At 55.9% G+C, this 51,698-nt stretch overlaps 5 protein-coding genes across 7 annotated transcripts; 2 read left to right on the top strand and 3 right to left on the bottom strand.

The window, feature by feature from the left end:
- The first annotated feature begins 8,952 nt into the window (after positions 1-8,952).
- On the top strand, positions 8,953-26,149 carry ACOT11 (acyl-CoA thioesterase 11). 3 transcript variants are annotated; one of them, XM_074906132.1, is made up of 17 exons: positions 8,953-9,030; positions 13,439-13,514; positions 15,007-15,205; positions 16,099-16,168; positions 19,445-19,505; positions 19,749-19,850; positions 20,324-20,459; positions 20,735-20,891; positions 21,248-21,367; positions 21,456-21,600; positions 22,538-22,593; positions 22,721-22,787; positions 22,861-22,944; positions 23,056-23,189; positions 23,548-23,679; positions 23,756-23,882; positions 23,986-26,149. In XM_074906132.1, the coding sequence occupies exons 1-17, from the start codon at positions 9,008-9,010 to the stop codon at positions 24,139-24,141; spliced, it is 1,845 nt and encodes a 614-aa protein (XP_074762233.1). In that variant the 5' UTR covers positions 8,953-9,007; the 3' UTR covers positions 24,142-26,149. The 3 variants fall into 3 exon arrangements, with proteins under 3 accessions (XP_074762233.1, XP_074762232.1, XP_074762234.1); XM_074906131.1 differs by lacking the exon at positions 8,953-9,030 and adding an exon at positions 18,166-18,216 and having other exon boundaries at positions 13,336-13,514; XM_074906133.1 differs by lacking the exons at positions 8,953-9,030; positions 13,439-13,514 and adding exons at positions 14,749-14,869; positions 18,166-18,216.
- Positions 26,150-27,115: 966 nt separating this feature from the next.
- Positions 27,116-28,863, top strand: TMEM205 (transmembrane protein 205). The gene is made up of 3 exons (XM_074906129.1): positions 27,116-27,989; positions 28,090-28,253; positions 28,479-28,863. The coding sequence occupies exons 1-3, from the start codon at positions 27,860-27,862 to the stop codon at positions 28,776-28,778; spliced, it is 594 nt and encodes a 197-aa protein (XP_074762230.1). The 5' UTR covers positions 27,116-27,859; the 3' UTR covers positions 28,779-28,863.
- A 172-nt stretch (positions 28,864-29,035) lies between these two features.
- TTC4 (tetratricopeptide repeat domain 4) lies at positions 29,036-36,723 on the bottom strand. The gene is made up of 10 exons (XM_074906128.1): positions 36,609-36,723; positions 36,384-36,501; positions 36,086-36,247; positions 35,786-35,863; positions 34,870-34,994; positions 34,489-34,575; positions 33,363-33,577; positions 32,146-32,227; positions 30,982-31,064; positions 29,036-29,993 (listed from the first exon to the last, which is right to left on the bottom strand). Exons 1-10 carry the CDS (start codon positions 36,711-36,713, stop codon positions 29,894-29,896), a joined length of 1,155 nt encoding a protein of 384 aa, XP_074762229.1. The 5' UTR covers positions 36,714-36,723; the 3' UTR covers positions 29,036-29,893.
- Positions 36,724-38,348: 1,625 nt separating this feature from the next.
- On the bottom strand, positions 38,349-40,000 carry PARS2 (prolyl-tRNA synthetase 2, mitochondrial). The gene has a single exon (XM_074908086.1). It carries the CDS (start codon positions 39,814-39,816, stop codon positions 38,422-38,424), a length of 1,395 nt encoding a protein of 464 aa, XP_074764187.1. The 5' UTR covers positions 39,817-40,000; the 3' UTR covers positions 38,349-38,421.
- A 1,247-nt stretch (positions 40,001-41,247) lies between these two features.
- On the bottom strand, positions 41,248-44,277 carry TTC22 (tetratricopeptide repeat domain 22). The gene is given in 6 exon segments (XM_074907147.1): positions 41,248-41,469; positions 41,471-41,650; positions 42,211-42,363; positions 43,486-43,596; positions 44,124-44,199; positions 44,201-44,277. Coding segments are annotated over 6 exon segments (819 nt in total).
- Positions 44,278-51,698: the final 7,421 nt, after the last annotated feature.

Here is a 51,698-nt window from a genome sequence, read left to right as displayed (position 1 = left end):
TGTTTTGATCAGCGGAGGCGTGGGCTGCTAACCGCAGGGCCTCATTAGCCTAATGAATGAATTTCAAAGCTGGGCTTTCGGATGAGTTTTGGGGATACAGCAAACTCTTTGTGAGTGCCAGGCTAGGACATGGTCTTGGTGTCTCCAAAAAGCCTCATCTTCTGGTTTCTGAGTGAAATAATAATGAAACCAGGAGATTCTCATAAAGGAAATCAGCAAAGACAACTACTTTTATATGTGCGCTTAAGTATTTAGGTCAGTATTTTTAGAATAAATAGCCGTGGGTTGGTTCCTATCTTTTCACTTTCATTTTTCACACTTCAGCTTCATTTTCCCGAATCTGGTTATACTGAAGCAGCAATTGGGTTTCTCAAAGCGCTCACACCTACCAGCACGCTGACCTCACTGGCTCCCTTTTCTCCACCGGCTCCTCCAGTCTTTGCTTCTCCCCTGAGCTATGAGCACAATTAGGGGCTGAAGCTGGCCCCCTCTGCCTTAAAAGATTTCCCTGAGAACGGGCAAGAGAAGAGAGGGATGGGCTGCGGGGTGGTCGGCTCTGCAAGGGGGTGGGGAGCTTTGCTGGTCTGAACTGGGAAGGGGGTGCACGCGGTGCGTGGCCGTGGGCCGTGATGGATGCGTGTGGCTCCGTGCACGGCTCCAGTCCTGCACCCAACGCCACCCAGTCCCTTCCCGCACCAGGGAGAGCCCCGGCCGCGAGCTGGGCGTTGCACCCTGCAGCCTGCTATTAAAAGCAAACCATCTAGAAGAGTCCTTCGGAGTGAAAGCAGCTTTTAAAGGAAACATTGGCAGTCTCGTTTGGCTGCAACAGCGCCTGCTTTGCTAACGGCCTCCAAAATTAGAAGAGGCTCAGAAACTTAGGATGGATGTTACTGCAGCAGAGTGGGGAGGGGGGATGAGGGGGAGGCTTGAGCCCGCTCAGCCTCAGCTGTGCTTCCCCAGAAATTGGGATGCTGCTCCATAGCCCACCCGTACCACCTCTTTTATTTGGGAGGGAAGATAACGTCTCCGTGGGAATGGAGCATGGGGAGCAATGCCCGGCCGGCGTGGAAATCCCGGGCACGCACGTGCGACTGGAAAAACCAGCGATCTCCACTGTGCTAAACACGCTCCGCGGGAGCGACGGAGATGTGCCAAAGCTTCTTCATGACTTAGCTCCTAATAAACACGCTGCGGATGGGAAACAAGCCTTTGGCTTTCCCCAGCGTGGGCGAGCAGGGAGCTCACCCCGGCGATGCTCCGTCCCTATGAGCTGGGGGGGCTGGGGGGTGCGGGGCAGACCCCTCACGGTCCCTGGGGCTAGGGCCGGGATCCTGCCCACCCCGCATTGCTCCTGGGGGAGTTTATCCCGAAATAAAGCCCTCCTCCTCCTCGGCTCAACGGCTGCTTCACCTCCAAGAGTTATTCACAGATAAACTCCATAAATTTGGGGGACAGCCATTTTATCACTCCTGGCAGCTCTGTGCGTTGCCTGCCACAAGGTGAAGCCAAGGGAGCTGGGAAGGGATGGAAAACCAGCTCCTGGGAGAGCAGGAGCATCCGAGCACCTGGCCAGGACTGGCGCCGCTCTGGGGCAGCCGGGACCAGGGCCGGCCGTAACCTGCCCCGGCTCTCGCTGCCCGCCTGGGGTTTCTGAGGCTTTGTTAGATGCAGGGAGGCACGAGAGCAGAAAACCTCCTCCTCTCTGCCTTGCCTCCATGGATGATTTATTTCGACACGAGACTCCAGCCTGTTTTGCTGCATCACTCCAGGCGTTTTACTGCCTCTGGCCTGGGCTGGCGACATCCCTGCAGCCAGCCCCGGCTGCCCAGAGGCAGAAAGGAGCCCTCAGCCCCTGCCCCTGGGCCTTGTGAGAATACCAAAATGCTCCGAAGCTTGGGTGGTCAGTTGGCCTTTCCTGACCTCCTAGAGCAGCTACCCTTCTCCCAGCCCCTTCCCCAAACTGCTGGTCCACCACTGCCCGCTGGCTCCCACCCAGGGCCGTTTAGGGAGCCCGTCCGTCCCTGGGGAGGATGCCCGTGCTTGGCAACGCACTAGGAATATTTTGCTGGAACATCACCTGTGAAAATAAACACATTTAAAAAAAATCCATCCTTCATTTTGCCCTGCTTTTGCAAAGGTACACAGGTCTATTTTAAGAACTAATGTTAAGCTATAACATCCCTGCGTGCTCCTGAAGCCGGCGTGCAGGCAGTGTGTTGCTGCGGACGGGCACCGCTGCCGTCCCGGCCGGGCACGGACCCACACCAGCTGCGTCCCCCCCCGGCACGCTGCAGCCCCAGCAGGACCACCCTGCCACCAGGCGCTGCTACCGCTGCTGCCAGTTTGCATTTTGAATTTTAATTTTGACCAAACTATAGATTCTTTTTTTATTATTATTATTTCCAGGTTGCTGCCGGCCTGGCATTCCCTTTTCTCATGGCAAAACCAAACTCTGGGGCGCGATGACCGCTGGTGGTGCTGGAGATGCTGATGGGGAGGATGGGAGAGGGGGGTCCCAGCAGACCCCCCCAAAAAAACAACTCCTCCATTTCACAGCCTTCCTGGGGCGCAAAGCAGCCGTTGAGAAGGGCCGGATTTGCCGTCTAAAATTCCCCTATTCTCTAATAAGGCTTTTTTTCCCCCCAGACTGGCTAGCAAGAAGAAACCCCTCCTTGCCTGGGCGAGATTTCCACACCTCGGCGGCGGTGGCTCTGCATGGCTCGCATTCAAATGAAGTCGGCGCGGGCAGGCAGGCGGCGGCGGCGGGCGCTGCCACCCAGCTCCTCTCCCACCCTGGCCCCCTCGCCCGCCGGCCCACGGGGATTTTTTCAGCAGGAGTCACTCGCCCGCCTCGGGGTTGGGGTTTCTGGGTCCCCGCGGTGTTGGGGTTTCCTGTTTACCCGCGCAGCTGCGCCGGCGGTTGGAGGGAGGTCGACGCGCGTTGGCCGCGACGCCGAAACATCACCGGGGCCGTACGCGGCTGCTCGGCGGAGTTCGGGGCCTTCCCCGACGCCAGCCCCTTGGCTGCGGGCTGGCAAAAAAAAACCCAAAAACGAACCACCAGCCAGCGAAAGGGTTTTGGCGAAAGGAAGGCGGTGGCAGCGGTCTGCTGGTAACGCTCTATGCGCATAATTAATTAAATTGCATAATTAACAACACTGCATTATTTATAAAGGGCTGGGGGATGTCCCCAGCAATAAGCGAGGGGCGAGTGCCCCCCGGGCCCGCCCGCGCAGCGCGGGGAGGCGCAGGAGGATGCGGGGCGAAGCGCGGCGCCGCTCCCCGAGCCCCCGGGCACGGTCACGCACCCCCTCGGGGCACCCCCCCTCCCGCGCTGGGCTGCCGCCGGGGCAGCGCGGCCCCCAGCCCCATCCCGGGCCCCCCCGCCGCCAGCCCGGGTCCCGCCCCCCCCCGCCGAGCATCGCGGCGCCGCGCGGGGCGGGGCGGGGCGCGGAAGGGGCCTCTTGAAACCGCCGCGCGCTGATTGGCGGAGCGCTCGCTCCGCCCCGCCCCCTCCTCCTCCTCTCCTACACCCCCCCCCCCCTCCTCCTCCGGAGGGGCCCGGAGGTGCCGGAGGGCTCCGTGTCCCCCCCGGCCTCGGCCCCGGCCCCGGTCCCGCCGGCGGGCGGGCCGCAGCCGCCGGAAGGCCGCGCACTGTGCGCCCGGGCGGGGCGGGGCGGGGCGGGCACCGCGGGGAGGGGGGGCAGCGGGGGGGGGAGCGGGGGCGGCAGCGCGGCCGCTCGGAGCAACGGCGCCCCCTGGCGGCGCGGACGGCGCCGGAACTGCACGGAGCCCCCGGGTGTCCTGTACCTGTGTGTTCCCCCCCGGGTGTCCTGTACCTGTGTGTGTGGCCCCCCCGGGTGTCCTGTACCTGTGTGTGTGCCCCCCCCGGGTGTCCTGTACCTGTGTGTGCCCCCCCCCGGGTGTCCTGTACCTGTGTGTGCCCCCCCCCGGGTGTCCTGTACCTGTGTGTGTGCCCCCCCCGGGTGTCCTGTACCTGTGTGTTGTGCCCCCCCCGGGTGTCCTGTACCTGTGTGTTGTGCCCCCCCCGGGTGTCCTGTACCTGTGTGTTGTGCCCCCTCCGGGTGTCCTGTACCTGTGTGTGTGCCCCCCCCGGGTGTCCTGTACCTGTGTGTGTGCCCCCCCCCGGGTGTCCTGTACCTGTGTGTGTGCCCCCTCCGGGTGTCCTGTACCTGTGTGTGTGCCCCCCCCGGGTGTCCTGTACCTGTGTGTGTGCCCCCCCCGGGTGTCCTGTACCTGTGTGTGTGCCCCCCCCGGGTGTCCTGTACCTGTGTGTGTGCCCCCCCCCGGGTGTCCTGTACCTGTGTGTGCCCCCCCGGGTGTCCTGTACCTGTGTGTGTGCCCCCCCCCGGGTGTCCTGTACCTGTGTGTGTGCCCCCCCCGGGTGTCCTGTACCTGTGTGTGTGCCCCCCCCCGGGTGTCCTGTACCTGTGTGTGTGCCCCCCCCCGGGTGTCCTGTACCTGTGTGTGTGCCCCCCCCGGGTGTCCTGTACCTGTGTGTGTGCCCCCCCCGGGTGTCCTGTACCTGTGTGTGCCCCCCCCCGGGTGTCCTGTACCTGTGTGTGTGCCCCCCCCGGGTGTCCTGTACCTGTGTGTGTGCCCCCCCCCGGGTGTCCTGTACCTGTGTGTGTGCCCCCCCCCGGGTGTCCTGTACCTGTGTGTGTGCCCCCCCCCGGGTGTCCTGTACCTGTGTGTGCCCCCCCCCGGGTGTCCTGTACCTGTGTGTGTGCCCCCCCCCGGGTGTCCTGTACCTGTGTGTGTGCCCCCCCCCGGGTGTCCTGTACCTGTGTGTGTGCCCCCCCCCGGGTGTCCTGTACCTGTGTGTGTGCCCCCCCCCGGGTGTCCTGTACCTGTGTGTGTGCCCCCTCCCGGGTGTCCTGTACCTGTGTGTGTGCCCCCCCCGGGTGTCCTGTACCTGTGTGTGTGCCCCCCCCCGGGTGTCCTGTACCTGTGTGTGTGCCCCCCCCCGGGTGTCCTGTACCTGTGTGTGTGCCCCCCCCCGGGTGTCCTGTACCTGTGTGTGTGCCCCCCCCCGGGTGTCCTGTACCTGTGTGTGTGCCCCCCCCCGGGTGTCCTGTACCTGTGTGTGCCCCCCCGGGTGTCCTGTACCTGTGTGTGTGCCCCCCCCCGGGTGTCCTGTACCTGTGTGTGTGCCCCCTCCCGGGTGTCCTGTACCTGTGTGTGCCCCCCCGGGTGTCTACAGTATCTGTGTCCCCACAGGGTGTCCTGTGCCCGTGGGCCCCCCCCCGGGTGTCCCGGCCCTGTGTCCCCCCCACGGGTGTCCTGTGCCCATGTCCCCACAGGTGACCTGTGCCTGTGCCCCCCCCGGGGTGTCCCTGTCCCCACGGACCCCCCCGCGCAGTCCCTGCCCCCACGGCCCACAGCTGCAGGCCTCGTCCTTGGCACCTCCCAAACCTTGTCCAGAGGATCCTTTCCCCACGCGCCCCACAAGTGTGGGGGAGCCCCTGGTGCCCCCCATCCCCGTCCCGATTGCTGACCCGCGTTCACACAAACCACCATTGCTCCAGGTTTTGAACGTTTAAATTAAAACCAAAATAACTCCCCCCCCCCCCCCCCCCCCCCCCCCCCCCCGGCAAGCCTGGCTCAGCCTAACGGCACACGGCCGCCCTCCTCCTCTCCATCGCAGGGCGGGTGAGCCGGCCTTAGGAAATTCAGTAAATACCAATGGAAGAGTTGAAAAATAGGTTACCTTGTAATTGAATTTTTTTGCCTACAGCTAAAGAAAAATTAGCCTTCCTGCTATCTTGTGCAGCCTGTGTGTTTGAGAACTTACCGGGATGTGTAATAGCTGAAAGGGTGATGTGACAGCTCCTTGGCCCAGCCTTTCCAACCGCCTTCCTTCCGAGCTTGGGGCTTTTTTTCCCCCCCCCCCCCCCCCTCCTTTCCCCTGCCTTTAAACTCCAAGCAAAGCCAGGGAAATCTAGAGCTCTGGCAGCTTGGAGGAGCCAAGAACAGGACTCCTGGCGGAGCGATGTGGCCCCGATTCTGTGCCAGGAGCCGGGGCAGAGCCCCTCTCTGAGGGACACCCTGGCTCGGGGGGGCCATCGCGTCACCCTGTCCCATCGTCCCGTCCCATCGCCCCATCCCATTGCCTTGTCCCATATCACCCCGTCCCATTGCCCCATCCCATATCACCCCGTCCCATCGCCCCGTCCCACGGCCCAGTCCCGCGGGCGGGTGCTGCTGCAGCTGCCCTGGGGTAGCAGAGGCCGTCGGGGCAGGAGGGTGGTTCAGGGCATCCAGGTTTTGGGGGGGCATTTCTTGGGGAGAAGAGACCCGCAGCCCAACCTTGGGTACCGCACCATCACCCTGCGGAGGGGGAGATGTGCTTGGCGCCCCTCGGATCCAGGGACGCTGCGAGCACTGGCCTCCCACCCTGCTGCCCGCTCGGGTGTCGCCAGCACGACCCCTCCACGCTCACCAGCATCCCCTCAATACCTGAGAACAATCTACATTTCAGCAAAGATCTGACCAACGCCACCTGCTACCCAGCCCCTGAGCAATTTATTCTTCCAACTACTCCAAGAAGCAATGAAACCAATCGGTCACTTTTTTTTTTTTTTTTTCCCTCAGCGGTAATTAATGGTTTAATTAACACTCACGACATCCAATTCCCATTGCTTTGCACGAGCAGCCTCCGCTGCCGGGGCCTCGCTGGAAACTCTCCGGGAACTGGGGGTGGAAAGGGTTAGCTGGGGAGCTGGTGGGAGCTGCCGGCTGGAGGCCACCCATCTGGCCGCGATTTCTTCCGAAGCTGGAAACTTCTCCTCCTCCCGAGCAGCAGCGGCGTTTCCAACGCGTTTTGCTTTTGCATGGGCTTGTTTACGGTGCGGCGGCTTTTACGGCCGAGGGAAGAAACCGGGCGCCATGAGCACTCGCTACGCACGGCCCTCGGTACTTACTCTTACCGATTTTCCAGTATTTTAACACCAGTCCCCGAGAAATTTTTAGTTGTCCCAAGGAGAATAGCTGCTTGTAACCGGTTGCTAATTACAAGTATGAATGTCAATTAATTCATTTAGCTAATTATCCACTCTCCGAGCATCACGCACCAAAGAACTGTAAAAGACAGGCATATGGTGATGGATCAGGAGGAGGAAGCTGGCGCCGGCGAGCGCTCGCTGGGCGGCCGGGGCCGGGGTGTGCCGGCGCGTCGGGGCGAAGGGATGCAGGCAGAGTGGGAGCTGGGGGAATACGGCCGGCCGCCGCAAGCTGTAATTACAGCATTATGCTAATCGGGCCTGGAAAACATCAACCCTCTCCTTGCAACTTTTGTTTGGAGGCTTGAGTGTGGGTCAAGCATCTAAAGTGTTTAACTGTGCTGTTCCCTCCGACTCAAAGGAGGGGGAAGAATCATTTTCCCTGTATGGAGCTAACTTCTTGATCCTAATCGGGTTGCAGAAACAAACAGTCCTAAGGAGAGAGGGAGAGATCCCTGATGAGCCTCCGTGCTAAAGGTGGGGAGATCTACTGGAGGATGCTTGTTGCCGTCTGGCCACCCCGTGAGCCTCACAAGGCACCTGGGCTGTGGGGAGAAAACTGATTTGGTGAAAAATAATCTTATTTGCTGCCCCCCAAAAGGAAAATGTTTTAAGGGAAACATTTTTTTCTGAAAGGATCAGAATTAATCGCAGCTGGGTGTGTAAAGTTACCCATAAGACATGGAAGAGATTGGGGTGCGGAGCAGAATGGACGCCCCCTCCCCGCTCTCAGAAAGCCGATGAAAAATCACAGATTTTAGATGAGCAGCAAGTGCCTCAAAGGCTGCTAACCCTCAGTGGGCAAACATCTCCCCAGGCCGGGCCACCAGCTCCATCGCTGCCCAGCCCAGGCTCCACAGAGGTACTGAGGTGTCCCGCCTCACCCGCACCCAGGTCCAGGGTTTGGATGAGCATTTCCCGTGTCCAGCCTAAAATTTGTGTCACTGAGGTACTGATACTGATGAGATATTGATGCTTGGTGCCTGCCACAAGTGTTTGCTCTGTTGCAGTGCTTCATTATTCTTACTTATCAAAAAAAAGTGAGGCCTTATTTCCTGTTGAATTTGTTTAATTATTTCACCACTGGATTTCTAATGGCAACACGTGTACTGTACCTGCGAAGATCTTTGATCAAACTCTTGTATGTTGATTACCAAGATTCACTTTAAAAGTGTGACAATCGAATACAAATAGAAAAACATCTCCCCCAAACCCAATAGGCTGTATCATTAATGTGGTGACACAGCCATTTGCATTTTATTTCCTTGTTCTTAAAAAAAAAAAAAAAAAAAAGGGCTTTATTATAAGCCCTGTTAGAGATACTTCAAAGGCAGCAGGGTCAGGCGGCAGCTGCACAAATTGGAGTGGCTCTGGAGAAGTTTGTGGAAGCTTTCCTGGTCAGTAAGCCTGGTGTGCGTGCCTGCAGGTCTGCAGAAAACCCAAATATTTTCAGGCAGGTTTAACTAGCGGGGGGAAGAACCCAGTACCGACATGGTGCTGTCGGTACTGAGTGGGCTGGGGGAGCAGTCGGGGACACCCGTGCCCCTTGCTGGGGTGATGGGGGGAGAAGAGGGGGTGATGTGTAGGGCTGGGGAGGGAACTCAGGACTCCATCTCAGGGGCTGCTCACTGGGGAGAGGTGGAAGGAAACCGGCAGCACCCTGCTCCGCAGAGCTGCTGGCAGCGTGCCGGTGCCTCCCGCTGCGCTCCCCGGCTCTGCCCGGCACATTCTCTCCCGCAACGGAGCATCCAGAGCAAACCTCCCGAGCGCCGGCCATTTTCCAGGCAAGAGCACATTTGCCAAGCGCTACCTTAAGAAAAGTTATGCGTGACTATATTTAAGGAAGCGGGAGGGGGTGTGTGCTGGCCTCGTCCCAGGGCCCTGCGCCAGCCCTGGCCTCGTCGCCCGCGCCCGGTGCCGGCCGCACGCGCAGGTGTCCGGACGCTTCTCCTCCGAGCCAGCCGTCGCCCCGCCGCCGCCTGCAAATGCTCAGCTTCTTCTGGCTGAGGTGAGGGCCTGGGGGGGCTGGGGATGATGGGGACAAGGAGGGGGAGCCCTGGGGCTGGGTGAGCAGGAGTCAGCGTCCAACGCTGTTACGGAGACTTCCACGCCCGGCAGTGGAGCGATGGCTTGTCCTGGCTTGTGTCAGTGCTGGGGCTCTGCTGGGGGGGAGGATGTGGAGTGAAAGCCCCTCGTGCCCTCCCCGCTCGCTCGGGTGATGCCCTCTTGCCCTTGGGGTTTGCAGCGGGCAGTGCCACAGCTCCATTGTGGTCGGCACCGGTGGCTCACCGAGGGGGACGTGGCACCCTCCAGCTGCAATGGGGAGAGCGGGTGGGAGCCAACATCAACCCTCTCCCAGGTCTTTCTGGGTGTACCAGGAGGGATGCTGGGGGGGATTTGGCTTGAATCAGCCTGTTTTCACTTAAAATTGGGGACAGATATTCAGCAAGTGTGGGCACAGGGCAGCTGGGAATGCTGGCGTTGTGGGGAGGGCGGAGGGATGCGCCGGCCGGGGCTGGCTGGGACAGCGCGGGTGGCCGGATGGGGTGGGTGGCACAATGCCATGGTCATCTCCACCTTGGTGGTCTCAACTGAGGTGATCTCGACTGTGGTGATCGCCACAGTTGAGATCACTGGGGTGGAGGCCACTGCACCATCATGGTGTCCACTGTGGTGGTCTCCACACCGGTGGTCTCAACTGTGGTGGCCACCACAGTCAAGACCACCATGGTTGAGATCACCAGGGTGGAGACCACTGCACCATCGTGGTCTCAACTGTGGTGGTCTCAACTGTGGTGGTCTTGACCATGGTGATCTCCACTATGGTGGTCTACAACTTGGTGGTCTCGACTGTGGAGGTCTTGATGCTACGGCAGCCTCCTCCCCGGGAAAGCTGTGGGTGGGAGGCCAGAGGTGCCTGGGCTGGGCGATGCAGTTGGGTGTCCTCACGCTCCTGAATTTTGGCCTTGGTGGTGTTTGCAGCCGTAACAGGGTGGCGCGTGCCTTTGCTCTCCCCGCGGACTGGAGGCAGCAGTGCCAGGGGACCTTTGTCCCCTGGGATGCTCCCTGGGAGGACTTTGCCCCCGTGCCGGCAAACTGGCACCAGCCTTCCTGGGAGCCTCCCAGGAGCCACAGAGAGAGGCTGGGCAGGGGCATGGATGGGGCTGGGGGCTGCGGGCACGGCCAGGGCTGGGATGCTTCATCCAGCGCTGAGCCGAGCAGTGGAGAGGGACTCGAGGGGGCTGGAGGGGTCCCCGCTACGCTCACCCTGAGCGAAGGTTTCCCATGGGTGCTGGATGTAAAACCATCAGCCCCCTGCTGCTTTTGGCCTTCGGTTAGCACTTTCCTGGCCCCATGCCTTGCTTTGCTCCATGAAACCCTAGAGAAAGCATGACGTGTGGTCACAAAAATACTACTCACAGGGTGTCCTGGTGTTTCTTCTGGGCCAGCCGCCCTCCTGGGGTCCTGCCGGGACCTGCCGCCGGGAGCTGCTGCATTCCTCACCCTGCCGTGACCTGTGACCTGGCAGTTCAGTCCCTCTCCTCCCGGTGGGGCCACCACCCTGAAGTCCCTGCAAAGGAGCCGGCACCCTGCACCCGAGCAAGCGCTGCAGGTCTCATCCTGGGGACCCCGCTCCATCCCGGCGGGCACAGGGTGATGGAGCTGAGAGGTGCTGGGCATCTCCAGCACCGCTCGCTGGTGGGGGTCCCGCGGGAGGGGACATCACCTTGCACAAAACCTGCCCTGGGAGCACCGGGGCTTTGCTGCTGCTGGCAGTGGGACAGGCGGGCCGGCTCTCGGGGGAAGGAGAGCCCTCACTGCCCTGTCGAGATGGCAGAATTTCCCAAAGTAGGTCAGGTTAATTTTTTAACGCGTGCAGATTTGCTTGTTACCATGGATATTGCTCAATTATACACCAATAATCCCCCATGAGAACTTCATTGTCACCGCTTTCCTCTCCCCCATCTCCCTCCCTTTTTTCTTTAAATATTCCCAGTGAGTATGTGTGGGGGGGCTGGGACAGAGGTAGGGAACCAGAGCCAGGAGAGGGAAAATGAGGATTAGGCATTTGGGAGGCGGTGGCAGAGCTCTGAAGGGCAAGCAGGGGTGGCTTGAGGCAAGGAGCTGCCCCGCTCTGCCCAGAGTCCCCCCAGCCCAGCACCCAGGACCCCCGTCCTGCCTTCACCCTTGTCCCTCCTCCCCATGCACTGCTTGGGGGTGGCTAAAGCAAACACCCCACTTCCTGCGGGATCAGGGATTTGGGGGGACAACCGCTCTCCTGCATTCCTGCCCAGAATAGTCCCGGGGGCTGCAGGACCCAAGGGGGTTTTGTGCCAGGTTCCCCCAGGCTGGTGGTCCCCTGGTGATTTCCCAAGAAGCCATCACCCGATTTGGCAGCAGAGACCGTTCCCTGGATCTTGTGGGTGCTTCAGTGCTGCGGGACACCCCCCTGCCAGGGTGGAGGAGAGCAGTGGGGTGCTGTGCGGTCCCTATTCTCCAGTATTTGTGGAGCTGTTGGGGTGTCTCCCCCTCTGTGCCGCCCCCTCCAGTTTGCTCTGTGGGCTCCTTATGCCTTCAGCAGCGCAGGAAGCGAGCGTGGCAGGAGGCAAGAAAAATATTCTGCCGGAAGGGTTTTTTTCGAATGCAAACTTTTTTTTTTTTTTTTTTTTGTGTGTGTGTGGGTAGAAGTGGGTCACTCAAGGGGTGACAGAGTAAGAGCATCATCGCCTGGGTACTGCATCCTGTTGCCATGGTGACCCGAGGGCTGCATCAGTCAACAGCTTTAAAAATGTGACAGTTGAGTGAGGCTGGAGATTTTAATGAGGACAGACACTTGCTCGCTTAGTTTCAATAACCCAATGCTCTATAAATACCCACGAGCTGAATGGTTCCGGGTCTCTGGAGCATGTTTACAACACATGGCTGGGGCGCTCCCCTTCCCTGGGCAGAGTCCTGGGCTCCAGGGTGGGAGCGTGGGCTGGGGCCGCCTCAGGAATAATCGGGGGGGATGGATGTGAGGCAGATGGCTCTCTTTATTTCCCCCCTCCTGCTAACTCAACCCAGGGGACAATGTGACATGATGGCAGAGCCAGCAGCAGGTTTGGGTTTCCACGGTATGGCCTGAGCCACGTGTCCTCTGGCGTTGGCTGCTGCGGCCGTGGGGTGAGACGGGGCCACCCCGAGCCATCGCCGCTGCCTTGTGCCTTCAATAAAGCAAACCTGGGGAGCAAACCCAGCTCGATAAACAGGAGAGTAACTCTTGCACCAGGCTCTTGCCAGGGTGGATGAACCATAAGCAAGCTCCCAAGTCCCCATAGCAAGCCCGGAGAAGTTGTGGGGCTGGGGGAAGCAAATCCCAGTGCTGCTGAAGCGGGGGTGGGTGGGAGGCTTTGGAAGGCTGTGGTGCCACTTGCATCCATCGGTGCTCTGGGCACCCTCATTTCATACTGACCACAACGGGTGCGTGCCGTGTGATGTCCCAATGCCAGGCTGATGAGGCAAATCTGCCGCTTCCACTTTTTTGACCCCATGCCAAAATCGGTCAGTCCCACACCTTGGGGAAGGAGCTGCCGCCTCTGGCAGCCTGGTTGGACCCACACAGGAGCGGGAATTTTGCTGAGACAGCTGAGGGCACATCAAGGTCCCGTCGGTGTTGTGTTTAAAAGCAAACTGTAAATATAAAGCCTCTTCCAACTGTTTTTGCTGCAGCTCCCACGCTGCCTTTCCTTGCAATGCCAGCACCGTGTCCAGCCGGGACACGGTCACAGTGTGTGTGGTCAGGGGGCCCGTGGGCACCCAAGGGCGCACGATGCCCTTGGGGGATGCCAGGGCTTCTCAGGCAGAGGGGCCAGTGCAGGGCACAGCGGCGTTGCCAGCAACAGGCGCTTTCTATTTGCTGCCCCCGGTACCACCCGTGTGCAGCGTGAGTCCTGTCTGCTGCCAAAAATACCCTCCTGGCTGTCTTGTGACCACGGCGCTGTCGTCGTACCGGCCGGGGGAGCTTCAAGACACAGCCCTCTGTCACATGTAGCAACATGGAAAGTATTGACACAGCGTCACTGACTGAGGGATGGGCCACAGCACCGCACCCTGGGCTCAGTCCAGCATAGCTGGGACTCTTCCCATCACAGCCGGTGAGTGCTGACCCCCGAGGAACGGCAAGGGCGAGCCCCGGGTCTGCCCTTCTCCGTTTGGGATCCAGCAGCCCCCCCGATAGGTGCTGGTGAGGGGCTGGTGGCGTGGGGAGGGACGTCAGCGTGGGGCACGGGGACAGGGTGTGACAAGCCACCACGCAGGCGGCTCCGTGGCACCCGCCACACACGCTGCCTTGTCCCCGCTGGGGAACAGCCACAGGCATCCTCCACCCCCAGCTCTGCTGGTGCTGGTGTAACCGGAGCCACTCTTCTCCTTTCCAGGTGTCTTTTAAAAATGGTCAAGGAGAATATTGTAGTCCCTGAAGAGATCTTGAGCTTCTGTTGCAATGGCCTCCAGGTACCCCCCGTGCCGTGCAACTAACCCCGGGGCTCCCCGTCGTGCTGGCGTGACTACTAACCAAGGCCACCCCGTGCCGGGAGCCGCTCCCAGCCCCGCACCAGCTCCCCAAGTGTTCCCCATCAGCATCCCCGGTGTCTTGCTGGCCCGTGGGGTGCCAGCTTTTTCTCTAAAATTTAGAAACAACAAGCACTGGGAAAAGGACCAGCGGGAGCTCTGGCCCGGCTGGCTGCTCGCTCTGCAGCAGGCGGCTTTGGAGCATTTTGCATTACTGGCTTGTACCCCAGAGCCTGCTGGCTTCCCGAAATAGCTCTGTGGTACTCGTGTAGGCACCTCGGCACGCTGGGAAACAGTCCGGGAGGTTCACACAGGGGTTTGGAGCCCGCTGGAGGGGGTCTGGCAGCTGGGGCTGTGGGATGGGGGGGCCTTTGCCGTAGGCTTGACTTGCCACGTTCGCCGCCGTCACTGCTAAGCCGAGGTTTGTGCCGTTCCTGGGATGTCATGTACCAGTAGCTATGGAAACAGAGGTTAGACCCGCTAGAGAAAAAATGCTATTCTGAGAGGCGGTAAGCTCAGGGTAGTCGGAAAAGCTTCATTTTCAGCATAAACCCATCTTTAAAAGAAACTGGGCAAAGCAAAGGGCAAAGAAGCTGCTGCAACGGGGCTCTTGCAACAAGTGCTGTAAAGGGGAGCCGCAGCGGGAGCAGAAAGCGGAAGGAAGGGCTATAACGAAGCCCAGACGGCTCCTCGTGTCTCCTCAATTACTCACCGGGCTAACTGAGTTCACCCCTTGTGTAACACGGCTTGCTTGACATCTAATCAGCTATTTTTCTTGCCGTCACTGTCGCAATGCCAGCCGCTGTCTCCCAAGCCGCCTCCCGCCGGGGCGACAGGCAGGAGCAGCTCAGTGCCCAGCAAGCTGCAAAGCCGAGGAGGAACGTGTTTGACTGCGCAAACAACCCCAATCCGAGGATGCTTCCCCCCTCCCCTGCTTGTACCAGACAGGAAAAACTGCTTTCGGTGTTTCCTTTGGCAAAGGGGACGTTGGTGGAAGGTGTGGAGCACCGCCGTGTGCCCAGCCCTGGGCGCAAGCCCTGAGAGCACAAATCCACCCTTTGCCGTGGCACCCTAAAAATGAAGTTGTTGGGGGGAGCAAACTTCCTTCTCAGAGAATTGATTGACTTTGGGAGGGGCTTTTCAAGGTTTTTGGGAGGAAGTGGCTGGTTTGGGGCTTCTCTGTTGCTCCAGTTGCCATAAACAGCCTGGAAACCTGTTAGTGATCAGCCACGGAGCTCTTTTTAGAGGGATTTTTTTGCCTTTTGGCTGCAGGCACCATGTCTTTGGCGACAGACTGGGTGGGTTTTGGTGATGCCCGGGGCTGTGCAGGGCTGGGGGTCCAGCTACCTCTGTGTGGGGAGGGGGCTGCATGGGTCACTGTCTTTGCAGCGGATTTTCCTCCCATTTGGGTAAATGGAGCTCTTGTTCTCCGCAGGGCTCAACCTCTCTGCTGCGTTCCCAGGAGCCAGGGGAGCAGGAGGAGGCTCCGGGGGCCATGGCGAGCCCCTCGCCCGCCCGCAACCCCACTGAGGTGCAGATGAGCCAGCTGGTTCTGCCCTGCCACACCAACCACCGCGGTGAGCTCAGCACCGGGCAGCTGCTCAAGTGGATCGACACGGCCGCCTGCCTCTCCGGTGAGCCACCCTCTCCCACCGGAGCCATCGTCCCACTGGGTGGGAGGGAAAGGACCTGGCGGAGTCCCTGGCAGGCAGCTCGTCGGCAGCATGCCCGGCGGTCCAGCGCCGTCCCTCAGAGCTGATGCCAGCTGGGGACCCTCGTCATGCCATTTTGCTGAGTAATTAGAGAGCAAACAGGAGCAGGACGAGAGGGGGAGGAGATGTGTGCTGCAGCATGCTGGCTTGCTCGGGGACAGATCAAAATCAACGCCTGCCTTCCCAAACGTTGTCCTTTCCCTTGCTTGGTGTGCAGGGCATGATGCGACCGGGCTGGTGATGTCCCCAACATCCCAGCAGCAGCTGGAGAGCTCTGCCAGACGGGGCTGAGCTCCTCCGCTCAGGGAGAAGCAATGGAGCTCGCCAGATCAGCCACCCTACCAAGCCCACAGAGGTTATGGCAAGAAAACGGGTGCAATTTTGCAGTTTGATGAGGTTGCCAGGGCAATTATGCAGTTTGAGGTTCCCAGAGTCCCAAGGGAAAGCCAGAAGAGCAAGATGGCTTTAAAATATTTGCTGCGCATGGAGAGATGATATCGACTGCCTGCACATCCCCACAGAGGCTGAAAGCATCCAGGGAAGGCAAACAGCAGGGCAGCGTGCCTCCTAGCTACAACACACCCTCCAAACCCTTAAAACATCTTCAAACCCACACTGCTACGGGGGGAGAAACCACAAACCCTGCTCTTGTGCCCTGCAAACGCGGCGGGCAGCTGTGAGCAGGGAAAGGGACACCAGCCAGGGTTTCACTGGTGTCACTGGCCCCGAGGCTGTGGGGCAGAGGAGCGCGTGTGCCCCTGGCATGCTCGGCGTGTTGCCACAGGTTGCTGATGCAGTTTGTTTTTCCTTTCCAGCCGAGAGACATGCCGGCTGCCCGTGCGTCACGGCTTCCATGGACGATATCTATTTTGAGCATACCATTAGGTAAATACGCCGCTCTCCAGCCGGGCATGCGCGGGGGAGGCAGATGTTTGGGTTTTTTTTCCCTGTCTGCTGGGTGCAACGTGGACAGGGGAGCCTGGAGCTGGGACAGGGAGCAGCGTGTTTGGGAGGGGAGGAGATGCGGTGGCAGTGTCAGGCTCACAGGGCAGCCAGGGATTGAGGCTCCAGCTCCGCCGTGGGGCAGCGGGCCAGCTGTCTGCTCTGATTTATCTGCTGTCTGGTCGCCTGGGGAGCTCCTGCTGGGTTGGCTTCCCGGTATTTCCCCCAATCCCAGCTCCTCCCTGGCTTTGTTCAAGAAACACTCTGACTTAGTGCTCTGGAAAACTTAAATCTTGCAAATCATGCCTCTGTAGCAGCCGCGTGGGTGGCTGGAGTGCGGAGGAGCTCACCCACCCCCCGGGTGCCGGAGGGGAGTGGGACCTCCTTGGGCATCGCTTTGTGAGATGCAGCAGGCTGAGCTTTCCCGGCCAAAATCCCCTCCCAAGTGTGTCCCGGCATCCCCCCCGGGCACTGCCCCAGCAGAGGTGCCCACCCCGATGCACACAGCCCCTGAACCACCACTTTGCAGGGGACAACATAAGCACTCCTACCAGGTGTAGGTCTTACAAGCCCAAGGTGGTCTCCTCCCTTACCCTCCCCCCCCCCGGCAAGCCCACCCACCTTTACTCTCGGAATCCCCATACCCCTCCGTGCAGGGGGATGCGCATCTGCTCACCCCCCGGGTGCCACCTCAGGGGGCTCGGCGGGTGTTTTGGCGCAGGGTTTTGGTGCACCTACAAAGGTGCCCACGGGGCCCAATGGCAGAGGTGCCAGCATGCTGGCAGGGGGGGTTTTGGCACCCCCATCCCCTGGGTGAAGGCTGGCCCGGCTGAGCGAGCCATGCAGTGTAGGATCCATGCTGCCTAGCAGCTCACAGGATCACAGAATCACCAAGGTTGGAAAAGACCTTGAAGATCACCTCGTCCAACCATTAACCTCACATTGCCCGCTGGGGCAGGGACCAGTGCGAGCACCCAGGGCTGGTGTTGGGATCCCAGGCTTGTCAGCTGCTTTGTTTGGTGTTGGGAAGTCCCACTCGCTCTTGGGTTTCACTGTCCTCCTCAGGAAATGTTAAACTCCCACTTTCTTCATCTCACATCAAATGTCGTGGTGCTGGTGGGTCAGCAAACCACTGGCAGAGGCTGGGCTGCCCGCCGGGGGCACCATCGGGGTCGATGCACCCTGCGGGCTCAGTGGGTGCCGTGACTGGTGCTTCACAGCTCCGGGGGACCTTTGCCCGGGAAGGTTTTACCCGTGGGTTTTGGGAGTGGGAGGACAGACCCGATCCCCGCTCCAGAGTGTTAAATCAAGCTCTGCGAGGCATTCGCCCCCCCTCGGGGCTGAGCTGGGCACTGCTCCAAGAGGTCAGGGAATTTGTGCTGCTCCTGGCTCAGATCCTGCTTGTTGCGGTCCAGCTTAATGCTCCGAGCGAGGGGCCTGGCAGGGATTTCCCACAGAGCTGTTTGAAGGCAGAGGAGCTTTGGTGTTTGCTCTCCTCCTTGCCTGGCTCTTTGTGCTTTCTGCCACCCTCCCACTGCGAGGGAGAGACCCCCTTGGGCAGGGAAGGGCTGTGGGTGCTTGGGGGGAGACAGAGGAGACCCCAAAACATCCCTGATGTAAAAACTCACCAGCTGGGCATTGGATGCTCCCCATCCCTCAGCCCTGCCATGTGGAAGTGCAGCCTCCTGGGAGGATTTCACGTGGGTTCATGTGGCTTTTATGGCACCAGCTTGTGCCAGTTGATAAGGAGAGAGAGGATAAAGCATTTTTGGGGCTGTAATATAGACAGCCAGGGCTGCCAGTGCCCCAGCCCAGACCCCGGCCTTTGCATGCCTCTCGCTGCCAACGCAGCCGGAGCATCCGTGCTCCAGCCTTACCATGCCCCCGCATCCTTCATCTCTAACTCTCTCCCCGCATCTTGCTTTTTCTTTTTGCCCCAGCCAGCCGTATATAAACCCTCCTGGGCAGCGGGACGGGAAGAGCGGTGTCTGGTACGGATGTTTGCAGCCCTAGAGCAGCCGGCCTAACGCAGCGCTGCCGTGAGTTGGGAGCATTAACCCCACTGACGCAGCACGGCCTGGGAGGTGCACGGAGGCTGCTCACGTAACCCCGCTAACATTTCGGCACGCTGCGGTGGGCATACGGTTGCCTCTGGCCCAGGGTCCGTGCTGAGGGACAGCCAGAGGCACCGTCCCAGACTGGTGCCACCCCTGCTCCAGCCAGAGCCAACGTGCAAAGCGTGTTGAGTAGCTGAGACGATTACAGTCATTTGAAGACAGAAGTCATGCGTGGGGGCAAGGGGGAAGTTGTGGTGCTGAAGCACACGCTGACTCTTCTTCAGTTCTGGTTTTGAGCCCTCTGTGGCACAAATCTGTGGTGGTGGTTATAGGGTTGGTTTTTCCACTGAGTTTTCTAGCATTGGTCTCTTTTAGGGAATGAGGAATATTCTTGATTTAATTTGGTAAAAACCCTGTTTGCTGTTGATGTTGCCAATAAGCTGCCTGTGCTCATTTGGTTGGTACCAGTCTGGACTAGGTCAGGCTGCAAAGCTGAAGCTGTTTGTGTGTTTACTCTGAAGCCTACTGAAGGCACAGAGGAGAGCTCCTGGACTCTGCAAGCAGCAGCTTGCTGCCAGCAGATTTTTCACGTGAGAGACAGTGCAAAATGTCCCTCGGCCAGATCCTGCCTCCTGCCATCTCCCAGTACCCCACGATGTCTGTTGCGGGGAGGCCCTGGAGAGGAGGAGGGACAGGAGCAGCTGAGGTGCCTGCAGCTTCGGAGCTGCTGCTGCTGCCAGCCGAGGGCCTGTGGGGAGGCCCCATGGGTGCCCCCGTTGTGCAGGACAGCCGATGCGAGACCGGAGGAGCCGTTTGCTCTGGCAGAAGCGTGCATGCGTGCATGGCGGGGGGTGCCAAGCACACCTCGGGCACCTCTGCACCCCTCAGGTGTCCCAGCAGCTCCCCAGACCTGGGGACCCATTTGCACGCAGCTGCTCGGGGGTGACATCTCGCTGCTGGGCTGGACACCCGTGGGCTCCCACTGCTGGCGGTGGCTGTCCCCATGTCCTGCCAGCCATCCCAGCATGTCCCCACTGTCCCAGGCAGCCGCTACTGCAGCAGCTTGGTGTGGAGACTCTCGGTGCCAGCGTGTGCGCTGCATAACCCTGGGCCCCCACCCCCTGATAACCCCCATGTGCTTTCTCCTCTTTCTGCTTTTCAGCGTCGGGCAAGTTGTCAACATCAAAGCCAAAGTGAACCGAGCCTTTAACTCCAGCATGGAGGTTGGTGTGGACCCTCTGGCTTCACCCCCCACCCGTCCTTATCTCCCTTGCCAGGCGCCCGTTCCCACCAGCCACATGTGCCCCTTCACTGCGGCCAAACACGAAATCCCCAAACCCTCCCGCGGTTCCCAGCTTTGATCCCACATGTAGATCCCCTCCCACTGGGTCTGGCTGGGGGTGCTTGGTGGGATGTGGGTCCCCGGGGAGCAGAGCCGGCTCTCAGGGTGCTGTGCCCTCTCCCAGGTGGGCATCCAGGTGAGCTACGAAGACCTGTGCAGCGGGAAGCACTGCAGCATCTGCAAGGCTTATGCCACCTTCGTGGCGCAGGGCCCCTCCGGCAGCAAGGTGAGCAGTGGCGGGTGGCCGTGGGGTCTCGGTCGGCCTTTGCGCAGAGACAGCGAGGAAATGGCCTCTCTGGGGAGAGCCGGGCTGGGCTGGGCCTGGCTTTCCACCACGGCATGTGCCTCTGCTGTGTGGCTATCTGCACATGACTGGGTTGGTGATCCCTTGTCCCGTGTGGGGGGGTGCACGGTGGGGTGCTGGGGCTCTCGCCCCCCTCTGAGCGTGGAGGGCACCTGCCTGCTGCTGCTGTCCCCTCCTCTGTGCTGTATGACACCCCCCAGGGGATCCCTACCCGGCTACAGGAGCCGTTTGCCCTCTGGCCCCTCCGCGAGCAGCCATAATATCACCCAGGAGGAGCGTGTCTGCCTCCGACACACATCCAGTGGGACATCCAGTGGGGCAGGAGCACGTGCCGGTGCCCGACAGAGCCCTGCCTTCTGCAGCGGGACTGCACCCTGCCCGTGTCCCCTTTGCAGGTGAAGCTGAAGCCGCTGGCCCCGCAGACGGAGGAGGAGAAGATAGAGCACAGCATCGCCGCCGAGCGCCGCCGCATGCGGCTGGTCCACAAGGACACCCTCAAGGACCTCCTCACCCGCAGCCCCCACGAAACCGGTACTGTGTCCTACAGCCCCCAAATAGCCCCCACACCCACCGCTGACAACCTTCTTCCTTGGTGGGATGCTGGGAGGGGAGTTAAGAGAGGTTTGGGGATGCCCTGGACACAGAGTGGGGGGATCAGCCCCACCATCCCCAAGCGAGGAGATGTGGGAGGGTTGATGCGGTGGGGGGGCAGATGTGGGGAGAGGAGCTGAGGGCTGGTGGGACGCCAGCAGTGGGGGTCCCACCAGACGGCCGGCACACTGAACCCCATCCTCCCCCCACGGCAGAGCTGGAGACGCGGGACGGCAGCGCGGCTGTGCCGGCGGAGAAGACGCGGGTGGAGAGCGTGGAGCTGGTGCTGCCCCCCCACGCCAACCATCAGGGCAACACCTTCGGAGGGCAGATCATGGCCTGGATGGAGAACGTGGCCACCATCGCAGCCAGGTGACCTGACAGGGATTGGGGGGGGATGACAGCGTGTCTGGAGGGGACACACAGCCAGAGCAGCGTCCGGCTGGGTCAGGCCGCAGCCAGGTTATGAGGACCCTCCGAAGGGATGGTCCCCAGCACGTCACCCCTCTGTGTGGGGAGTCCCACAGGGACATGGTGCTGGAGGACCCCAGGGAAGGGTTCACACTCACCACAGTCCGCTTGTTGTCCCTTCTCATGGCTGGTTTTTGTGGTTGAAATATAGGGGTGACATTTTTTGGGGTCTTCTCAGCTCTGGCTGTGTTGGGAGGGTGTGTGGGGCTGCTGGGGCATGGGGCCATGGCTGGGGGGGTAACACCTGCCCCCCTCAGCCGGCTGTGCCATGCCCACCCCACGCTGCGGGCCATCGAGATGTTCCACTTTCGGGGACCATCGCAAGTCGGGGACCGCCTGGTGCTCAAAGCCATCGTTAACAACGCCTTCAAAAACAGGTGGGTGCTGGTGGCGGGGGGTCCCCATCCCACCCTCCCGGCGGCACTCCACACCCTCACCAACCTTTATCCCCCGCCCCCCCCGCAGCATGGAGGTGGGGGTCTGCGCCGAGGCGTACGGCCAGGAGATGTCGGTGAGCCGAAGGCACATCAACAGCGCCTTCATGACCTTCGTGGTGCTGGACCAGGAGGGGCAGCCCCGCACCCTGCCGATGGTGGCACCCGAGCCGGGGGTAAGGACGGGCAGGGCTGGCTTCTCCCCACCGCGGTGGCATGGGACTCCCAGGAATCCCGCTTAGCCCTGAAAGGCTCTCAGATTCGTGGCAAAACAAATGAAGTTTTATGATGATGGAAATGGAGTTGCTCACTAGCAAGTGAATTAAATTGATTGCTCAGTATAACTAATAATAAAATAAACCACTTGTCCGTGCAGAGATGGAGACATATTAGCCATGCAAGGCTTAACAGAATATTGCCTGCAAGTTCGAGCTCATCTTTTCTAGAATTTAGAGGAAAGAATGCAAACTCCTTAGGTTGTTTTTACCTTTCAAAGCACTCTGATCCATAATTTGCTCGGATCCAAATATTTAAGAAAATCTGACACATGAGCACAGCAGCAAAGCAAACACCCGCTTGTCTTGGGGTACATCGTAGCGTGAGCGAGCGACAGCATTGCCTTCCCCTCGGCTGAACCATTCCTGACTATCTGATTTTTTTGATGCCTTAAAACTAGGACTCTTCTCCCACCCTGCAGGAGAGCATCTCATAGCTGGAGTCAGGCTCCCTGAAACCGCTTCTCCGCCTGCTTTAAAGCACTGTGCTATTGCTTTCTTTGAAATAAGTTGCTTTTTTGGGATTTTTATTTCCCGGGAGAGGACATTTGCATGTGCTAGGGGATGCAATTTGTGTTCCAGTGGCTGTTTGCAGCTCTGCAGCCGCAGTGAGGGTTTTTTTCCTAATGTGCCAGTGCCTGTTGCTTGATCACAGCACATGGCAGCGATGCTGAAATAGTTCACGGTTAATCACTAACCACCACACCCAGCCAGGGCCGCAGCCAGTGAGCGCAGGGGCTTTTCACTGCTGAAAGTTCTGCTCACTCCCCAAAAGTTATGTTTGGGTTTCTTTTCCCTCCTTTTCCTATTAACTTAATGTGCTTTTCCTGTTTACCAGGATGGAGAGAGGAGGTACAGAGAAGCTAGCGCTAGGAAAAAAATTCGGCTGGACCGGTGAGCAGAAAAAACAAGTGGGATGTGGGGATGGAGGAGGGAGGAGATGGGGGCTTGGCACTGGGGTACAGGGGCAGTCTGTGAGTGGTTTGTGTCCACCCATAAGGAAATTGTTCCTTCCCTACAGAAAATACGTTGTCTCCTGCAAACAGACCGAGGTGCCGCTCTCCGTGCCCTGGGACCAAAGCAACAAGGTAAGGTGCTGCCCCATGGGAGCCGCTGCCTCCTGCCCCCCTTCCTGCCCCTGACGTGCTGCCCCTGCCCCAGGTTTATCTGAGCTACAACAACGTCTCTGCGCTGAAGACGCTCGTAGCCAAAGCGAACTGGACCCTCGCCAGGGAAAAGGAAAAGGTACTAAACCCTGCCCCAGCCCCCTGAGCTGCTTCTTGCCCCCGAAGCATGGGCAACCTGGGGGCTTGGCGGTGGTGAACGCGTCCCAGCCCGCGCCCTGTGCTCCCCAAGGTGCGGATGTACACGCTGGAGGAGGACAAGTTCCTCTCCTTCCGCATCGAGATGTCGGTGCGCATCGCCGCCAGCCGAGCCTTCTCCCTGCTCTCCGACCTGCGGCGCCGGCACGAGTGGGACAGGCACTACGCGTGAGTGCTGCGGGGCTTCCCGGGGCACCCGGCCCTTTCCAAAACCCACATCCTTCAACGTAAGGCTCCGTGCTTTGGGCTTTTCCTGGGAGCAAGTGTTTCCCCTTGGAGCCACGATCGCTCCTAGAGACCTTTCATCACACATCCCTGTCCCCGGGAGCACCGGCTCTGTCTGTGCTGATGGCTGCACTTTGCTGCAGAAAACATCTATTTTGGGTCCCTCAAAATACTTTGGGTACAGCGGCGGGCTGCAAATTCCACCCCCCCCCCTCCCTGCCCCCAGCATGGTCCCTTGCCCATCCTCCCTGCGGCCAGTCTCTGTCTCTCCTGGTATGACGGGTCCCCTCTCGCCTCGCAGGAGCGCGGAGCTCGTCCAGCAGGTAGATGACGACGACATGATCTACCACGTGGTGAGCCAGACACTCAGCCACGAGAACAAGCCGCAGGACTTTGTCATCCTGGCGTCGCGACGAAAACCCTGCAGCAAGGGGTAACCCACCCCGTCCCCGACCCCCTGCTCCCTGCCGGCCGGGCTGCGCCGGCTCACCGGGCTCTCTTCTCCCCAGGGACCCCTACGTGGTGGCCTTTCGGTCGGTGACGCTGCCCACCCACCCCGCCAGCGCCAGCTTTACGCGGGGGGAAACGCTCTGCTCCGGTTTCTGCATTTGGCCGGAGTCGGAGGAGACGAGCAAGGTGGGATGCTGCGGCTGTGCTGCGGGGCTGTGCCGCCCTCACCCCATCGAGGAGGCTCCCGCATCCCCATGCGCCCCTACTAACCATCTCCTGTGCCTTGCAGGTGGCTTACTACAACCAGGCTACTCCAGGGTACCTCAACTACGTCACCACCAACGTGGCGGGACTGTCCTCCAACTTCTGCGCCACCTTCGAAGCCTGTGAGAAGTTCCTGCTGAAGAACAAGGAGGACCTGATCGTGCGGCTGCAGGACCTCTAGAGCTGCGGCACCCCTGCAGACAGACGGACAGACAGATGAGGGGGCACCTTGGTGGTGGTGGAAGGCGACATGGGGTGGTGGCACCCAGACCCTGCCTCCCCGGGGGGGCTTTGGCCTGAGCGAGGTCCCAAGGGCTGGGGTGGAGGGGCATCCCTGTACCACCTCGCCCCCTGCACTGATGTGTCATGTCTTTTCTTCTTCCTTTTATTTAGAAATTTTATAAGCTGATGTACAGGACTTGGTTTTCTAGTTCACTTAACACTACTTGAATCTTTATATGATCCAAAGTCTTCCTAACACAGGGTTGTTTTTTTTTTTTCTTTTTTTTACTATTCTTTATGGGGGAAACTGGTTCCCTTTGAGGCAGCAAAGGGAGAGAGGGGTCAGTGATGTGGGGAGGGTTCCGTATCCCTCACTGGTGCAGGGATGGCTGGTGGAGCATCCCACCCCCCCACGGCTGCCCGGTGCTGCTCCTCTTCCCGGGCAGGGCGGGCGAACAGCCCCTGCTCCCACCGGGCTGAAATCCTACCCCATGGGGCTGTGGAAGGAGTGGCAATAAAAGTGCATTAAAATGAAAAAAGTGCTCCGGGGCTCACTGTGCAGCTGCCTGGCTGGTGAGAGTGCAGTGGGGATACAGTGGAGATGTGCAGCGAGGAGGGGGGACGGGGCGGCTCAGGGTCACCTGCCCCAAGGGCTCAGGCAGACGCGGGGGTCCTCTGAGGCAGGACTGTGGGCTGCAGGAAGGGGGGTGTCAGGCAGTGCTCCATGCGAGTGGCTTCTGGGGACTGCCCGGAGGCATTGCCACCATGGCAGGGGCAGCACGGGCTGGTGCAGACCTGGGGGTGCACCAACACCTTGAGATGTAAACCCCAAACTGCCGCAGGGGCACTGAAACAGAAAAAAAAAAAAAAAAAAAAAAAAGACAAAGACAAACCTCATTTTCCTAAGTAAGGCTGCCGAGGACATGGGGAGTAGGTGCAGGCAGATGCTGAAACTTAAAGCCTTTGACACCCATCCCTAAGTGATCTGAGTGCCTCTGGGGGGGGCTCCCCCCCTCCAGCTGCTTTGATGGCAGCAGGGAGCTGTTTCACAGATGTCCGCAGCAGCGGTCCACGGGGTTAGGACCATGGAGGATGGGGTTGGGTTAGGACCATCGCAAAGACCTTGCTGCCAAACTGCTTCTCCCTGAGATGCTCCGGAAAAGCCACCGAAATGCCTCACGGGTGCCCAGGGCAGTGCTGCTGTCGCTCACACCCCGGGGGATGTCTCCCTCAGCCACAGGCCAGCTGAGAGCCACCTCCCGGGCTTTCCTGGGTTAGAGCCCAGAGGTTTTCTGATGGCACTGAGGTTTCTAGAAGGCTTCCTGCCTGCTGGGAAGGCAACAAGCCCCGTGAGCCCTTGGGCAGGCAGCAGGTTTAATGTGCCTTGGCTAGCAGAGCCCCCGAGCACTTAACCCCGAGCAAAGGTTATTGCAGAGCTTAACCATGAGCTGGTGATGCCGTGCTCGGGGTAAAATGAGGCCCTGGGCTACCAGAAAGCAGCACAGGGTCTTTTCCAGGCACCCCAGGGTGTCTCCTCCTGCTTTGTAACATCTGGTCCCTAGAAAGGTGCTTTGCTACCCAAACTCCCCACCTGGTTTCTAAAGAGGAGCTGCCTCTCCCACGGGTGCTGGCCAGTGGCTCCCACCCCCGGAGCCTGCTGTGGCCGTAAGCTCCTAATCTCTGCCCTATCTCCGATCATAAACATCTCCGTGCAAGGCCTGGCACGGCGCTGCCCCGACCTCCCCTTGCTGCACTATCACTAGAAGATAAAGGCGTCTCAAGCTGAACATGGTACAGAACATTCAATTTTTATAGAGCCTTCTTATCTCCTCAAACTCAGAGCAATCCTCCCTTTTTATCACCAGGATGCGAGCCATCCTTTCTACTTATCGTTAGAAATTGCTGCTGCTTGATTAAGTGCAGGGAATGATGTATTTGCCTGAACATTAAACTTTAACTGACCTCCCCATCTCTTTAAGTATTGTGATTTTTCCTGCTGCGAGGCCACGGTCAGCCCCTTGCCCCGGCCTGGCTGGGTCCCCGGGGGTGCAGGGTGAGGGAGCAGGAGCAACGTGGGCACAGGGGGAAACGGATGGCAGCACAAGAGTGCTGCAGCGGTGTGTGTTTACGTGCAGGTGGGAAAAAAATTGCAGTCCTGCAGCATCTTCTGCTGGGGGGAACGATGGGGGAGTGGTGGGCAGCTTGGAGCAGCCCTGGAGCACCCATCTCCAACCGCCTCATCCCACAGGCAGCTCCTGGGGGAGCAGGGACCTGCTGGTGGGGGGCACTGGAGCCTGGTGGGAGCAGCCTGCCCTTACCAGCCTTTCCCAGAGCCCTCCCCACCAGTGCACTGCTCTGGGGCCAATTTAGCAGTCAACCACTATTTTTCTTCGCCCCCCCCCCCCCTCCCCCCCCCCAAAAAAACCCAAAACCCTGCCAGGATGTTACACCCTTCTTTGCACAGAAGCACCCAGCTGCCTTGCTGCTCTCAGCTGCTAGTTCCTTTATGGAGGTAAACGATTTGGAGAGGCAAATCTGGGACCCTGAGAGTAGGAAGGCTCTTGGAGAGGCAAATCTGGGACCCTGGGAGCAGGAAGGCTCCGTGCCGGCTGCTCGCAGTGCCCACTGTTGCCTTCCACAGCATGATAGAGGGAACAAAACCCCACCAAAGGACCACGGCTGCCTTCCCCAGGCCCCTGCCATCGTGCAGTGCACAGGGCTGCCGGAGGACGGAGTGGGGAAGCATCCCAGAAATGCCAAGAAGCTTTCAGCAAAGCAAAGGCCACAAAGACAGCTGGGGATTTACAGGCCAGCACTCCAGGTGGGATCCAGGCACCTTCTCCAGTACGTCATGAAAAGGTTTCAAGGACCTGATTTCATAGATACCTAAATAAATACATTGGAATTGATATATAAAACCACAGTGTATATTTATCTATTTTGCAGAGGGAGAGGGATGTAATTAGATGGCAGCCTCTCTCAAGGCTGTCCCTGCTGTAATTCACGCCCCGAGGCGGCTGGCTGAGGGGAGGAGGAGGAATAAAGCAGGCAGCAGAATTGATGGGCTGCTCCCAGAAGCTTTGTTTTAATTAATTTCCAAAGCACTCCTTGTAGCAGAGCAGGCAGCTCCTTCAAAGCCTCCTTCCACCCACTGCTGCCCATGCTCGTGTCAACCCGGGGTCTGGGCCAGGGGGGTGAGCCTGGGAGCCCACCCTGCTTCTGTGAGCCCCCAGGCTTTTTGGTTAAAGTGTGCAGAAGTTGTTGCTGGCTTTAGACTGGGGACTTTTCCCTGGCCAAGAAGCCTCTTGGATGACCGCAGCGTGGGCAGGCACTTCTATTAGGGTTTTTCCTCTTCCCCTTTTTATTGACTTGCTACTTGTTCCTGCTGCCAGAGGTCAGCTGGGGCTTTGGCTGGACTTTGCTGAAAGTCCACCCAAAACGGCCGGTTACCAGGTGCTGACGCAGTGCCCCTGCCCCTAAGATATAACGGTTTGAAAATTGGGTTTGCAGCCCAGTCGTGTACACGGTGGTGGGGCTGGGAAGGGGCTGGGGCTGTGTCAGCTCCAAAGCTCTTCCCAAACAAGCAGGTTTGTGAAGTTAAACTGCTTTTGCTGGATTTAGCAAGGTGAGGGCAGCAACAGCAGTTCAGCGGTGAATTTGAGGGAGACGTGGCTGACATGGAGGGCCCTGTCCCCAGCCAGGACACCGTGCCGACCGTCACAGAGCCCTCCAACGCCATCAAAGTGCTGCACCTGGTTTTCCTCTCCACCTCCTGGGGAATGCAGATCTGGGTGACCTTCGTGGCCGGTAGGTCTCGGTCCGTGCATGCTGCCGTGGCTCTGTGCCTGCGGGGAGGCCCAGGGGAAGGGGCTTTGCCCCAGCACCTACCCGCTCTCTCCCTTTGCAGGGTTTGTGATGGGCAGCCACCTCCCTCGCCACACCTTCGGCTTCATCCAGCGCCAGCTCTTCCCCTACTACTTCCACATTGTCTCCGTTTGTGCTTTCTTCAACCTGACTCTGTTTGCCATGTACCACCCCAGCGAGCTGCTCAGTGATGAACAAACGACCCAGGTAGTCTCCTACTTTAAAACGCGAGCTGGCTGCAGTCCCAGTCCCTTCCTCCACGGGGTCCCACTCCGCTCTGCTCTGCTGAGGCTGGTTTGCAAACGATGACATAGCTCTGGTTTAAAGAAACCGGTTAGCGTCTAGATGAGCTTTGCGTGCAAGCGGGGCCGGGGGAGCAATTTAATCCACAGCAGGTGTGAGATGTTCACGGCAGGCTTTGCTCCCCTGCAGATCATCGCCTTCTTCATTTGCGTCGCCGCCTCCGTGCTGAACACGCAGTGGTTCGGGCAGGTCACCTCTGACATCGTGGCGGACATGCACCTCGTGGAGCGCAGCCACGGCCTGGGCCAGGAGGTCGGGCTGTTCACCAGGCAGTCCCACAGGCAGCTGTGTGCCTCCAACACCAGCTACCGGCAGCTGACCCGGCAGTTTACCCTCTACCATGCTCTGTCCTCCCTCTGCAACCTCTGCTGCATTGCGTGCAATGGCCTGAGCTTGTACTACGTGGCTGCTCGTCTCCCTGCCCTGTGAGAGCGGGACGCCGGTGAGGAGAAGGCTGGCTGGCCAGAACCTGCACTCTGGGAAATGGGAGCCAGCCTGCTGCCTTGCTGCAAAGTTAACCCGGAGCTCTGGAGATTAAATTTCAGCATCCTCAGATGGAGATACTTTTACTGTATTCGTGCATGGCACAGAAATTTAGCAATAGCGAAATGGAAATGATTTCTCTAAAGCTCTCTTAGCCAGCCTCCATGATCTAAGGAGTGTTTATGGCTGAACAGCTTCTCAATGCCCCGTGCGCTAGATGTGACTAGAACTGCAGTATATTTCTGCAGTCACAGAGAGATTGCAGTAGAGAAAGAAATGAGAGATTCAGAATTACTTCTAATTAAATGCTGAAAGCTAATACTGAAGTGCAGAAGAGCCTGTATGGCAGCTGTATCATTTAGTGCAATGGAAAGGGTTGTTATGTTTGGGTTTAGAATTGCTGTTTGTCATTCTCTTGTAGTATTTCACGAGGTGAGAAAAATTATTGTCTCATTTATTGGGCAGAAGTCAGTCTACTTAAAATAGACATGTTTATTTCCAGGTTCTATAGGACAATCAAGGTAGCAAAAGGGTCACTAAAAGGCAGGGCTCTGAACAAAGAGCTCTGCTTTACCCTGGCCAGCAGCAGAGCCAAGCGGTGAAAAAAGAGCAGCTGCTTAATGGCAGGCAGGAATCCGACTGCCTCCATCCCACAGCAACAGGCGGGTATCTCCCCAGAGCAGGGCTGTTAAACCCCAGCAACTACAGCCCTCCTCCAAGGAAACCAGTGAGTTTTCACAGGTAAGTAAGTACATTCCCAGCTGCTGTTGCTTCAACTGCAGCCAGCATTTGGCACGGGTTCAGGTTTATTTCAAAACCACATGCAGCCTATCATAGAGGAGACCTCCTGCGAGCCAGCTGGGTTTCTTTTTAAACAAATAATTCCCTCTGGTAAGCCCTTCATACTCCTATGCTTCTTTCCTGGAAGTTTCCCCGTGTGCCAAGATTATTTCTCCCCTGAAGTGTGCAAGGTATTTTTGTTCAAGCAGAGGTTTGCAGTCTGTAGCTGAGATAACAAACAGCAGCCTCTTGCACAGGATTCCTCGTTTCATTCTTGCTCGTTATAGTCGATGCACTTTCTTGCCAGAGAAGTACTTCTTAGAGAAGGGAGAATGCTTTACAAATGCCAAAACGGCTGGAGTCCCAGCCTTTACAAAATACCTGCAAAGATTAAAGGGAGTCCTTTGGCTTCCTGGTAGCTGGCCAAGTGTCATGCAAAGTGAGTGACTTTGGCCCAGCTCAGTAAAGACTGACCTCCCAAAGGCCGAGGATAAGCTTTTTTGCTGATTAGCAGAACCTCTCAGGCTACACACACCCGAGGAGGAGTGTTTTATGCATCAACTCTTCTCCCAACAGCTCCTTCTAATTAAAGCAGCTGTTATTCTCCCTCTGGAAGGAGGTTTCTTTTGCAACTGCCCTTACAGCCTGAAATCCGAGGGCTTATGCAGGCTGCTGAGTTTTATGGAGTGACAGTTCAGACACAGCCCGCAGCAGCAGACCCAGAGCTCTGCTCCCACTGTGGCAGAGCGAGCCCCTAGCGCCGGGCAGCAAGCAGGCTGTCTCCAGCTACCTACAACACGGTGCAAGTTAACAGCACAAGCTTTACAATAACTTTTTGGCTTCCCAAACAGCAAATTCTTCTTTCAAAATAACTGCACAACACTTTAAAGTCAGTTTCAGAGTGAAACTGTGCTGCATGCTGTGCCGGGGGCTGCTCACGCAGCATTATTAACAGTGAGAGCATTGTTAACCTTCAACATACTCTCTTTATATGCTGCTGCTTCTTTTTTTTTTTTTTTTTTTTTTTTTTTTTAAAGTAGCACTGTGTAGATGGGATCTGAAACAGCCCTTTTGTGCTGCTGCTTGTGTGTAGCTCAACCCCCTTTGCATCTCCATCCAGTCCTGGAATGAGCTGTTCATTTTTTTTGGGGAAAAAAACATATGTAAATTGCTCAAGCCAGGCACAAAATCCATGCAGTCCTACTGCTTTATACCTTCAAGAGTTAGGACTATTAAATCAGAGAAGAGTTGGGACTATTAAAGTCCAAGAGTTAGGACTATTCAATCAAAGAACAAACTGCACTTAAGGCCCAAAGCTCATACTTTTTGCCTTCATGCTCCCTCTGGACACAAACAGGTACAGCCTCACCTTTCGTGCTGCAGCACTTGTAGCAATGTGCATTCTGGGTTCAGCTTGTACATTTCTGCTCTTTCTTCATCTTCAAAATAGAGCTGAAAAAAAATTTGGAGGGTTGTTAAATACCTAAGGTACATGAAAGGCAAACTACTAAGCTGTTGACATACCATATATCAGCTAGTGATTTATCAGACTTCTGCACCTCGAACCGACTGTGTTGGATAATAATTTCAGCAATGTAGAAACTGTTTTGTGTAAATTCCAAGTCTTCCCTGTATAAACCAGTTTAGCTTCTTAATGGCAGTGGCAGCAGGAAGGCAAAATACACTGGCTGTTCCTGTGCTTTACAGAGAAGCAATCCAAACCTACAGGCTGCTTTCTAACAGGAGAAATGCAGCAATGGCATGAGCTGAACTGAGCAGGTTTAAAGATACCTGAACAAAACAGAGTAGATTTAAAAGATTTTAATCCAGCAACCATGCCTTAGACTGTACATACACACAGAGCTATAATTCCAGTTCTTAATCTGGTGAACTGAACAGCCACTGTCCTTTTGGAGCTGTCTGCTCACTGCACTAAGGGCCACACTGTTACCTGGCACACGGGACACCGAAGTGGGAAATAAAAAATAAACATATGTATCCTTCTACGTACAATTTATGAAAAATTCTCAAAACCTGCTGCAACCACAACCAACTCACATCCCACCTTTGCTAGTCTTCATAGGTATACAGTGTCTTGATGGGATTAAGTGTTGAAGTACCTCCAGTTAGTTCTGAAAATAACCTAATTTTATTAATATTATCTCATTTGTTTTGAGCAACTTTGTAACGCAGTTAGAAAACCAAGCAGCCTACCAGCTTGATGGTCTAAATCTTAATCATCATTACAAAGATGGGAATCTAAGCAATAGCTATAAATACCTTCTATCAAATACAACATAAGTCCTTCCACAAAAGAACTTTCATTTTCATTAATGAATTCTGTGCCTGTGTCAGCACATCCGGAAAATGTTTGAGTTTATAAGTGAATGTAGCTCTCCAGATCCTTATTTCACATCTGTGTATGGAAAATAGGTAACAATGCCATTGCTTTCATACACTCAAACCCGTGTATTTTCTCGCTCCAGAAAAAAACCCCACAATCCTGAAATAAAAGGAAAGTCAAACTTCTTACCTCAAGATTGCTGGGAAGGTATTTTCTTTCTAAATCCCAAGGAGGTAACTCAGCAAACATCACCATTAAATGATCAATAAACCTAAAAGCCAAAATACACTTGGTTAGCTTAGACAAAGTGTTCAGCTTCAATAATTTGTCCCGTTTCATTTTAATGATGGTAAAAATACATTAGCAAATCAGACAACAGACTTGAAAGTAAGTTTAGATCACTAGTAGTTTCTCCACCTTCAAATTCATTGCTTTCCCAATGAGACCAAGGCCCTGTTTGTAACTCACGATACTGGTTTCAAACTTGAGCAGTGCAACAGAAAACTATTTTTAACTTTTCATTTTCACACTGAAAAAGATGCCAAAATAAACGCTCTGCAAGCAGTCTAAAACTGATTTGCCTTCTACATGGTTCCACCAGCACCACGCTTCATCAGATCAGAGTGCTCAGAACATGCTTGTGTTTCTGGAGTGCTGGTGGCCAGCTTGTTCTAGGAATCCATTCTCACTTCCTTTGGTTATGAAAAGACATAGTGAACACCACCGTATAAGAACCACAACTTTACTCATCTGCTTGCACTGTAATTTTAAGTCCTAAACTACTTAGCAGATCTGAGGAATACAATACCCCCCCAAAGTTACAAATTCCAAGTTCGTTTAACACTGCAAGATCAGAAACTGAAGTTAACATGAAGAAAAGAGGAATTCCCACCTTGCCAGGCACTTGCTTATAGTCTGAAAGGTCTGCAGCGCTTCGGTCAGGCCTGCTGTAAGCCCTGTGGAAAGCTGTGGGGTCACTTCCAAGAGGTCCCTTTTGGACGTTTTTTATAATTTTTAAGTATAATCCTCCTTCCGAGACCCCATGTTTGGAGCACCTTAATGAACTTCTGAAATATGTGCATGTGGATGGGTCACTTAGTGGCCACTGGTCTAAGCTTGCCCTACAAGCCCCTTTAATCACAGTGGCTAAACACGATGTGTTTCTCTGCACTATAAACGTATCGTTGAGATTTTGGCCCTCATATTTTAAAGTGGCATTTGTAAATCATAGAATAATTTGGGTTGGAAAGATCCTCAGGAGGTCATCTAGTGCGACCAGATGCAGGGTCAGATAGGAGATTAGAAATCTGGAGCTACTTCATTAGCACAGCAGCGTTTCACTTGCTGTCTGTTCTCATCTGCTCAAACATCTCTTTATGCAAGGATGCTGCTGACACTGCGTTTACCTGGAGTTCTCATGAAAAGCTGAAATGAAATCCGTTTGCTCGTGCTCAGGGTACAGGAAGAGGACAGGCCAGTTTAAGTTGCCATCAGCATCTAAGTGCACCTTTGCTCCCGTGGCGTTGTCAGAGTGGAACCCATCTAAGGATATCTCAGCCAGGCCATCTGCTAGTTCCTCTTCTTCATTTGATGGCTCAAGAACCAGCTTGATATTTCTTTCCTGGAGAGAAGGAAGGAAAAAAAAAAGAAATAAATTACCCAATAAAAACCCAAACGGGTATGGTGGGGAGGATACGAGCAACAAATTAGCAGTCAGTAAAAGAACAAATTGTGTCATTCTTATTAATGAGTCAGCTCTTAAACATGCCATCAAAAGCTTTCCTATTGTATCAGACTTGAGTTACTGTCCTCCCAGTAGAATCCAGATCCCCAGCCAGACACCCAGCCTCCTCACAAAACAGAAGAGGAGAGGTGGGAATCCAGGAGTCCGCACGCTGAGAGAAGAGCCTGAGAAAATGCAGGGAAAAGGATGCGTCTGAAATCTCATTCCTTGGGACCTAGCAGGCCCCAAAGCACGCACTTCAGCGTGCAACTTCACGCACCCGCCCCGAGAACATCCACTCTGATTTCAGAGAGCTGAAAAAAATTCATTCTTTTCTTTGGAAAGACAACTGCAGAACAGATCCAACTTCATGTAATAGCCCAAAATATTTTAACATAGCCCAAGTATTTGCCGAGGTAGGAGAGGATCCAGGCTTAATTCCCTCCTTCACCCTACTGGACAGTTATCTTCTATCCTTCCACTGAAGTAATGCCCAACAGCAGCAGAGAAAACAAGGTTTGCTGGGCCAGTGTGATGTGACAGCCCAGCAGCCAGAGCACTTGCTTGGATGCTCAGTCCATCTCCTAACACCGGGTTTGTATTTTGCAGTAGTTGTTACTTGAAATACAGAAACCTGGGAGCTGGGGCTAGAGCCATGCCGATGAGAATCATGGGTTTAACTCAATTTTTTGTCTCTAGCCCTCAAAAGCCTGTGTATGAGAACAACCTCTTAAGAGACAAACGAGAGCTCTTTAAAAAAACAAGCCAAACAACAAAACACACAAAACCAACCCCACTCACTGACCCACCTTTATTGCTGCAAGCAAAATTTCTTTTTGACACTGCTCTTTCTTCTCCATCACCTTTGCTTTCCTTGCATCCCGCTCCTCAGCTCGCTACATGTAAGAAAAGGTCGCACCATGGTCACACACAGCAAATCAATGCCCATCACTGCTCTACCCTGCCAGCGAGGGGAGAAGTCAGTTCAGATCCCCAGAAAGGTCCCCTCCAGCTCTCTCCCCTACACATCTCAACACCACATGCTACATGGAACCACCACTCGTTCTGTTTGGGGATATTATACTACACAGAAACTTGTACAGAGAACACTTCAACCAAGGATCCCAAAGTGCTTCTTTACACAACGCAGGCAACCAGCATTGTAGATGCTAGACTGCCTTAATATTTACCTTCAATTTGTCAGCTTTAGCTCTCATCTCCACAAGCTTTTTCTCTTTTGCATCTATTCGCAAGCCCTCCTCACACCATGCTATTGCTTCAGAAAAATTCTTTAGCTCCATGTGACAGACAGCTCCTGGAAGGATTAAGATTTTAAATTTCTAGTACTGAACTCAGTATACAACTATTACACAAAGTGGCAGTTATAAAGGCAGCACTAGCCCCAGTGCTTTCAAGAGGCAAACACAGCACAAGCTACTGTCTTGTGTGGTCGTGTTCAACTGTAGACTTCCAGCAGGTCAGCTGAGAAGAAAATCGAAAATATTTCAGCAGTTCTTGTATCATTTGCTCATCTAGCCACAGAATTGAGCAGGATGATGCTAGAAGTGTCTGTTACAAGCAAAATTTTATTATTATAATTAACATTTCAGTATTTGTCTCATAAGGAAAAATAAAGTGGTGATTTCCACAGAGTGAGAAATGCTGGGGAAAAAAATACAAACCCCAAAAACTAGTGCTGTGGACAAGTTATGCAGTGCTCTACAGAAACAGGTCCAATGCCTCTCTGACAGATACAGAAGCTGAAGAGCAAAACCATTGTGTTTTTACTGAAAATCCAAAGCAGAATGCAGAGCCCTGTTTTGGGGAGAAATAGCAATAACAAAACAAGAAAAAAAATCTCTTACAGTAACTGCTTTACTTTTCAGAAATAAAGGCTGTCTGGAAACAAAGGATGAACGCACACTCACAGTAACTGAAGATTTATAAACACTGTTATTTAACACACAGAAACATGCAGTGAAACAAAGCAATATCCAACAACAGGGCTTGTAACAATAACAGCATAATCAGTAAAAGTAATGTGCAAAGCTGTTTTGAAACCATGCTCCCTGTGCTTCACACGGTAACACCTGTTTTACCTCTTACCTCTTATGATTGCTTTGAGGTGGGTGGGCTTTAGCTTTCTCGCTTGGATGGCATCATTGAGAGCAGAACGGTAGTTACCTATGAAGCAAGCAACACTGCTCAGAACTTTTCATTTATATTTAAAATCCAACCAGATCTGCAGGTGACAACATAGCTTATGCAGAGATTCTGTAACTCCTGTTTCTACAAGCACTGTGAGGCGAGTGGAGGAAGAAAGAGCAAACTAAGAGCAAGAATGAAAAGGACAGGAACCCATCAGACAGGGGAGAGCCCCCTCCCCAGCCCCGATCGGGGGGTTACCCAGGTAAAACTGTGCGGCCCCTCGGTTTGTGTGCAGCACGGCGTTCAGCTCTGGGTCCTCGCATTTCTTTTTCAGCCCCTCGGTGTAGGCGATGACAGCTCTCTTGTAGTCCCGCTCCCTGAAGTACTCGTTCCCTTCGTTCTTGTACATCCTGGCCAGTTCTGCAGGGGATGGAGGGGGAGACACAGCCATCAAAATGGGAGCGGGGTGCAGCTCCCCAGCAGCACCCCAAGCCCTCTCCCTCGGCCGGGGATGGAGGGTCAGACCGACAGACCTCCCCCAGCCCCGGCTGCCCACCTGCGGGGCCCTGCTCCTCGTCGAAGAGGAGGGACTGCAGACAGGCCAGCTCGGGCTGCCGCGCCGCGTCGATCTCGGCCGGGCACCGCTTCATGAACATGGGGATGGCCTCCAGCTCCTGCGGGCGGACACACACCGGCCCTCAGTTCAGTTCAGTTCAGTTCAGTCCGGTCCGGTCCGGCCCGGCCCGACCCGGCCCAGCGCCCTCCGGCCCCGCCGCCTCACCTCCTCCCAGGTGTCGGGGTGGAGAGCAGCCCGGTATCGCGGCGCGCTGCCGCCCGCCCCGGCCTCCGCCACGCCGCCGCTCCGGACTGCGCCGGCCTCCGCCATACTGCCGCCCCGCTCCTTCCGACCAAGCCCCGCCTCAGGCCCGGCCCAGCGCTCCTCAGGCCCGGCCCCAGCGCTCCTCAGGCCCGGCCCCAGCGCCCCTCAGGCCCGGCCCCAGCGCCCCTCAGGCCCGGCCCCAGCGCCCCTCAGGCCCGGCCCCAGCGCCCCTCAGGCCCGGCCCCAGCGCCCCTCAGGCCCGGCCCAGAGCGCCTCAGGCTCGCCCCAGCGCCCCTCAGGCCCGGCCCCAGCGCCCCTCAGGCCCGGCCCCGCACGCCTCAGGCTCGCCCCAGTGCCCCTCAGGCCCGGCCCCAGCGCCCCTCAGGCCCGGCCCCAGCGCCCCTCAGGCCCGGCCCCAGCGCCCCTCAGGCCCGGCCCCGCACGCCTCAGGCTCGCCCCAGTGCCCCTCAGGCCCGGCCCCAGCGCCCCTCAGGCTCGCCCCCAGCGCCCCTCAGGCCCGGCCCCAGCGCCCCTCAGGCCCGGCCCCAGCGCCCCTCAGGCCCGGCCCCAGCGCCCCTCAGGCCCGGCATCTTCCAGCCATCATTGTGCTGATCCTGCCGGGCACTGGGAGAAGGACGAGGTGACCTCCTCAAGTCTGGGAGCACATGGAAGGTGTGGGTCTACCCCAAAGCCCTACAGGACAGCGGCACCACTGTTGCTTGTGATCTCTAGATCTCAGACCCAGGAACTGCGGCTCAGGACAAGGCAGCTCCCTCCAAGGAGCTCCCCATCCCGCCGGGATGGCGGCAACCTGTTCCTCACGGGAGCTGCGGGGCCCAGCCAGCGCCACACTGCAGCGGGCACGTACAGGCGGGATGCCACCACACTCGGGCAGAGTTACTTACAGCCTATAAGCAACGTGCCCTGGACATGCCTCTCGCCAGGCTTCACAGGCCCCCAGATTTCATGTTTCCTTGTTATTTTTTTTTGCAACTATTTTCTACCACTCTGAGGCTGCATTCCTGAAATCACACCGTCACCACCCAAGCCCAGTAGATCCAGACATCTCACCAGCCAGAGTGACCTGTAGGACTGGGGTGCGGATGCCTGACATCTTTCTTCACCTTAATTCCTGCAGATTTGCAGCACTATGGCATTTTCAAGGTGAACAAGGATCTAGAGTTCACCATTTTGCTTTCATAAAGATTAACCTCCACCTTCACGGAGCCTGGGTGTTTCCAAAGACAAAAAGCAAATGGACAAAAAGCAAATGGACAAAAAGCAAATGGACAAAAAGCAAATGGACAAAAAGCAAATGGACAAAAAGCACCTTCCTTCCTCTCCTTCTTAAAATGCCTCCTTCCAAGAATTCAGCACTTGAAAAGGGCAAGGGAAAGCCATCCTGTCCTCCCTCTTGCAGCCTCAGGTCTTGTTTATGCTCGACAGAGGCCATATCTGCCACAGCTGGGCAGTGAGGAGCTGACCCCAGCACTCCCATGACTGCACGAGGCTACACGTGTCCCTAAAAGCAGCTCATGGGAGCCTGTAGCCAGAGGAAGAAATGTCCCCGGCCCCACTAAGGAATGTGGGCTGACCCCAGCTCAACCCCAGCACCCAGTGAGGTTGCAAGACACCGTGGTCGGCTCTGATGTGAGCTGGATTCAGCTCCACTTACCCAGAGCCAACGCCTATAACCTGCACGTCCTTGAAAAGGAACCAGGGCTGTTCAGATAAACTTAGTGCAGCAAAGATGAGAGATTCAGAGATGTGGAGTTTAAGGGACTTGCACTTTACTCAGCAACTCGATGACACCTTCCTTGGTGAGGAACAAAACCTCGCCGGCATTCTGATTCCAAACCTCAAAGACTGGGGGGTCCTCGCTAACCCTCTTCCCAGCTATGACCACATAGGGGTAACCCAGCTTGTTGGCGTCCTTTAGCCTTTTGCCAACGGTCAGCTGTGTCCTGTCATCCAGCACCGAGTCGCCGGCAAGGTGCGGCAGCGCTTCAGCGAGGTCGTCGTACACCCGCTCCAGCAGTGTGGCTCCCTCCTCCTCCTCCTCCTTGCTGCCTCTCTTGGGGGGAATGAAGCAGAGCTGGTAGGGTGCGATGAGGCTCGGCCAACGGATGCTGTCCTCTGTAGAGAGCACCTCGATGGAAGCTGCCAGGATGCGAGTGATGCCCAGGCCATAACAACCCATTTCTGCCAGCTGGGGTTTGTTCTCGGGGGAGTAGAAGACAGCATTAGAGACGGAGGAGTACTTGGTGCCCAGATAAAACGTGTGTCCTACTTCGATCCCTTTGGTCTGGGTGAGTTTTTCTCCGCATGTGGGGCAAGACGTTTGCTCCCCGTTTAACGTTTCCATGTTGGCTGCAAAATGTCTGGCTGGGCACAGCACCAGTCTGTCCTCACCGATGTCTGCCGGGAGCTGGAACTCGTGGGACACGGTGCCGCCGATGCTGCCTGTGGCCGCCTGCACTTTGACATAGGGAAGGCCCAGGCGGTCAAAGAGGCTGCAGTAAGCGTCACACACCAGGTCGTAGGTGTGCTGAGCTGCCTCTTTGGAGGTGTCGAAGGTGTACATGTCCTTCATGTAAAACTCCCGGCTGCGCAGCAAGCCGAAGCGGGGCTTGGGTTCATCCCGAAACTTCCTGGTCACCTGGTAGAGGCGCAGTGGGAGCTGCTTGTAGGACAGGTTGCTCTGAGCAGCCACCAGCTCCGTCACCGCCTCCTCGTGCGTGGGGCCCAGGCAGTAGTCCTTGCCGTGCCGGTCGGCCAGCCGGAAGAGCTCCGGCCCCATCCCGTCCCAGCGGCCGCTGGCGCGCCACAGCTCCGCCGAGCTCAGGCAGGGCATGTTCAGCTTCTGCCCCGCCACCGCCTGCATCTCCTCGTCCACCACCCTGACGAGCTTCTCCATGGCGCGCACGGTGGGCGGCAGGTAGTGGTAGCAGCCGGGGCTGGCGGGGTGGATGAGCCCCGCTTGCAGCATCAGCTTCTGGCTGCGGCAGGTGGGCTCCCCGGCCCTGCCGTCCCACCCCGCCTCGCCGCCCGCCTGCAGGTTGAGGGGCTGGAAGAGCTGCGAGAGCAGCAGCCGCCGCGGCCCGTCCGAGTGCCGGAGCCTGCAGCCGCGCAGCGCCGGGAGCCTCCACCGCCTCAGGAAGGCCTCCATGGCGGGGCCGCGGCCCGCGCGGGGGGAGCGGCAGCAGCACCGGACGGGGTGTGGGTGTGGGGGGGGTGTTGGGGAGGGCGGTGAGTGCCGACCCCCGCACGGCGGGGACCTCCCCGGCCCGCGCTCCGGGGGACACGCACCCGCGGCCCCGCGCTGCGGGACGGGCAGACACACCCGCACACCCGCGTGTACACACGCCCCGCCCCGCCGCGCCGGCACAACCAATGGGAACCGCAGCCCGCTGTCACGTGCGGGAAGCCGCCCTCCGCTCACCGGAAGTCCGTCTCTATGGTTCCGCCGGCGGTAGGAGGGGGCCGGGCGCCACCTGGCGGGCGGGCGGTGCGGCAGTCCGCCGCGGGGTGACCCTGTGACCGAAACTCCCAACCGCGAAACCCCCAAACCGAAGGGTAGCTTAGAAAGCCGACACTGGTGTATTGCAGCGCCGGGTGCATGGGGGATTTCTCCTCCTAAGGTGCGCACCAACAGGGCTTCCCACACTGTATTTACCCACAAAACTTGCAGAGTTAGTAATTTTCCAAGCCCATCCTCTCTAGGATGACTGGTTAGTAATTCACACACGATGATAATACTGCTGACACAATACTTCTACGCATGCTCAGGGGAAGGGTCTTCACCTAGGCAAGGGTCTTCTTGACCTATAGGCGTGATTTTTTGTATTATAATGAGGGAAATTCAGCTAAGGATACATGGACATTGAGTGTACTTGCCAAGTTGGCAATGTACCCTCTTCAAGGTCTAATGGCTCCGCGATGTCCTTGCTCAAAGGCAGCTATCTACTCGTTCTTCTGATTAGGGATGCCTTTGGCTTTAACATATACAAAGAGCATCTTTCCTGACCTAAGTATAATATTTCTATGTTGTTCTAAAAGTTTAACCTTCAACAACCCCACGGGACGTGTGGGGTCACTTGCTGTCTCCCACCCAGCGCGGGCTGCAGCACCCCCGTAGTTGCGCTGAGCTCCTGTGGCTGGATTGTGTGGAAGTGGGTGGGCATCCTTAGGGTGGGCACAGGAGCTGAGGTGGGCTTGTCAGAGGGGGACGTCACTTGCTCAGGCGTCAAGAGAACACACCACCCCACAGCAAGAGCAGGAGCAGGAGCCCTTTGGCTCCCAGCTCGGCCATCCTGGGGCTGGGGACATGGTGGAAGCAGGGGACACCCTAGGCTCTCTGCTGCCTACCCAGGACGGGAGCCGGAGGGACCTCAGCAGGCAGCCAGCCATGGGCAGGGGGTAGCAGTGGATGGCCACCAGTGCCAGGGGCAGCAGAGAAAGAACAGGGCTCTTACAGGGCTAACACCACAAGGGATCTGTCTGTTGCTTTTTAATTAACAAGGTTTTAGAAAACTCCAAAGATCCCGACAGCTCATGAGAGAGACAGCCACTCTGCAGAACTTGCTGCCACCCCCATGACTCAGAGGGACAGTGACCTCTCCTTCATCCTGCCCTTGGGAGAATCGACCTTCATCATCTCAAACAGCAACTTCACCAGCTTCATTCTCCCCCAAGCAGCCATGGCTTTGCAGAGCTGGATCACCTCCGGCATGTGGTTGCAGCAGACCGCCCTCAGCTCCTGCTGCAGGCGCTGCCCTGGGAATTCCTCCTCAGCTTTCTTAACCTGCCGCTCCACCTCCTGCATCCGTATTTTCTGTCTTCAGCTTCATCTGACCAAAGAGCACGAGCAATGGCTCTGGGAGGCACTGCAGGCTCTTGGTGAAGCCTGCATTGTCCAGATCAATGGCCCACTTGAAGCACTCATTGGTGAGTGTTTCCTGGCTTTTAAGCCACAGTCGTTTTCCCCTGAAGAGCTGCAGTTCAGGTCAAACTCCATGGTTTTGCGCAGGGGTTTCATCCACCAGGAACAGTTCTTGCACAGCATCCACCCTCATGTAATAGTAAAAAATAGTAAATAGAGGTGGGGCAGGACAAAATGGGACTGTCAGGAGAAAAGAGAGACCAATGGTTACCTCTGAGGATTACATTCTCCATCAGACTCTGGGGAGAGGAGTAGTAGAGTGTGGCTGACCTGCTCTCAGCACCATGTACATAGTGTACACGTGGGGATGGATTCCTGCTCCCACCCTTGTGTCTAATGTCACCCAGTGGCTCTTCACTCCCGTAAGCTCTCCGAATTCACCCCCAGCTAAGGCTGATGTTAACCGTAGCAATTCCTCCATTCCCTGTTCTTGCCTTCAGCCATGCTGCACCCCTCCATCTCCCTCACACCTAACTAGATCCGGGACCAACAGGAGGGAGAGGCAGCTGACGGCCTCCCTCAGTCTTTGTGGTCTAACTTCAGGGCTGAGAGTTAATGAAAACCTGGGGACACTGCAAGGAACTCCCTGGGATCTCAAGGGTATGATGTGCCCATCCTCACCTGGCCCGTGTCCAGGTTTGTGCTCAGGTATGCACAAACCTTGAGGACCCTTTCGAGGTCATTTTTCACATGCATGAGCTTTCTCCTGTCAGGCACCGGGCCCTGTCCCATCTTGGCATGTTCCAGATCTTGCAGATACATCTTCACGTGGATCTGGAGACCAGAGGAAACTCATCAGCTTGTGCCTAGTTGCATGATGGATGATGAAATGATACGAGTACAAACCACTAACATGCCTCAGGTCAGCTCCTTGGCCATGCCAAGCTACATCAGAGAGCTAGGCCAGCTTGCCCAGCGCCAGCACCCATCTCCAAAGCGTGACCCCAGGCTGGCTTGTGGTTAGCAGTACTGGGAAAGGTGGTGCAAGCCCCTGAGATGTTGCTCATCCTGTTGACCTTGGCTGTAAATCTGGTTCCCGGTGATCATGGGGTCCTTGAATATGAGGTCAAGACACGGGAGCAGCATGCCCTGACGTGTTTAGAGGTTGAACCATTTGGCCATAGGAATGCGCCTGAAGAAGGGCTGAGAAATCAAAAAAAGCCTTTTTCTGATGTTGTTGCAGCTTTCTCCAGTCCAGTCTGGCAGGCAGACATCACCCGGCACCCAGTGACCACCTCCATGCTGCACTCCTCAGCCTCCTGACTCGAGCTCAGAGGAAGTTCAACATCTCTGAAGAGCAGTTGTAAGCACGTATTAAAGTACTCCACTAAAGGAGATTTCACTTTCCTGATCCTCATTTTATGAGCAGTTAAATAATCCTGTTTAAATATAAGGAAGTAAGAATGAGTATTTAAAAGTAGGATTTAAAGAAATCTTCATGATTCTTCTATAATAAGAGATATTCACTAATGCGCACTCCTGTTTACTGGAGGCTGGAAATGGGCAAAATCAGGGGATTAAAGAGCACATTTTTGATGCTCCTGAGTGTTTTAGGAGCATTACAGTCATTAAACAGTCGATCCAGTTCCTCAAGGTGACTCTGTATCCTGTGAAATGTTGCCCAGAGGGACCTGGGGAAGTCCCTCAGCAGCTCACTGCCAGAGCCCGGATCAGGCCCAGATTTCCTGGCTTCAAGGTAGAAACTTCACTCCCAGACCAGCCTTCACCGGTTTTGTCAGGTAATTACTTCTCCCTATGTGTTTCTCACCACAATTAAGCAACGCAATTGCTGTCTGGGAGAAGCATGGTGGCTGTCTCAGAGTCTGGAGGAGGAGGAGGACAAGTCCCTGTGGGAAGGGGGACCTGCCCACTCCTCAGACACCCAGCACACAGGACATCCAGTGACATATTCCATACCCCTTTGGCCATCTCCTGCTTGCCCAGGGTGTGGAAGATTTTCGCCAGGCAGTTCAGGACGGGAGGGTTATCTTTCACTGTTTCTACTGCCTGTTCGAGCCACAGAAGTGAAACATGTTTCCGTCAGTGCCGTACAGTTGCCTGCTGTGCTGATCAAAGGCACAAAACCATCTTGGATTGATTTGCTGGGGCAGTGTTGGAACTGGGAGGGTTTAAGGTCGCACAAGAGACACAGTCTGTGGGGAAAGCTGGTATCTCTTATTGAATCACCAGACAGGACTGAACGCGGGGCTAAGCTCGGGGGTTATGTGCCTGAAAGCATGTCTGTGCTCCTTATTTTTTCCAGCTGTGCTGGGGGAATCTAATAAAGGTACTGCTGTCCCCGCAGCCTTTCACAGAACTGCTGCTTTGCCCAGGGCTGATTTATGCCACTGGGGCTAAACGTGTGGCCTGGGAGGGGTATGCTCTGTACAGTGGCAGAACTGAGGGTATCAGCTCCACCTGGGGCCTTCCCTCTTCTCCCTGGGGGGTTTCCAGGAGGAAGAGCACTGAGGATGGGGGGAAGGTGAATGAAGGATGGAAATCAGTCCCTGGCACACCAGCATTGGGTATAGCACCTTGCCAAACCAATCGAGGGGGTCAGTCTCAGAAAAGCCACAGTCCTGGATCCCCGTCGGGATGGTGGAAAATGTTTCTTTCCAGCAGCATCCCCAGGTAGCACCAGGCCACGGATAGGGAAGAGAAGTCAGGATAGGTGAGAGGCCAAGTCATTCAGTGGCCAAACCTCTCACCATCCTGTGGAGGATTTGCAGTTTGGGCTTGGGGGCTCAGCACAAAGAGGTGGCACATCCCAACTGAGCCTGGACATGCTCTTATGCAGTTTGTAGGGCCCATGAGCACACAACATTATCTCACACACCTGGCTGACTCACTTGCCCAAGTACTTTCATTCCCTCCAGTGACATCACTATAACTGCACGACTGCAGGACAATGTTTTTATGCCCAGTGAAGCAGTAGTTGGAAGTTTGTCTTAAACTCACCCCTTGGGAAGCTACTGGGGGATATAAAGTTACTGCACATCCCCTGTACCCTGGCAGCTACCCAAAGTGCAGGCACTCCCAGGTAACCTTTGGGTGCTTTCAGACAGCTTCTCCTGAACAGACAACACTTTTGAAAATAAACAACACTGGTGAAAATATAGTCATTAAATCAATCAGAAAATTGTGTATCGTCATCTGAGGTTCAGGGTGACCTTGGATGTGGTGCTGGATGCATTATACCATGAGTTACGCATGTGTAGGGACCAGAGGGGGGTTTTACACAGATGGGTTTGGGGGCCCCCTCCTGCTGAAATAATCTGGTTCTCCTACCTCTGCAGTGAGTGTTGGAGGAGCTGATGACTTGTCGCAGAATCACAGAATCATCTCGGTTGGAAAAGCCCTTGAAGCTCCTCCAGCCCAACCTTTAACCTCCCCCTGACCATTCCCAACTCCCCCAGATCCCTCAGCGCTGGCTCAGCCCGACTCTTCAACCCTCCCAGGGATGGGGACTCCCCCCCTGCCCTGGGCAGCCCATTCCAACGCCCAACAACCCCTTCTGCACAGAAATCCTTCCTCAGAGCCAGCCTGACCCTGCCCTGGGCAGCTTGAGGCCATTCCCTCGGGGTCTGGCGCTGGGGCCTTGGCTCCAGAGACTCATCCCCCCTCCCTGCCCCCTCCTGGCAGGGAGTTGCAGAGGGCCAGGAGGTCTCCCCTCAGCCTCCTCTTCTCCAGACTGAACCCCCCCAGTTCCCCCAGCCGCTCCCCAGCAGACCTGTGCTCCAGACCCTGCCCCAGCTCCGTTGCCCTTCTCTGGCCACGCTCGAGTCATTCAATGGCCTTTTTGGGGTGAGGGGCCCAAAACTGAACCCACTCATCGAGGGGCGGCCTCCCCAGTGCCGAGCCCAGGGCTCAGATCCCTTCCCTGTCCCTGCTGGCCACGCTATTGCTGACACAAGCCAGGATGCCATTGGCCTTCTTGGCCACCTGGGCACACTCTGGCTCATTATCAACACCCCAGGTCCCTCTCTGACTGGCAGCTGTCCAGCCGCTCCTCCCCAAGCCTGTAGCGCTGCTGGGGGTTGTTGTGGCCCAAGTGCAGAACCCAGCATTTTTCTCTCTCCACTGATTATCAAGGAAATCTAGTCACCTTGGCCACATGCCCATCCTTTAGAGAGGAGATGAGTCCCTCTCTGGGTGCTGTTGTTCTTGACCAGAACAGGTTGCTAAAGAATAAAACATGAATAAAGGCCCATAGCCCAGCATCCTGCCAGGTCAAGGGAACGGTGCCCGCTGCTCACAGCAGCACACTGAGCACCCACCGCTGAGCATGCACTGCCCATGGGCAGCTGAACTTGCCTGGTGCTGAGCAGAGGGGCAGGAGCTCAGCAGTGACCGTGTTATCGCTGCCTGCATCCTCAGGCCCTTGCCATTTTCAAAGGATGCTCAGACAACCCTTCCCATTAGTTTTGCTCTGCATCAGCTGCAAGCAAGCGGATGCACTTCATGGATGAGAGCAGCTATATTTGAGTCTTTTTATGTGCCAGGAGCTCCTTGTATCCTCCCAGAAAGTCCTATTCTGCTGCTTAAAAGCCACTTTCTCCTCTAGAAGCATCATCAGCACATTGCAGAGGCAGTGTAGGTAGGAGCCCTTCCCTTAGTACCCATCCCCGGAGCTGTGTTCATCTTGGCAGCTTCCCCATGGAGAACCAGAACAAAGCCCAAAGGCATCAAAGCAAACAAAGCTTTAGTCTGAAATAGTCCACCTTGGCTAAGGCTGAGGAGCAGGCTTCCACATGGCTCCTCGCCTTTATCCAGCTGAGTGGGGAACAGGCAACTTGAAAGAGATGGAGGATGAAGACATCTTCATAATTGCTGGGGAACCTTACAGATTACATGGCAGTGAGGCAGTTGTGACAGGGCAGCCCTTCACTACAGCTGGCAGCAGGCGACTGGTGAATGTGCTCAAGCCTGCAGAGCTAACTGATTTCTCTGTGGACTGCTGTGATGAGAGGAACTGCTCATGAAGGGGACTGGCCAGGCTGACACCAATTAGTGTGTCTTCTCCTTCCTCCCCTGCAATATAGGCTCACTTTGGTTCAGATATCACATCATCACAGAATGGTTTGGGTTGGAAGGGACTTTAAAGACCATCTAGTTCCAGCCCCCTGCCATGGGCAGGGACACCTTGCACCAGCCCAAGTTGCCCAAAGCCCCGTCCAACCTGGCCTTGAACCCTTCCAGGGAGGGGGCAGCCACAGCTGCTCTGGGCAACCTGTGCCAGGGCCTCACCCCCCTCACAGGGAAGAATTTCTTTCTTTTATCTGATCTGTATCAGTTTAAAGCTGTTATCCCTCATCCTATCCCTACTCCCCTGATCAAGAGTCCCTCCCCCTTTCCTGCAGCCCCTTTCAGCCCTGGGAGGCCGCTCTAAGGTCTCCCCGGAGCCTTCTCTTCTCCAGCTGAACCCCCCAACTCTTTCAGCCTGTCCTCACAGGGGAGGTGCTCCAGCCCCCCAATCATCTTCATGGCCTCCTCTGGACCCACGAGAGCAGATCCATGTCTGTCTGATTTTTTAAGGCCTCAAGCTGCACCAGGGGAGGTTCAGATTGGATATTAGGAACAATTTCTTCACTGAAAGGGTTGTCAAACACTGGAACAAGCTGCCCTGGGGGTATTTAAAAGACTGTAGATGTGGTGCCTAGGGACATGGTTTAGTGGTGGACTTGGCAGTGATAGGCTAACGGTTGTATTTGATGATCTTAAAGGTCTTTTCCAGCCGAAATGTTTCTATGATTCTATGACTTTTTGTGACTGAAGGCCTGGCCATGTAAAGGCACTACCAGGTTTTGCCCCACCCGCATCCCCCAAGCTACCTTTGAATGAGGAATCACATGGGACCTTCTCCTTCCAGAACACTGTAGGTGTTGGTCACTGCAACATCACTGAGCATGAAAAATACCCTCAGAACATCAGATACCAGTCCCTGTACTGGTGTGATGCACAGCAGTACCTGAGCAACTTGACGCGGGATGCCCATTTTCTCTAAGTCTGACAGACACGGAGCCTGTAAGTGGTTTCACACTGTCTTGCAGGAGAAAACATCTTGAGCAGCTCCCGGGAGACTGAGTGCATGTTACTGACACTACAGCTGATGTGAAATGGGATGTCCGTGGAGTTACAGCACTGGATCAGGACCGTGAAACACTCTCCAGCCCCACCACAGGTTTTCTCTGCGGACAGTGAGGTTGGCATTGCTGCACTTCTCCCCTCCCAGGAAAGTGAGGAGACCTTCATGCTTCTGCACTGTGCAGGGGTAGTGGGAGGGTTAAAGAACTCCTGGCTCTCAAGGCCCTTCACAGAAGCTAAGGTGGGTGTTGTTGTATCTTGTGAAATGCAGTTTGCCTGCAGCGGAGGCGTAGGTAGATAGAGGAGGCAGTCTGGGAAGGAACTGGGAGGCAGATGGATAATCAGGCTGCCCGGGCTCATTCCCAGTGCTGGCACTGGACTGCTCAATGGTCCTGAACAAAAAAGCACCTTCTCAGGCTGTGCCCTGGCTTACCCAGCTGAGGAAGGAAGACAACAAGGCACTTTCACTGCAAAGGGCTTTGAAATCGCCAGCGTGAAAACCCTGTAAAGCAGTTAGGAACTGTAGTAATGAGAGAGCTCCGGATAGCCCTCCGCTCTCCCCTGTGCTTGTGGCCAAGATTAGCAAACTGCAGCGGTGGCACTGGGGGCTGACAGCTCTGCAGAGGGCTTTCTTCATCTCCAGAGAGTAGTTAGAAATCGGTCTGGGCTGAATGGAACTCGGCAGCTTTCAGTGGGGCAGCCAGAAGTTATCTGTCCTATGGTGGAGAAAGCACAATGAAATCTGGCTGTCAGTATTGCCCAGCTTTGTTAATCTTGAAGTTCCAGTTGGAATAAAATATATAAATCTGAACAGTGAGCAGGACTTGAATTCAGACGCATCTCTCTGATTAGCTCTGGCTCCAAAATCACTTTTCAAGTTACAGCTGTGCTTTTGAGGGAATAGCCAGGCTTTTAACAGCTCTGTTCACCTCCATGCTCGTTAAGACTAACGAGATTAATCCAGCCAATAATTTGAGCCCGCTGAATCACATCCTCTTTCCACGGTGAACGTCTCAAGCCTGTTGCTAAAAACAACCGGAGTGATTTGATTTCTGTTCCACGTTGTCCAGATACCTCTGAAGAAATCAGTTTTCCAAACATAAGATGATGCTGGGAAGCCCAAATCGGTGAATAAACAGCAGAATGTGCCAGCGGATGAGATGGGGTAGATGAAAATACAGCATGCTGGCACGCAAGTCAAGAGAGAGGAAACAACTCAAGTCCTGTTTGGGGGTAATAAAACGCTTTTAAACAATCAGTGGTCTTTTCTGTCAAGTAATTCATTATTTCCACCTTGGCCTTTATAAAAGTGACACACTTAAGAAGAGTTTGCCAGATCCCGCCCGTCCTCCGAAGGAAGCTCTGCCAGCATGCACAGCTCACTCGGTGTGAAACAGAGTGTGAATCCTTTTAAACGATCCTGCTTGAAGAAGTGGCACGTACCTGTTACAGGCACAGTGATGTTACCACAGCTGAATAGCCTCGGGTCCACCAGTACCACTACACGGAGAGCTGGGTCTGAGTAAGAGCTACTACAGCAAAGGAGAGTAGTTAGGCTGTTGGAAACTGCCTACGGACCTGTGCTGTGCCAGCTTTAAAGCAGTTGCATGCAAGGGTCATCATCGCAAGCTGTAACGTACAGCTTCACATGAATAAACAATGCAGATGTTTATAAGCAGCTGGAGGGAATTAGGGGGAATTCAGTGTGATCGTTCCAAATTTTGTAGGATATATTAAAATATAGAGGCAACGGAGAAAGTGAAATGGGTAGAGAGCTGTATCAGTGTGTCGTGGTTTTAGCCCAGAGGGCAACAGCACCACGCAGCTGATCGGGTGGGCTCACTCACTCCTTCTTCCCCAGGGATGGGGAGGAGAAAATACAACAAAAGGCTCAGGGATGCAGGCAAGGACGAGGAGGGATGGCTCACCCATTATGGTCAGGGGCAAAAGACAGACTCATTAGGGGAAGAAAAAGAATATCAATTTAATTTGAACACCACCACTACTTAATTTACTAATCTGAGTAGGACAGTGAGAAGCATTACCACATCTTAAAAACACCTTCCCCCACCCCTCCCTTCTTCCTGAGCTCAGCTTTGCTCCTGATTTCTCTACCTCCTCGCTGCAGCAGTGCAGGGGTTGTGGTCAGTTCATCACGTGTTGTCTCTGCCGCTCCTTCCTCCTCCTCAGGGCAGGGCTCCGCACACTCCTCCCCTGCTCCAGCGTGGGGTCCCTGCCATGGAGACAGTCCTCCATGAGCTTCTCTGAGGTGAATCCTTCCCAGGGGCTGCAGCTCTTCTTCATACATTACAACTCAGAGTCTCGGCCGTCTTGGGGTGCAGCCCCTGCTCCGCCGTGGGGTCCTCCACAGGCTGCAGGTGGGGCTCTGCTCTGGCACTCCCCTTCCTCCTTCCACCAACCTGGGTGTTTGCAGAAATGTCTCCCTCACAACTCCTCACTCCTCCTCTCAGGTTCCCTTTTTTAAATATCAGAGGCCTGGCCAATGTCGCTAACTGGCTTGGGTCTGGCCAGAGGTGGGTGACTTGGAGCAGGGGGACCTTCTAGAAGCTTCTTACTGCTGTAAGCTCCTCCCCTGCTACCAAAAACCCCACCACACAAACCCTGCACGCAACGGTAACAAAGGGTGGCCATAAACTGGTGAATAGGGTTTCATGTTGGTTTTGGATTTTTAGTTTTAAAAGGTAGAAAAAGGGATGAGCATAGCCTGTGAATCCAATTTTCTTTGTTTTCTTTTGAATTCAGTTTGGATAAAAGTTGTGTCCAGGACTTCTGCGTCAGCAGATAAATTTATAAATGTAATGACATTTTGAAACGAAGTTGAAAGTGTACTGGTTCACTTAGAGTTAAGCTTTATGAAGTCTCATACTAGTGTTTTGACCAGACTGCAATAATTAAATCTAGGTGTAATTACATGTTAGCTGTGGCTGATTAAATATGCTAATTAATCTGCAATTATCCTTTGGTGGGGGAGATAACTGAACACAGGTAAAACTGGAGTGATGTAAAGAAATCCTGATTATTATTCCGGAGAGGCAAACAAAGGGAGGTCTCTGAAGAGAAATACCCGGGCTGTGGTGTGGGTGAGCACAGGCTGCGCAGATGCCGCTGGGGTAACTGGAGAGGATGGTGAAAGGCAGCGTCAATCGGGGCCAACGCAGCGCATGGCAGGTGATCAAAGGAACACAGGGCTTGGGCACCTGCAGGGCGGCGGGGCCCGGGCTCCTGGCAGCCTGGATTTCAGGGGAAAGCCCGGGAGCTTCTCTCTGGGAAGAGGATGCACCAGCTGTGAGCAAGGGAGGGGCAGGAAAACCTCTGACCAAGCCTAGGGAGCTGCTGTGAAGGCGTTTTTCAAGGAAGCAGAAGGTGTGGATGTGAAACTCCTCGGGCTGGAGAGGGCACTGAACCTTCATCCTCGCTTCTGTGGCTGCTCAGTCAAACCAGGGATTAGATTTTTTAGAGTGAAGTGGGAAGAATGGAGTTGCTCTCCATGTCGGCGGCTGTAGCACCTAAATCCAAAATGGGGTTTTATCCCCTTTGGAAAGAATGAGGTGAGGAGGGATAAACAATCAGGTTAACTGGAATGGTGAGGGTGTGTAGAATTAGTGGGGTGTAACTGAAGGGTTGTGGCTCAGCTAGGAGGTGTTTGTTTTGTACAGGTGTGTCTTGGGCCAGAGATAAGGGTAGACTCAGACTTCAAAGACATTCCTTCAGAGCTGTTTGCAGCACCAGGCTCCTGTCGCAATGCCTCAGGTCTCTCACTGCCAGCGCCTTATCTCAGTAATCTGCTTATTGGATGAGGGAAAGGCTGTGGACATTGTCTTACCTTGGCTCTAGTAAGACCTTTGACACCGTTTCCCACAGCATTCTCCTGGCAAAACTGGCTGCTCATGGCTTGGATGGGCACACGCTTCACTGGGTAAAAAACTGTCTGGATGTCTGGGCCCAGAGTTGTGGTGAACGGAGTTAAATCCAGCTGGCAGCCGGTCAGGAGTGGTGTCCCCCAG

Source organism: Athene noctua, chromosome 5 (assembly GCF_965140245.1).
Source record: "Athene noctua chromosome 5, bAthNoc1.hap1.1, whole genome shotgun sequence".
Classification (NCBI taxonomy): Eukaryota; Metazoa; Chordata; class Aves; order Strigiformes; family Strigidae; genus Athene; species Athene noctua.
This window is presented reverse-complemented; position numbering and strand designations above follow the sequence as displayed.

Coding starts and splice junctions, on each gene's coding strand:
- ACOT11 (XM_074906131.1), top strand. CDS start 13,452: ATGGTCAAGGAGAATATTGTAGTCCCTGAAGAGATCTTGAGCTTCTGT. Junction 15,206..16,098: donor CACGGCCGCCTGCCTCTCCG/GTGAGCCACCCT, acceptor TTTCCTTTCCAG/CCGAGAGACATGCCGGCTGC. Junction 22,945..23,055: donor TCGCCAGGGAAAAGGAAAAG/GTACTAAACCCT, acceptor GTGCTCCCCAAG/GTGCGGATGTACACGCTGGA.
- TMEM205 (XM_074906129.1), top strand. CDS start 27,860: ATGGAGGGCCCTGTCCCCAGCCAGGACACCGTGCCGACCGTCACAGAG. Junction 27,990..28,089: donor CTGGGTGACCTTCGTGGCCG/GTAGGTCTCGGT, acceptor CTCCCTTTGCAG/GGTTTGTGATGGGCAGCCAC. Junction 28,254..28,478: donor GTGATGAACAAACGACCCAG/GTAGTCTCCTAC, acceptor GCTCCCCTGCAG/ATCATCGCCTTCTTCATTTG.
- TTC4 (XM_074906128.1), bottom strand. CDS start 36,713: ATGGCGGAGGCCGGCGCAGTCCGGAGCGGCGGCGTGGCGGAGGCCGGG. Junction 34,995..35,785: donor CCTCAAAGCAATCATAAGAG/GTAAGAGGTAAA, acceptor TAATCCTTCCAG/GAGCTGTCTGTCACATGGAG. Junction 29,994..30,981: donor CAAGTGCTGCAGCACGAAAG/GTGAGGCTGTAC, acceptor TAATCTTTGCAG/GTATTTTGTAAAGGCTGGGA.
- PARS2 (XM_074908086.1), bottom strand. CDS start 39,816: ATGGAGGCCTTCCTGAGGCGGTGGAGGCTCCCGGCGCTGCGCGGCTGC.